The 72,089-nt window shown below is 32.7% G+C and overlaps 2 protein-coding genes and 1 long non-coding RNA gene across 4 annotated transcripts; 2 read left to right on the top strand and 1 right to left on the bottom strand.

Moving 5' to 3' along the window:
- Positions 1 to 25,949: 25,949 nt before the first annotated feature.
- Positions 25,950 to 62,015, top strand: LOC139503200 (uncharacterized). 2 transcript variants are annotated; one of them, XM_071292944.1, is made up of 10 exons: positions 25,950 to 26,054; positions 27,530 to 27,576; positions 27,980 to 28,022; positions 28,566 to 28,777; positions 29,049 to 29,206; positions 30,429 to 30,592; positions 31,407 to 31,488; positions 31,640 to 31,817; positions 33,028 to 33,070; positions 61,639 to 62,015. In XM_071292944.1, the coding sequence occupies exons 2-10, from the start codon at positions 27,538 to 27,540 to the stop codon at positions 61,896 to 61,898; spliced, it is 1,179 nt and encodes a 392-aa protein (XP_071149045.1). In that variant the 5' UTR covers positions 25,950 to 26,054; positions 27,530 to 27,537; the 3' UTR covers positions 61,899 to 62,015. The 2 variants fall into 2 exon arrangements, with proteins under 2 accessions (XP_071149045.1, XP_071149044.1); XM_071292943.1 differs by lacking the exon at positions 61,639 to 62,015 and adding an exon at positions 33,738 to 34,075 and having other exon boundaries at positions 25,951 to 26,054.
- Positions 34,344 to 35,742, bottom strand: LOC139503201 (uncharacterized). The gene is made up of 3 exons (XR_011659059.1): positions 35,585 to 35,742; positions 34,904 to 34,992; positions 34,344 to 34,465 (listed from the first exon to the last, which is right to left on the bottom strand). It is a non-coding gene; the product is annotated as an uncharacterized lncRNA (long non-coding RNA).
- On the top strand, positions 52,852 to 61,177 carry LOC139503290 (vitelline envelope sperm lysin receptor-like). The gene is made up of 9 exons (XM_071293051.1): positions 52,852 to 52,953; positions 54,697 to 54,743; positions 56,346 to 56,388; positions 57,155 to 57,366; positions 58,027 to 58,184; positions 59,134 to 59,285; positions 59,752 to 59,833; positions 60,028 to 60,205; positions 61,091 to 61,177. The coding sequence occupies exons 2-9, from the start codon at positions 54,705 to 54,707 to the stop codon at positions 61,175 to 61,177; spliced, it is 951 nt and encodes a 316-aa protein (XP_071149152.1). The 5' UTR covers positions 52,852 to 52,953; positions 54,697 to 54,704.
- Positions 62,016 to 72,089: the final 10,074 nt, after the last annotated feature.

The raw sequence follows: 72,089 nt of genomic DNA, 5'->3' as shown, positions 1-72,089 counted from the left end.
TGTGTATAGCTTCGAATCTTTTAATATCAATGCTAGGAAATAAAGATACTATCTGGCTTAGGAGGATAATTAAGATTTCACTTTTGATCGCTTTTTTCAATGTATCTTGCTTTTATAAAGTGGGAATGTGGTTTAACGTTATTATAACATGTATAACGCGAACGTCAAATTACGGTTACGGGGACATGTCATTGGACATCTTAGATCGTTTCGGATTTTCTACCTGCAACTCAAACTAAGGTACATATCATGTAATTTTAAAGGAAATTAAATGTATTTTTCATTCATATCAGTTAACAGGTGTTTTAAATTTGAGATATAGTAGAATTTCGTTTGATAAAAAGCCTCTGAATTATTCTTTGTGTTATTTTGTCCATCGGGAAATTTTATTGGACACGGGAAAAATGACGATGTTTTTAAAATAAGACCACAGTTACATAATGATGACCTCAGATAGCTTCTTCGGGACATGTATAATTTTTCTGATATTATTAAAATCCATTTTCATCCGTTATCAGCAGTAGTCAGCACTTCGGTGTTGACATGAAAATCAATTATATGGTCATTTTTATAAATTTTCTGTTTACAAAACTTTGAATTTTTCGAAAAACTAAGGATTTTCTTACCCCAGGAGTAGATTAATTTAGCCGTATTTGGCACAACTTTTTAAAATTTTGGGTCCTCAATGCTCTTCAACTTTGTATTTGTTTGGCTTTTTAACTATTTTGATATGAGCGTCACTGATGAGTTTTATGAAGACGAAACGCGCGTCTGGCGTATAAAATTATAATCCTGGTACTTTTGATAACTATATCTTATGAAAGTGAAGACAGAAAGTTTTTTTACGGGTTGAGCAGCTAATTGGGACATTTTCTCTCTTTTTTATTTAAACTCTTCTGACGATCTTCCTTCTCTTACAGTTAAAAACGACTATTACTTCATTTACGGTTAAATGTATACGATACATTTGTAACATTTTAAACCATTTTACTTACTAATGAATCCGCACTGGGATTTCAAAGACGCACATAAAACAAAATTGTAACAGCGGGAGACCCTTGAAATGACATTATAGGCATCGAAATGAGCAAAGTTTGTCATTCAAAAATAGACATATCACAAAATCATCTATGTTATTGATTTCTATGGCTTATTTCCTTTCTAATGATATGCATAACACGGATATTTATTGTATAGGATACGAGCTTGAGTTTGAATAACCCGCCATCTAACCCATATTTCCGAAGTGACACAAATATGGTGCGCAACGTCTGGTCACTTACGCACTATGTCATGCTACACTTATATGTGAACTCATCAATGTCATAGGAAGAGTTACATGTACTGAAACATTGTCGTGCTAAATGTTTTAAAGATTCATCGAATGTTACATATATTGTGTATGTTTTTATATTCTTGATTTGTTTTTGGACCAAATGACCTGCTTATTTGATTTTCATTCTAGTACTGATTGAACTGTTGCAGAATTATGATATCTCATTTAATTTCTATGCATGTCACGTGATGCATTCAACGTGATGCATGTCAAGTAATTTGCCTGCAGTATGTTCCAATATTATTTGATAAATCACTTATTTTGCGGGTCAGCATGAGCAGAAGAACTATATCCCAAAGATATGGAAAGATAAATCACGACTATAATTGGTTTCATCTCTCGAATAAATTCGCACTTTTAACACATCGAAAGATCTGCATTTGAAATTGATATTAATTAAGTTCAATACGTTGAAGAGAATATAAATTTACTAAATGAATATATTAAATAATTTCATGGGTTCAAATGTCTGGCAGACACAAATTGGACATAATATGGTACTGAAATGATGGCATTTGATTGAAAATATAATATGGCATGATACCATCGATACAGTAGAAATCAAGCTGAAAATAGTATAAGGCATAACATAAGACACAACAGAAATTTTAAAGAATACGTCAGGAGCTGTTAGTCGTTGGTTGTCGTTTGTTGCTTTGTAACATATCATTTTTTTTTCAATTGTTATTTTGTACATAAATTTGGGCGTTAGTTTTCTCGTTTAAAAGAGGGACGAAAGATACTAAAGGGACAGTCAAACTCATAAATCTAAAACAAACTGACAACGCCATGGCTAAAAATGAAAAAGACAAACAGAAAAACAATAGTATACATGACACAACATAGAAAACTAAAGAATAAACAACACGAACCCCACCAAAAACCAGGGGTGATCTCAGGTGCTCCGGAAGGGTAAGCAGATCCTGCTCCACATGTGGCACCCGTCGTGTTGCTTATGTGATTACAGATCCGGTAAATAGTCTTATTCGGTAGGTCACATTCATGAAAGGGAAGGGGATTGTAGTTACGACGTAAGGAACATATCCGATATCATTTGTGAAACGGTTATTCCATAACGGTCAACCAACTCGTGATGGCGTCCGTAAAATTTACGAAGGGATAATTTCAACTTCACCATTTGGAACTCTTGGTTTAATAGCTTCCTTGTGAGCAGTAACCCTCTATCAAGAAATTCATGATAGGAAATGCAAGCACGGGAATATCGTATCAATTGGGAGATATATACCCCGTATGCAGGTGCTGCTGGAATGCTGCTACTTATAAATTGAAAGTTCACAATTGGAAAGCTGAAATCATCTCTTTTGTCGTAAAGTTTAGTTTTCAATCGACCCTCATTGTCAATTTCTAGATGTAAGTCAAGATATGAAGCCGACTTAACTGTATCTGTAGTATCCTTTATCTCCAATTCGATGGGATAGATGCGTTCCACATAGTCACCAAATTTTGAATTGTTTAGTGAAAGATCGTCATCTATATAGCGGAAAGTAGAGTTAAAGGATATTGCTAAATTTAAATTGTTTTTCAATTGTCAATTCAGGAGCTTTTATAGCCGACTATGCTCATTGTTAACGACCTACAGTTGCTTATTTCTGTGTCATGTGGTCTCTTGTGGAGAGTTTTATCATTGACAATCATACTAAATCTTCTTTTATTGTATGTTAAGGACGAGGACATGTTGATGTGCTATCAATACGAATCCTGCTGTGTTATAGACAGACATTTACTTTTCTACATTGGTTAGAGGTATAGGGGAGGGTTGAGATCTCATAAACATGTTTAACCCCGTCGCATTTTTGCGCCTGTCCCAAGTCAGGAGCCTCTGGCCTTTGTTAGTCTTGTTTTTTTTTTTTTTTTAGTTTCGTGTGTACAATTCGGAAATTAGTATGGCGTTCATTATCTTTGAACTAGTATATATTTGTTTAGGGGCCAGCTGAAGGACGCCTCCAGGTGCGGGAATGTCTCGCTACATTGAAGACCTGTAGGGGCCTTATGCTGTTGTTTTTTCTATGGTCGGGTTGTTGTCTCTTTGACACATTCCCCATTTCCATTCTCAATTTTAAAGTTACACTACATGGATACATTATTCTAACTTCGCACATACCATTCTTTGCTCTTCCGCATAAATGCTGCGTGATTTTTTTTGGTCGGACCGGGTTTAAAAGCACCAAAGGGAAAATAAAATAAATTTCCAAACATTACTTCAATAAATTCCTGTTTTTTCGCTGTTAATACTTCTACTTTGAAGAGATAAACCATTTCCGATGAAAACAATTCAATGAAATCCTCCTGAGGCTAATGACTTCATTTCTTTTTTTCTTTTTTGCGGTTGTATTATTGCGTAATTTACGACACGGTATTATGCAATTATTGTTTTATCTTCAAATCGAAATTTCATTTTGTTGAACATTAACCTTAAATCGTTGCATATGTCCGTGAATAGAAATGCACTAAATCTGAGAACAAAATCATAACCTGTCAATTGAATCTTTTTTCTATTTTTTTAATGATCATTGTGTTTATAAAACTGATTTAATATTTATGGAATTATGAAAACATCTGCACGGAGCATTTGTTGTAGCAGTTTAGTCAAAAGAATATCATATTATAAACTAAAGTTTATTTTCACGAATTCCGCTACACGATCCCTTGTTTATACATTATTGCGAAAACAACATGAATATTTTAGCTTTTAACGTTAATCATGTACTTTAAAGAATTAATTATCATAAATGTTATTCGGTGCTTTAGTTATTGTAAAAAGCCTGTTAATTCAATATTTGATCATATTTTTCAATCTCTTCTGATTTCATCTGATAAAAGAACAGGAAATTAAATGTTGAATTCGTTTTGTTGACTTTTCGAATTGATAGAAAGGTGCATTTTTCATATCAATACAAAGTAAAAATTCGTTTTGTCAAATTATTTAGACTTTTCAAATTTCTAGGAAAGTGCATATTTATACACCTTATCGCTTTCTGGAATTCTGCACCTGTTGACCAGACAATCTGCCCGATTGAATTATTGACCTCATGCAAAAATCACTTTTCCATTGTGGCGTCAGATATTTAGTTGTATGAAGTCAAAATGTTACAGGGAACCTTTGTGATGTGCAGTAATTGTGGACGAGAAGTGATAAAGTGTATATTAATACTAAGTGTGTGTTGAAATAAATAAAAGTACGAGTCTTCGTCAGTAGACAAAGTTTTATTCAGATGCAAAAGGGTCTGATAGTGGTTTTTAGAATAGATAAAATTGAGAATGGAAATGTGGAATGTGTCAAAGAGACAACACCTTCACCATAGAACAGACAACAGCAGAAGGTTACCAATAAGTCTGTAATGCAGCTACAAACTCCCGCACTCGGAGTCGTCATTCAGCTGGCCCCCTAACAAATATATATACTAGTTCAGTGATAATGGACGTCATTATAAACTCCATATTATACACAAGAAACTAAAATTAAAAATCATACAAGACTAACAAAGGCCAGAGGCTCCTGACTAAGAGAATGTCTTGTGTAATAGTATTTGTCTATCTTTTTTTTCATATTTAGACATGGCGTTGTCAGTTTATTTTCTATCTATGAGTTTGACTGTCTTTCTTGTTTCTTTGCCCCTCTTTTATAAAATTATTACAGATGATTGGCGAAAAGAAATCATGTACAAACTTTGCTTATTTTGTTTTTACGATAACATAATTGCGAGGCGCCACATATAGACTGTCGAACTATATATTGCCAGTCAAAAAGAAAAGTTTTGAATTAAAACATCGTTATATTTTTGTCGGTGATAAAGTGACAAATAACTTCTGTGAACAAAACCAAAGTTTTCTCAAATTTTAGTCTATCATATGTATCTTGCATCCAACGAAACAAAGTAAAAGGTAAAATCACAATACCTAACTCACAGGAAAATCCCTATTCAAATGGCAAAATCAAAAGCACAAACACATAAAACGAATTGATAACAACTGTCATATTCCTGACTTTGTACACGCATTTTCGAATGTCGAACATGGTGGATTTTAACCTTGTTTTTAGCTAGCTAAATCATTAACTTGTATATCAATGTTCGGTTAAAATGTGAAACAATGACATAGTTAAATTTCATGCTTAGTGAACAACCATTTTGGCAATACTAATATGTTATATACTTATTTTGATGTCGTTTAGTGCATAATCAAGGCAACAGTAGTATACCACTGTTCGAAAGTCATAAATTGATTGAGGGAAAACCAATCCGGGTTACAAACTTAAACCGAGGGAAACACATCAATTTATGACTTTCACTGTCCCTCTGGTATATTGCGCCTCTCTTTTTAGACTATCAGAGGAAAACAACGAAACAGAAACACTGAAGTGCAACTAATAACCAAACGACAATGTAACACACACAGAAACGAACTATAAAATAACATCTGCCTTTTTCCTGACTTAGTACAACATATTTTAACAAAAAATTAAGGTTTGAACCTGGATTTGTATCTAGCCTCGCGTTTTAATTTGAAAATTTAACTGTCTCGAGTGAATAAATATCGTATCACACTCGATGCAGTGGTAGAATCTATATTTAACTCCTCCACAGTTTGTATATGTCTGTCCAAAGTTAGAAAAGAGGGACGAAAGATACCAGAGGGACAGTCAAACTCATAAATCGAAAATAAACTGACAACGCCATGGCTAAAAATGAAAAGACAAACAGACAAACAATAGTACACATGACACAACATAGAAAACTAAAGAATAAACAACACGAACCCCACCAAAAACTAGGGGTGATCTCAGGTGCTCCGGAAGGGTAAGCAGCTCCTGCTCCACATGTGGCACCCGTCGTGTTGCTTATGTGATAACAAATCCGGTAAATAGTTTAATTCTAATTAGAATCCTGTAGTTCAGTTGTTCTCGTTGATTCATGTCTGTCATATTGGTTTCTCGTAAATTGTTTTGTTATAAATTACGTGGATTTTTTCCTCATTGAATCGTTTTATATTTTTCATGTCATGGCCTCTTACAGATGACTATACTGTAGGTGTTTTTTTCTTATTGTTAAAGGCCATAGTATCGCCTATAATTGCATAAACCAACTTCATTTGAAATTTGGTTGATAGTTTATTTCAATTTCAATGATACAAAATCTCGTTTTTTATAACATATTGTCAATAGAATTAATGTTCATTATATGATTACCCGAATAGACAACAGGGATAAAATATCACATGAAGTTTAGTTATGAAACACCATGACATGTCAATAAATAAAATATTCGCAGAATCAAAACTGGTTAAGCCTATAACAAGAATGAAACGTCGTGATTTATTGTAACCTCCACATGTGGAGCAGGATATGCTTACCCTTCCGGAGCACTTTGGAACACCCCTAGTTTTGGTGGGGTTCGTGTTGTTTATTCTTTAGTTTTCTATGTTGTGTCATGTGTACTATTGTTTTTCTGTTTGTCCTTTTCATATTTAGCCATGGCGTAGTCAGTTTGTTTTAGATTTATGAGTTTGACTGTCCCTTTGGTATCTTTCGTCCCTACTTTTCCACGGCTACGTGTTTAGTACAAAGAAGACACTTTCGTGACCAATTGTAACCTAGTTGATGCCGGCTTCTAGTTAAGTACAATAATATTCTTCCATATTATATCTATATATATATAATTGTTTTAAATCAACATCTCGAAAATAGTTTCTTTCAGTTATAGTTTGTAACCTGGGTTTGATGGTTGATGGAAGATTTCATAACGTGCAAAAACCTTGAACTTCTCTCTATACGAGGCATCGTGCTCAACATCTACATAGTTACCGGACCTGGCTGTGTACTTTAATATCCCGCAGATACCCAACTCATCCCCAGTTTTTGGTGGGGTTCGTCTTGCTTATCCTTTAGTTTTAAATTTTGTGTCAAGTGTACTATTGTTTGTCTTTTTCATTTTAAGTCATGGCGTTGTCAGTTTATTTTCGATTTATGAGTTTGAAGGTCCGTCTGGTATCTTTCGTCTCTCTTTTAAACAAGGGTTTATCGCTGCTCGATGGAAGACGAAAGTAACAATATTCTATTCAAACTGTACCCTAAGGCTTGTGGATTACGCGTCTGATGTTCATTAGCTATAGGTACCAATCAGCGAGTGTCAGACATATTGGATCTGAAGTCGTATCTGTCAAGTTTTCTACACTTATCTATGATATTAAAATTAAGAATGGAAATGGGAAATGTGTCAAAGAGACAACAACCCGACCATAAAACAGACAACAGCAGAAGGTTACCAACAGGTCTTCAATGCAGCGAGGAATATCCACTCCGGGGGGCGTCCTTCAGCTGGCCAGTAAACAAATATATATACTAGTTCAGTGATAATGAACGCCTTCGAATACGACTTCATTATAATATAAAGCGTGTTCATACATTTATTCTTCCTGGCAATTCTAGCAATTCTACGGTTCAGGAAAAAAAACAATCAAGCAATCAACAATTGATAACCAAAAATAAGGTACTCAGTTCACATTATCGTAATATTGATTATACGACAAAGAACATGCATAAGAAGATGTTGTTTTTTTTTTTAAATATTTTCATCAAAATACGCAAATAATCTTTTTTATGCCTCTATTATAAAAAGAAATAAAAAAAAAAGGTCATGGTAAATTCTTTGGAATTAGCAAGCTGCAAATAATAAATTTCCATGAATGACTTACGTGGAAATTCCCGAATGTTGCAAATTTGCAAGCATAATGAAATAATATATTATACAAATACTGAACTCCAAAGCAAATTTTAAGTTGGGAAATCCATCCAAACTGACAAAATTATTGCTTTTAATCAACAAAATAAGTGAGTAAAAAACGCTATTTTTTTTACTTGGTACAGTCATTTTTCAAAAAAAATGTAGGTTAACTTGATTTGATAGCTAGATAAACCATGTTAGAGCGATTGTTATAACTATTAAGGGAGTTCGTCTCAGTTTCAAAGTAATTAACTTTAAAAAAAAAAAAAAAAAAAAAACACTAGTTGATATAGATAGGGGATCAATAATGGAATCCATACAAGTTGAAGTTCTCAAAAACTGTTAAAAAGTAATTAAATTTTACAGATGGCTTATCATTATACTTGTAAAAGATTTACAAAAAGAAAATTGGGGGTCACGGCGCAAATTTTTTCAAGGCATTTAAATGTATAAAACCAGAGGATTCCGAAAATCTGACAAAAAATCTAAAACATGACAAGCCAGCTTCCTTAATTGGCTGTATTTTTTGTTGCACAGTGCATTAAGGTTTTCCATGTCTTCTCATTTCAATGATTATAAAATTCCATATCATTTCCTACATTATAGTCATGTTTAGAAACTTCTACAAAATGGCTTTGATACTGGATCTTATAAAGACTCATTAATACTTCACAACAAAGATAAATTGCGGTCATCAAACATAATGTTCAATTATTAAAACCGTACTAAGGTATTAACAATAGCGTAAAGTATTTATTGTTAATAAGTACTGACATTAAAATAAATATATTGATACTACTAAAACAATGAGTGCAAAATGGGGAAGGTAATAATAGACAGACAGAATATCGTACTTTACGCATACAAGATAGCATTCAATCTTTAGTTAATAATATGTTATTATTATACCTCAGTATGTTTTTTATATATACAAAATAAGGAAATAGTTGTGCTATTTCATTCCACAGACTAGACGAAACGCGCGTCTGGCGTATAAAATTATAATCCTGGTACTTTTGATAACTATTTGCCAGTCAATAGTTTCAAAGACTATTACCCCGGTTAATAGTTTTATAATCATATTTCCCGTACTTTTTCATGCTTATTTTTCATTGGACAATAATGATGTCATGAGTTACTCTGTTTTGATTTTGTGTGTGCTTGGCAACGTCAAACTCATATATTGTAAATGGCATAATATGTTTGTTTCCATCGTTATTTCACTTACAAGACACAATTATAAAAGAGAAAAAAACTCTTTTCGACACATTTTTTTAAAATCTAAATTATACATGTAGTACTTAATTTTTAATATAGGTCTGTCATCGTCTTCTAGACCTGTATTTGCGTTTGGTTTACTTTAGCTAGAATTCATTATATGCACGGAAAGCTTAACACAAGTATTCCTAGTCTCTATTGCAATTAATAATATATTTACAAATACAACATGGACTATAAAAAACAAACGTACAGTTCATCTTGTGCATGTCAAGTTATGTGACATTTTTCTTTTCTGTCAGATGGTATATGTACACTTTTAGACAGTTAGTAAGCTGGGTATAATAAACACTTAATGATTGTGTTGTTCAGTATAATAAAACACATAATGACTGGTTGTGTGGGTAATAGCAAGTTCGTTGTCCCTTCGCATACTAACTATTGCTCTCGGCTTCGCCTCGTACAATAGTTAGTATCTTAGGGACAACAAACAACGCATTTTTACAACGCATAGGTCCATCAAACTTTAACCTTGATTTCTCTGGTTGACATAATATTTCATTTGAAGCTAATTTTAGAAGTGTGTTTAATCATATTGTCCTTATTATTGTGTTAAGTAGCGAGTTTATTAGTATACTGTGTACTGTGTGCATGTAGTGTTAAAGAAATAATTCAGGGAAGCCATAGATTTGTTCGAAAATTACACATGGCCTTGGTCGTGATATTCAAATTTTATCCTGAGCGTTTGCCCCTCTTTTTCTTTAATCTATTTTGTTTAACTAATTAACCACCATTAGAAGTAGTTTTAAGATGGACGAAAACATAAAATGATTTTTGTTGGTTTTTATTTGCTTTGGCTTAGAACTAGCTGTCTGTAAATTCGAGTACTCTTTGAACTTATAATGATAAATTATTAAAAAAACTTTTTTTAATTATTTCAGACGATTTCATTCAATACACTATTGTCTATTACACTTTACTTGATATAATACACATGCCCTTGTTATAAACATTGTCGTTGTTTGTGTCTTTGTTATATGTATACAACAGATCAGACAAACTGGGGAGTTTAATGAGTACAACAGATCAGACAAACTGGGGAGTTTAATGAGTACAAGATCGAGATGATGTAATAATTAGTCTGTAAATTTATTAAGGATGTACTTAGGTGAGGTTAGGTGAAAATTAATAAATCAAGAATTTAGAATTGATACTATAAACTGGTAGAGCATCAATTAAGGATAAAGATAAGCTAAAAATATTGATAGGTCATGGACCTTCTTTTCGAGATATTTTGGATTTAAAATATGGCAGGAAAAGGCTGACTTGGACTTTTACCTTATATTTGCATTGATTATTATTTAGGTCTCAAAACAAAAGAAAGAAAATCAAGAATCTACTAAAATTTTGGTAAATGACCTTTCATGGGCTATTAAGTCTTATATGCAAAAATAAATGGGTGTTATGGGGCAAAATATTTTACATAGTACTGTATGGAAAAACACCAAGGAGTCCGAACATTTGACACAAATTCCAAAACCTCAACTAAGTACATCCTTAAGTCACATGAGTTGATATGAAATCCGGAAAAATGAATGTTGGGGTAAATGCTTGATCGGAGTCTTTTCGTTATGTTTTTAAAACTTCATCGCATGTCATAATTGATTTGTATGCATATAAGTTCTTGCTTAATGTTTTTAATGATTTGTCACTTGTGACAGATAGTTTGTATTCTTGTAGTATTATGCTCTATGTCATCAATAAACTGACTATTTTAACCTTATGTCTTAAATATCTCCCTTGAACCATGTAATACACCCAGGAAATCATCAAAGGACAAAAAGTAGACTTTAATATTTTCATTTACCAGACCATTTCAAAGAAAACAAGTGCGGCGTTCTTTTCCCTGAATAAGTATACATTATTATTTGGGCCGCTTTCAACTGCCAGATCTTCTAGCTTCATTAAAGACCAAATTGGTCTTTGTGCTGTTTCCTGCTTTTTGTCAGGTTATTGTGTCTTCTATGCTCTATTCCATTATTAATATAAACAAGTAATAAGAAGATGTGGCAATGATACAGCTATCAACAAGAGACCAAATGACTTGCTTTTTGGTCATCATATATATAGGTTCCAACGATGAGCAAAACCCTTACCGTACGGTCAAATATCAACGGCATTAACATATTAAGAAAATGTGTTTGCTCATGTTCATTCTAGTACTAATTGAACTGTGATTATGCTTGTTGCATGTCAAGTATTTTGCTTGCAGTATGTTCCCGTATCATTTGATTAATCTCTTATTTGGCGGGTCAACACAAGCAGACGAACTATATTCCATAGATATGGAAAGATTAATCACGACGTTACTTGGTTTCGTCCCTCGAGTAGTTTTGCACTATAAAATATCGTAAGATCTGCAATTGATTTTAATAAAGTTCAATACGTTGAGAAAAACATAAATTTACTAAATGAATAATGTATTAAACTAGTTTGGTTGGTTCAAGTGTATGACTGTTACAAATGAGACAATAGTATGGTGCTAACATGATAGTACCTTTATTGAAAATAACTAAGGTATAACATGGATACAGTAGAAATAAAGTTTCAGTTAAGTTAAAGTTTTGACGTTAAAGGTCTCATTCGAGGGATGAAAAAGCTGGAATGCAAATTCATTTATTGTTTATATTGTGTGTTCTTGTTTTGTAATGGTGCACCAATGTCCCAGGTTAGTTGGAGGGTTTGTGTAATTAGTTTTACCCTGCCACATTCGGTATGTAGCTGTGTACAATCAGGTGCCTGTTTCCGGAGCACCTCAGATCACCCCTAGATTTTGGTGGGGTTCGTGTTGTTTATTCTTTAGTTTTCTATGTTGTGTCATGTGTACTGCTGTTTGTCTGTTTGTCTTTTCATTTTTAGCCATGGCGTTGTCAGTTTGTTTTAGATTTATCAGTTTGACTGTCCCTCTGATATTTTTCGTTCCCCTTTTATCAGTGGTTGCCGTTTTCTATCATGATTTCCTTGATAGAGGATTGCTACTCACAAGGAAGATATTAAACCAAGAGTTCCAAATGGTGAAGTTGAAATCATCCCTTCGTAAATTTTACGGACGCCATCACGAGTTGGTTGACCGTTATGGAAAAAACCTTTTTACAGATGATATTGAGTACCTTCCTTACATCGTAACTACAATACCTTTCCCTTTCCAGGAATGTGACGTACCGAATTAGACTATTTACCGGAATTGTAATAATTTAAGCAACACAACGGGTGCCACATGTGGAGCAGGGTCTCTCAACCCTTGCAGCACCTGAGATCACCCCCAGGTTGTAATGGGTTTCGTGTTGCTCAGATTTTAGTTTTCTATTTTGTGTCTTTTGTACTTTTTTGTCTGTTTGTCTTTTTCAGTTTCAGTCATGACGTTGTCGGTTTATTTTCAATCTATGACTTTGACGCTCCCTCTGATATCTTTCATCCCTCTTTTGTTGCTATATTTTCTATTATTAATTTGTACATGAATTAGGGCATTAAATTTCTCGTTAAATTTGTTTTACATTTTATTTATCATTTTCGGATCTTTTATACCTGACTTATAATGCTCATTATTTTAACTGTTGACTAACCAGTCTTTGCTCTTACTCCGAAAGAGGGCCCTCATGGGGTTTTTGATTATGTGATTACTTGGCCGTTTTTTTAATGATTATTTGATTATTAAGCCAAATATTTCATGATTATTTGATTACCTAGGACTGTATTTTTAGTTTATGATTATTTGATTACTAAAGATAGGCAAATATTTAATGATTATGTGATTATATTGGCAAAAAAATGGTGATTATGTGATTACTAGGACCCCCCCCCCCCCCTGAGGGGCCTCCCAAAAGGCTGCGTGGTTAGCAAAGACACATAAAAAACATTATGTTTGTGTTTGGAACGGCCAGGCTAACAAGCACAAAGGGTAAAATATAATAAATTTCAAAATATTTCTTAAATAAATTCCTGTTTTTGCTGTTTTATATTAAGGCATGTACTTTGAAGAGATAAACAATTTTTGAAGAAAAAAAACTCCTCGAAACACAACTGAGGCCAATGACTCCTTGTTATTTTCTCTCTTTCTATTATTACGTAAAATACGATTATGCAATTATTGTTTCATCTTAAAATTAAGAATTCATTATGTTGAAGATTAATTTTAATACGTTGCATATGTCCTTGAATAGAAATGCACTAATTCTGAGAAGAAAATGATAACCAGTCAAATGAATATTTTCCTATATTTTAATGATCGTTTTGTGAATAAAACTGATTTAATATTTGTGGAATTATGAATACATACGCACGGAGCATTTGTTGTTGCATTTTAGTCAAAAGAATAACACATTGCAAAGGTTTATTTTCTTGAATTCCGCTATACGATCCCTTGTTTATACATTATTGCGAACACAACATGAATATTTTAGCTTTTAACGTTAATTATGTACTTTAAGAATTGAATATCATAAATGTTATTCGGTGCTATAGTTATTGTAAAAAGCCTGTTGATTCAATATTTGATCATATTTTTCAATCTCTTCTAATTTCATTTGATAAAAGAACAGGAAATTAAATGCAAAATTCGTTTTGTTAATTTAAAAGTGTGTTGACTTTTCGAATTGCTGGAAAAGTGCATTTTCATATCAATACAAAGTACTACTTGAAATAGATAAAATACGTAAAAGTTTGTACACGTGCAAAGGGAACTGGTTGGAGTTTATAGAATAGAGAATCTTAGGCTAATATTACAGAATATTGGCGAAAAATGTAAAGGAGAATAACTGAGAAAAATAGGCCAAAAAAATAAATCATTGAGAAATAAAAAGCCAAAATTACAGAAAATTGGCGTAAAAATTAAAAACCGTTAGTTTTTTTTCTTTTGAATTTCTCAAATTTCGATGCCTTTTATAGCTGACTATAAGGTTCTTTGTTAAAGGCCGTACGGTGACCTATAGTTGTTAATTTATGTGGCATTTGGTCTCTTGTGGAGAGCTGTCTCATTGGCAATCATAAAACATCTTTCTTTTATATATGATATATTATAAAGAGTAGAACACAATGTACAAACTTTATGAAGAAAAGAGAAAATAGCTTGAAAAATTAAAGAAAACAAAATTGTATGGCGCAACATCCGGAACCTCGTACATAGCAAACTATAGACTACCGCACCTACCCCCCTCCCTGCCACTCAAAAGTTCACACAAAATCTACGTTAATGACGATGATGTTATTATAGCAAAGTGAATTGATTGATGTATATAAACCTAGTACGGTAGTGCGACTAACAAAGACCAATTGCATGTTTGAAACTCAAAGATATCTGATTTCACTCTGTAACCTGTGAATGATTGATTTGTTTTGCTGCACTTGATAACGTTATTTGTGTAATTAATTATCATCTAAGCTTTTGGTACTAATGTTCTTGATAATTCAAATGTCATCAATGGTGTTACATGATGCTTATTTTCTGCCTTGTTGTCGTAAAATAGCGATAGATTCAATATATTAAACCATATCTTTTAATATAACCGATTTCCGGCACTATCAAGACCGGAAATTAATTTGAAATTCGTTTTCACGTATCACAATGGATTATAACTTGTAAGAGTACGCGAAACTGTTAAAATAGGTCATATCAGACCAATTAGTTCATGAAAATCATTTGACTTTATTACTATCCTTTTGGTAAATGTATGTTTATATAAATAAGAAAACATCGCATAGTTATGAAGTATGTTTTTTTTATATTCTGTCAATTCACGGTCTATCTTTGGAATCTTATTGGATTTTTTTAGCTTTCAATTGTGGTTTTACTTTAATTATTGTACTCTTTGTAACTTTTTTTCTATTTTAGTGAAAATTCCAATCAACTTTTAAAGTGCAAACTACCTGCAGAAAAACGCGTATCGACTTAATTTACATTAGAAACATGAAATCATTTTTTTTCTCTGAAAACCGCTATTTCATTTTCGTTTATCTATCATTTATGTTTGTTCAGAGAGTGAGGTTCTACTATTTAAGGAATGACGGTAATATTTTTTCTGTCAATGAAGAAATAACATAAAAAATGTTGTGCACGATAAATAACCGGCGTAACGGGTTATTGAAAAGTGTACACCACATTTTTTACGTTATTTCGAATAGACAGAAATATATGATAAAGTCATTTCTTATAATTTAATTCTAAAATGGAGCATTTGCCTGCTATTTTTCGGAATTTTCAATGGAGATCAATTCTAACCTCTCATTAGAATTTTCAGAATAATCTGTCATAGAACTGTTCTAAACTGTGCTAGAACAGTTCTAGATAGAACAGTTCTTCCGTAGAACTGTTTTAAGTAGAACTGTCAGAATCAGTTCTAGATGGAACTGACAAAAATCAATTCTAGGTAGAACTGTCCAAATCAGTTCAAGTCGTAGAACTGTCTGCAGAACTGACCAAATCAGTTCAAACCGTAGAACTGTCAGCAGAACTATCTAAAACTGTTCTAGCCGTAGAACTGGCCAAACCTGTCAGGATTGTAAAGCAGTTCTAAATGACGTCACTGCAGTTAGGGTATCTTCCGTAACGAGAAATGTTAAAACAGTGCTGTGATTATTTTATATATATATTATATTTTTGACTTATTTATATTTAAGACAAAGAGTTCTTAAAACTGTTCTATGAATAGAACTGACTAAATCAATTCTAGTCGTAGAACTGACCAAATCCTTTCTAGGTTAGAACTGTTCTAGGTAGAACAGTTATCCTGACAGACTTGGTGAGAGGTTAGAAGTGATCTCCACTGTACAAGAGTATCTTTTAAGTGCAAGAGATATTGCTCTCTCTGAACAAGGGTCAGTCATTAATCCCCTTCCGACGTACTATTATCGTTCCTAAAGACCATACTTGAGAATTGACTGCTTCTTTTTGTAACTTCATAGGGTTGTAAAAGCGTTGACAGAAGTACATTTTGTATGAAGCGCGCAAGCGCTTCATTCTAAACATGTGCGCACGGTCAACGCTTTTACAACCCTATGAAGTTACAAAAAGAAGCATTCAATACTTATAATTACATGTAAATTTTTTAAGCTATACAATACAATACAATATTTTTTATTGTCAATCAAGGACGTGCGCCCTAAGAGAGCAGTATGATTACAAACAATTTATTACAATGATTATTATTAATTCTTAATGATATATGACAAAATATAGAATAGAGAAAATAAACCCAAAAGCAAAATTAAAACTGCATATATTAGAATCATGAAAACACGATTTTTATCAAGTTTTTATTTAATTTACCTGTGCACTTTATTGCGGAACCTAGTGTCATTATAAAATTGAATGATAAATGTTATTGTGTAATCAAGTTGATTAAGGAATAACGCCAGATTGCGGTATAGCTAATCAGAATAACGTATTATAATGAAACATACATCTAATGTTATTATTCGTAAATGGTGTCAAGGGAGAGTCGAAAATTTGGTTCCTGAAATTTTCACCCCGGAACGGTGATCGAACTATGAACCTTTGCGTTTGCAGCACGTGGCTCTCTAAAATATCGTTGTATATGTCTCTGTTCAAATATCCGCAAGTATACTGTTACATGTACATGTAAGAATGATGCGATGATAGCAAAACTAAAGAACCACTCATAGTTGAGATAATTTCTTCTAAGCTCGTTTAAATTTTGGAAAGAAATGTCAAGAGAACTATTCTATAATAAGATGACCGTTATGAAATATCTTTTCCACAGCCGACCATCGACTTGACTGTTCTAAGAGTAGTCAAAATCCCATCCTCTTGTTTTCGTTCATGACATCACCGTGTAGAACGAGATAGCCAAGAGCTTGATATGATTATCATTAATCAAATACTGATCTTTCAATGATATTTCTAAACTAAATAAGTAAATTGCATGTTGACTCCTATACATGTACATCAGGTCGGTCGTTTTTCACTTAAATTGTTTTACATAAGTCATTTTGATGCCTTTCATAGCTGGATTTTGCTCATCATTGAAGGCCTAGGGTGACTCAGAGTTGGTAACTTATACGGCATGATGTCTCTGGTGGAGTTGTCTCATTGGAAATCATACAGACCACATCTTATTTACAAATTCCGTCTTCGTTCTTCGTTAATTCTTGCAATTATGCCTCTCTTGCATATAAGAGCTGTATATTATCCAAATTAAAAAAAGTATAAAATAAACAATTTACATGGGATGGGCTCGATAGTATGTACATGTATCATGGTTTCGTGTGTTTTCTAGTAAAGACGCCATTTAATTTACTATCAAGCTAATCTCAGAAGAATGATCGATATTTCTTAGCTTTTTATGACAAAATTCAACTATACTGGCTTCTCAAAACGAATTATTATTTCACTATTTCACTTCCTTTCATGATTGAACAAAAAAAAAATCTTTTTTTTTTCATATATCTCGTAGCTAGAATCCCTTCAATAAAACAATACCAATAGCCATGTAAAATGTACTTGACCTTTTCTCTCATTCAACAACACGAGAACAAGTTTGATTATCAAAATCGTGACATTTGTCTCTTTTCCAAATTAGTCTACCATATAATTGCAAAATACATCTACATGTAGATTCTATATCTGTCCGTTTCATCTTTTGATATAAATAATGTACTTCAATTACGTTCAAAGAAAGAACATTTGTACTGAAACTGTGTCATATCATAAAAAGGTTCCTCTAAATATGCAATGAGACTGTTGTACGATCTCTCGTTCTGAACATCGATGAAGTATTTGCCACTGCACAATGAATTTTATTTACGTCAAAGGATAAATCGACCACTGAACTGTTATTTGATTATGCTGTTTTATCTTGTCTTTTCTTTTTATATCTCTTTCAATATAATCTTGCAATAGTATTACAGATTTGAAGTAGATCTATAAATAGCAGATCCCAGAATTGTCATATGCCTAGAAAAGATATTTGACATTTCACGATCTTCTATTAATATAACTTTGTCATACTTTACTTTGAAATATTTGAAAATATACAATCAGATGACGGATGTCACTAGTTTTTGTCTGTAAAAGTCATTACATTAATTGCTTGATAAACGAATTAGGTATAGACAATTCACTTGGAAACTCAACATATACCCTCACGACACTTACCAAAGAGGAAATCCTGGATAATCATAGGTCTGTTCTTTGTTCCTTTGGTATTTCAACCAAAGATGAAGAACTGGATCTTCCATCACTGTATTGGATACCTAAACTACATAAGTGTCCTTACAAACAGCGGTATATTGCTGGGTCTTCCAAGTGCTCCACAAAACCTCTTTCTAAATTATTAACATCCATTTTATCAGCAATCAAAGACGGGCTTCAAAGTTATTGTGAAACTGCCTATTCTAGAGGTGGCGTGAATCAGATGTGGATACTTAAAAATTCCAAAGATCTTTTAGAGTACATACAATCTAACTCTCTTTCATCTTGTAACAGTATTAAAACATTTGACTTCTCTACTCTTTACACAAGTATTCCACATTCCAAACTTAAAGACAAATTAAAAGAGTTGGTATTACTTTGCTTCATAAAAAAGAATGGCCAACGTAGATACAAGTATCTTGTCTTAGGGAGGGATAAATCCTACTTTGTAAAGAATCACTCTGATTCAAACAAAAAATTCTCTGAAACCGATATTATCAAGATGCTTGATTTCTTGATTGACAACATATTTGTTACGTTCGGAGGACGTGTTTTTCAACAGACTGTCGGCATACCAATGGGAACAAACTGTGCCCCTCTACTTGCTGACTTGTTTCTTTATTATTATGAGGCTGACTTCATGCAGGAACTTCTTAGGAAGAAAGATAAGAAGTTAGCAATATCCTTTAACTCTACTTTCCGCTATATAGATGACGTTCTTTCACTAAACAATTCAAAATTTGGTGACTATGTGGAACGCATCTATCCCATCGAATTGGAGATAAAGGATACTACAGATACAGTTAAGTCAGCTTCATATCTTGACTTACATCTAGAAATTGACAATGAGGGTCGGTTGAAGACAAAACTTTACGACAAAAGAGATGATTTCAGCTTTCCAATTGTGAACTTTCCATTTCTAAGTAGCAACATTCCAGCAGCACCTGCATACGGGGTATATATCTCTCAATTGATACGATATTCCCGTGCTTGCATTTCCTATCATGATTTTCTTGATAGAGGGTTACTGCTCACAAGGAAGCTATTAAATCAAGAGTTCCAAATGGTGAAGTTGAAATCATCCCTTCGTAAATTTTACGGACGCCATCACGAGTTGGTTGACCGTTATGGAATAACCATTTCACAAATGATATCGGATATGTTCCTCACGTCGTAACTACAATCCCCTTCCCTTTCATGAATTTGACCTACCGAATTAGACTATTTACCGGATTTGTAATCACATAAGCAACACGACGGGTGCCGCATGTGGAGCAGGATCTGCTTACCCTTCCGGAGCACCTGAGATCACCCCTAGTTTTTGGTGGGGTTCGTGTTGTTTATTCTTTAGTTTTCTATGTTGTGTCATGTGTACTATTGTTTTTCTGTTTGTCTTTTTCATTTTTAGCCATGGCGTTGTCAGTTTGTTTTAGATTTATGAGTTTGACTGTCCCTTTGGTATCTTTCGTCCCTCTTTTAGAGCATATACTGCTCATCTATAAATGAATTATACACAAGTTTGCACACAGTGAGTGATTCGTGTGGCTTAATCTTTAAATTAGGGAGCTATCATTTGATTTTTATGGGGGGGGGGGCTAGTGTGGAATTTGAAAAAAATAGGCAGGACAGGAGTTTTAAGTTAAAAAAAAAAGGCAGGATGAGACACTTGCAAAAAAAAAGACCGGACGACACTTTAGGTAAAAAAAAGTCAGGATAAACTAAAAAAAAAAGGCAGGACCGGACAGAGTGAAAAATAAAAAGGCAGGACAGAGATTACAGCTAAAAAAAAAATGCAGGACAACATTTTTCATCCTAGCCCCCCCATAAAAATCAAATGGTAGCTCCCTTAGTTCTCCTTTTTTGTAAACGTGACTGCTCAATATGGTAATGATATTTTCCTTGTTTCAAAGTTTTTTTCAATGCACTCACCTTTATTAATATCAAAATGTTTTTATATCCAGTCTTCAAAAAAAAAATTCTTATGTAATATGAATACAAGATTACACAAATATAATATAAATAACAATCTATTTAGGAGAGTTCAAATATTCATGGCGAGACACCAATAGTGTTAACTTTTTTTTTGTCAGAGATGTTTATGTTCAAATCTGACATAGGAATATAAAGCCATCATGAAAGACGAAAAGGCAATCATTTGAATGCCGAAAATTTCTATAGAGACCAGATTTTGGTGGGCATCTTATCTAAGGTCACGAAGCTAGGGTTCAGATTGATCCATGCGGTACTCGACACGTCCTTCAAGGTTTTGTATTTGGTACGATGATGTCTTACATTGAATTCAGGTCCGTCCTCTGTAAAGGAAAAAAAAAGTGAATACAAAAATTAAATTCATGAAATCAAAAGGGACATGTCTTTAATATCAGAATATGGGCTAGAATGATTTTTTTTTGTCCTGCAAAGTTGTAATCTGTGTCCTGCCGTTTTATTTTTTTACTCTATATGATCCAACCTTTATTTTTATTAGTTTATTATGCATAAAATGTCCTCCTGCCTTTTTTTCAGTTTGCCAAGTTGCTCATTCGACCGTCTATTTTTACTCTAAACTCCTGTCCTGCCCTTTTATAACAAATATTATCCTAGCACCCCCCCCCCCCCCCCTTTTCCCCCTCCTATAAAATCAAAAGGTACCTTCATTAAAGAAGGTTAAAAAGGTGAAGTAGGTACATTTGAATTGTTTACATCTGTTTCTATTGGCTTGAAACTAAAAGGTTCAATAAATATGGCTCATTTGGGATTTTATACATCTTATATATATGTTTTTACATAAATTATTGCATTTCGCTTCGGGATCATTGTAAACTTTTAAATTATAGACAAATTTTCACAAAACAATTGGATTCTGGTAGGTGCAAATTCCCGTAGATCTTTTTTGTGCATAATAAAATTGAGAATGGAAATGGGGAATGTGTCAAAGAGACAACAACCCGACCATAGAAAAAACAACAGCAGAAGGTCACCAACAGGTCTTCACTGTAGCGAGAAATTCCCGCACCCGGAGGCGTCCCTCAGCAGGCCCCTAAACAAATATATACTAGTTCAGTGATAATGAACGCCATACTAAACTCCAAATTGTACACAAGAAACTAAAATTAAAATAATACAAGACTAACAAAGTCCAGAGGCTTCTGACTTGGGACAGGCGCAAAAATGCGGTGGGGTTAAACATGTTTATAAGATCTCAACCCTCCCCCTATACATCTAGCCAATGTAGAAAAGTAAACGCATAGCAATACGCTAATTTAAATTCAGTTCAAGAGAAGTCCGAGTCTGATGTCAGAAGATAAGCATGAATTCCGCAGAACAAAATCCAATGAAAGACAATCATCAATTTGCATCTTAGCCCCCGTTGACTGTTTTTAGTGGGATAAATCCCCAAGTGGGCACTAATTCCTACGAAAAGACAGTCGAGTACACGGTCATCTTTATAGGTTCAGGCGTGTTGAGGTTTACTACTAAAAGAAATATATTTGATACTTCGTCTCGCCTCAGATTCTATTATTTTTATATATATAAAGGCTATAGGTTGACAAAAAAACATTAAAAAAATTAGAGTACTAAAAAAATGAAATATATAAGTCAAGTGAAATACCTTTCTAATGAGTCACAACAGAGCAGGCGTGTTCGAATAACATATTTTTTTACTAAAAGTACTTGACGACAGACTTCTTAACTGGATCGTTAAAATGCATGACTTAAAAAAAAACTTCAATTTGTGTGTGTGATATCTAGGGTTATTTCGTACTATGGAAGCGTATTAGCGCCACATATTTTTTTTCCTATCCTTGCGTTATAACGCAAACCTTTGTGATATAACGCAAACCTTTGCTTTATAACGCAAACCTTTTAATATAATTTAATATAACGCAAACCTTTTGCGTTATAACGCATAGGTTTGCGTTATAACGATGTTTGCGTTGTAACGCAAATATTTGCGATATAACGCAAACCTATGCGTTATAACGCAAACATTTGCAATATAACGCAAACCTATGCGTTATAACGCAAACATTTGCGATATAACGCAAACCTATGCGTTATAACGCAAACCTTTGCGAAATAACGCAAACCTTTGCGTAATAACGCAAACATTTGTTTTATCTTATTTCTTATTTAAGATTCAAAGGAAATAGTAGTTATTTATGGAGGATGCTGTATATATTAAAATTTATCACCTTTGTAGACATTGCAAAGTAAAATGCAAAAAAATAATGAGCAGAATAAGTCACAAGTCACTATTCGTAAAAGTAAACCATCATAGGCCAAAGTACGGACTTAAACACGGAGCATTGGGTCACACTGAACAACAAACTATAAAGGCCCCCAAAAACGATATCCATGTTACTACTAGTATATATATTACAAAGAAAATTGAGAAAATTGAGGTTATACCGAAGAAAAAAAATCAACCCTGCTAATATACATGTAGCTATAACCGAATATAAATATACTTCCAAAGTAAGCTCTCGTTTGAGAACTGTGTAAAGTAGGTTAGATTCAAACAAGCTACCCTTTGGCAATAAATGTATAGAATGAAGATGTTTGATTAATAAAATTATGTTCTATCTATTCAAATTGCTACCCAAGCATCTTAAAAAATACTTCATAATATTGAAATGAAAATTCAATGACTTTCTATCAAAGAATCTTGATCATATTCTGAGATTTAAAAAAAAATGTTTCCTTATTAATAATTCATTTTAAAGCAGAAAGATCATTTTGTCTATTTAACTTGGAGGTTTCACAATTGTATGACATTATTTTTTATCTTTCAATTTGAATATGACTATATACTATACTATATCTACTTTCTTGTTAAATTGTATACTTTTCTGATGCACAAATCAGTCTTAATTTATGTATAATTGCACTTCAAGTATTCCATTATTCCTATGCATATTTATTATAATGATTTGGCCTTGTTTGTATGTTTCTTTTTATCTACTAGTAAATCACATCCGAAATGAATGACAGACGGACATATATACAAAACTTAATGACTTGAATTGAAATCAAGATATTTGCGTTAAGGTTTGCGTTATAACGAAAAGGTTTGCGTTATAACGCAAAGGTTTGGTTTGCGTTATATCGCAAAGGTTTGCGTTATAACGCAAACATAGGAAGAAAAATAAAAAATAAAATGTGTGGCGCTAATACACTTCAATTAGTCTTTAACATCTGAAATATATTAGTCTGCCCTTCCAAAAAATATTTAATACGGTTGGTTTTTTTTGTTGTTTTTTTTTAATATTTTGAACTTCCGACAACCGATCAGTCATCAGTTTTAAGTTGACCAAATATATAATTTTACCTAAAATGAAATGCCATTATTTTTTTAATCGCGTCTTAGCTTTTGTCTTAACAAGATGTTGTTATTTATTGTTTTAGAATAAAAAAAATAAATATTTGCATGCGTATAAAAAAAACGTTGTGATAGTTATTTGTTTGTATCAATGAAGTTACAAGTTGCGTATATTTCATTGATAAATTGACGCAGGCGTTGCTCCACTGTTGGGGCAACCATTCAATTCAAGTAAGGGGGATATAGTTGCAATGTGTTTTTATAAGGGAGAAAAAAAAATTCCACATAAAAAAGCGCGAGCAATTGTTTTTAGATTGTGGATCCTATCAACCATTTTTTTTTAATTTAACACTTTTAAAAAGGAAATCTGGATTCAGAATAAATTTTATGGCATCATACTGCTCGACCACAATTTTTTTCCCCTCAAATTTGGGATCAGAACTTTTTCTTCAAGAAAAAAAAACAAAACCGCTTCTCCTTTAAAGTGAAATGGTTGTTCTCTTAACCTTACGAAACGTCTTTGTCTATTTATTTAATTTAAGTATCAGATTATGTACATGAAAAAAATAAATATTACAAAGTAAGGGAAAAATAAAAAGGGTACAAAAGGGGAAGTATATAAATTTCGATAAGACTAAAGATGGTTGATATTCAGCGGGTTTTGTTTCTATTACTTATCAACATGGCTTTTCATAGATGAACGGACAAGAAAAGCCAATGTGCCAATGTGTCTTTAGTTTTTTAATTTGTAGTTAAGATTGGGGACGAATTAACAACCACAGTGTTGACAGGTTATAGTAACTTCTAGTCTTTGTTGAAATTGTGTGTTTATTATTTATTTTTTCAAAATTTTTATGCATTTGTATGTATCGATTTTTGTGTGGCGTCCATTTTGATTAAACTAGACTAGTACACCGACTTGTTTCGGGACCAGCTGGTGTACGTCCTTGCCTTCGAATGTGTAATTTTCTCTGTGTCCATGGGCTGTTTTGTGTTCTTTTGTCGGGTTGTTGTCTCTTTGATACAATTCTCTATTCAAGTGATACAGTAGATGAACTAATTATACCACTCGGCCATGCATATTGGTCTTTTGATGTTGTCCCTAGAAACTTAAGTCTTACACTGGCTATAAATTTTGCTTGAGACCAAGATATTGTCAAAAACTTATTAAAACAGAACTTGCATTTTCAGATTAAGAAAGGGCAAGTTTGTGGAACACCCAGAAAGCATGATTTTGCATCATTTGTTCTATATCTTCTGGGGCCTTCAATGGCTCCAAAACCCTTCAAAAAAAAAAATTTCTCGCTACGCTCGACAAAACATGTTTGCCAATAATTTACAAAATGGATACAATTTAACTTTAATACTGTGTACGTATGCGTAGTACGTGTATATGCAGTTGTGAATATAGAAGATTCATTTCTGCAGAGGATGGTGATTAATTCTGATTAAATGGTACATAATGACTTGACTATACATGTATTATTTATAATAAACAAATAATTTAAAATTGTATGTTTTCGAATATTATAAATATAGCTGTGAAAATAAATAATCAGTCCCTTGCTTTAATGAAAATGAAAAATCTTGCTTCAAAAGTGCAGAAAATAGATAACCTGTCCTCTTAGTTTACAAAAATAAATAACCGATCCAAAACAAATCCTCCTGCCCCCCCCCCCCCCCCCCCCCCCTTCCCAAGAATATCAAATGGTTGTCCCCTAACTGAATATGTAAATACATTTTTTTTATTCTTAATTGCAATTATAGTAATTTTCATTTTATAACTATTTAATTTTACAATTTTGTTACAAATTCAACAGATATAAAAGAAAACATTAATAGCAGCCGTATGTACACTATAGAATCCTCTGAAACAAGCAGAAATGAGCAATTATAAGTTGGTTTTTTTTTAACATCGTTTAATGTTACTGAGCTGGGGTTCTTTTTGTTCAGCTATGACAATTTTTTATTTTCTAATAAATAATTAATAAAAAGTAAAAACATTACAAAATAACTTTCATTTTTCTATTTCGTTTTTGTTTAACTGTCTCGGTTATCTCAAGGGAAGTTAAAAATCAAAAAACGGGTTTTGATAATAAAAATATATAGAACGATACTCCTATTTTCGCGCCGCACGTGGACCTCAAGGTTAAAGTAACTGGTTAAAGTACTATAAAACACAAGGGATGGCGGTTGTAAGTCACACTATACGGAAGGATTTGTAACAGACATCAAGTAAGTAGATTTCATCAGTCCATTTTTGTTTGTAAATATAAATGATACGAAATAAGAATTACATACTGGTACATGTAATGCCAGCAAATCCAGCAAATTTCATTTGAAGTAGAGCTTTTGTAACATTTGTAGATATTTTACTTAAACGTTTGCATTTGCTGTTAACATGCACTGGTAAAGCCAAAAACTTTCATTTGAATCTTGAGAACATTTTACAAAAAGTGATTTGAAATTAACACTGTTAAAGCTAGCAAATTTCATTTCAAGTAGAGATTTTGTAATATTTGTAAAATAAAAACCAAAAGTGTGCATTTGCCTATTAACACTGGTTATGGCGGCATTTAAGAAGAAAAGCTTTTGTTATATTATATTTTACCAAAAAAATGTTCATTTGCTATAACATACAACACTGGTAATGCCAGCAAATTTATTTTGAAGTAGAGCTTTTGTATCATTTGTAAATATTTTGCTAAAAAAAGTGTATTTGCTATTTTACACGGTAAAGCAGACAAATTGCATTGTCCCGTGCATTTGTTATTAAGACGGGTAATTGCTGTCTTTTTAATAACATTAGTAACGCCGATAGTTTTCATTTGAGGTACAAACTGGCTTTTGTAATATTTGTAAATATTTTACATAAAGTGTGCATTTGCTGTTAACACTGGAAGTGTCAGTTGTTTTAATGTAAGGTAGAACTTTTGTAATATTATGATTATTTTACAAAAAGTGGTCTATTGCTGAATTTGAAAATTGGGCAGGACGGGATTTCTGATTTTAATTTTTCATCCTAGCCCCCCTCCCTAAAAATCAAATGATTGCTCCCTAAACCTTTTTGGAAGGGCAACAAAAACGCCCCTGGTTATATTTTTGTATTATGTGCTTTTTACCAGGACTAAACCGTATATATCTATATTTTACCAGGACACAACCGTATATCTATATTTTACCAGGACACAACCGTATATATATATTTTATCAGGACACAACCGTATGTATCTTTATCCTGCAAATCAGCATTATATTGTACAAATAACAGGTATCCAATAATATTTTGCTTTATTTGTACATGTACAAATAAAGTCTCCTGTTACTCGCTTTGACGTTGATCAAGCAGTAAGGCGGGTATTTCTTTCTGGGTAACAGTTCATTTTGGGATCCTCATCGCGGTCCGCGTTTAAACTATGTCGATTTCTTTGAAAAATCAAAAGCAATAATTTCGATATGAACAGTTTACCTCAAGTACCGGGTGTAAATTGCAGGATAAAAACAGAATATGTACATTGTCGGAAAATATAAAATTTATTTGTACTCCTACGAAACAGGAGAAAAGCTCGGTAGAGTCTCGCTTTTCATCATGTTTCTCAAGCTCGTACAAATAAATTTTATATTTTCCAACAATACACATACATTGTATATATATTTTACCAGGACTAGTTAAACCGTATATATCTATATGACTTTTTTTTCTATTACAGACTCAACAATGTTCGTCTTACAGTTCTTGACTTGTCTTCTGCTAACAGTAAGTTTATTATAATAAGGCCAAAAAAAATAAAAAAATATGAGTTTCATAGTTCCCTATATATATATACCTACCCTAAATTTTAAGCTTAGAAATGGCATTTCTTAAATACAATTTTGTTCATTTTTCAATAAACGCAAGTCAGAATTTCTCTCCCATAGACTCGATGTAAAATAAAATAAAAATAAAAAATAACCTACCTACAAATGTACCTTCCTTATTTTTTCAAAGATGTAATGGGAAACGCGCATATCATTCGTTTCAATCTAAATGAAACGTACTACAGAGAAATCTAAAATTATGGTCTTTTAACACTGACTTTTGCTTGATACAGGCAGGTTTGACTGTGTAAAATCATAGTTTAAAAACATGGTCAATTTTCATACTATGACTGTATTTTTAGGTTGCTGTCAGATCTACTGTACCAAAAGGCTACATTTTGGATGGTGAGTAACTTATATTCACGTCAGATTTTAAAAATATAATTTAAGGGAATTCGCTCCTCAGTTTGAAAATAATAAGCTTGTCAAAACACTAGTTTATATTGATGGGTAATAATAAAATCAAGAGCAAAAAATATATATAGGTCAATGTGCCTGTTTTCGAGATATTAGCCATTGAAATTTTGGCGGGAAAATGTTCTCTTGACTTTTCATAGCTTTATCATTGACAGGTTTAAGTTCTCAAACACCTATTAAAATTTTATAAGACTAACGAAAGCTCATCATTATATGTCGCGAATAAACTTGCAACACCAAAGAAAAATAAAAGACTGACACTTTTAATTTAATTTTTCCTGTATGTCATTGTTTTTCATTCATGATTTTTTATAAAAATAAATCTTGAGCCGTTTTCTCATTTGATTTTCTCGATATATTTCTACCATAATAATGGCTTCGTTTTAATTTGGTTGTATTGTTTTTCATTTGTTATATTCTATGTACATTGTATATTCATTCGATTAATACCGTATCGTTTTATTTTGATAGTTTCACAATCCTGTGGCGAGGTGGAATCTTCACCTGACTATTCTGGACGCAATGCTAATGTGACCATCAAATCGGATCTATATGTCCAAGCACAGATCAAGTGTCGACAAGGTCTCGTCACGCTCAACCCAATTAATGAAACCAATACTGAAACCACCCTCAGTCTGTGTTACACAAACGATACGAGCCCTGGATGTTCCTGTGAATTTAATGTAAGTAGATGGTCTTGATATAAAGTTGGATGTTCAAACATCGAAAACATGTATTTATGTTTAACCATACTCTTTATTTACACACCAAAGTTGTGGTATTTTTAATAACGTCATGGTCTCTGGTTATGTGTTTCATTGGAAATTATTCAACTTCGGTAATACCAAAGCCGTTATTAGAGGATATGTATTGCATGGATCTATAGAAAGACAAAAGTATAAAAAAAAAAAAATTGGTATAATATAAAAGAATCCAATTGACTTTTTTTTTCAGACCCCATCGAACAAATCTAATTTCTACTCTGCTGAATTGCAAGTATTCTGGGGATTTAACAACGGCACATTAATGAATGAATATGAAACTTACACAATTTCCTGTATTGCCGAAGGAAATGGAACTGGAATAGTTGCGATGAAGGATATAGATGAAGAGTAAGTATAATTATTTATTTACGAACAAATATGCGGCCCCTCATGGGTGTGTCCAAGTAATGATTTATTTACGTACAGATATGAGGCCGCACAAATATGAGGCCCCTCATGGATGCGTCCAAGTAATGATTTTTTTTACGTACAAATATGAGGCCGTACAAATATCAGGCCCCTCGTGGGTGTGTTCAATTAATCCCGTAATCAGAAATGTTTTGACAATATGATCACATAATCATACAAAGGACAAGTCTTGTAATTTATTTAGGCAGCTACCATTTGGTTAAAAATGAAAAAAAATATCATCCTAACCCCGTCCCCCCTCAAACGATGGCTTCCTTACGTACACATGTTTTTTTAATAGTGCACCGACTTGTGTTTATTTAAAATACAGTAAAAGCTGTATTATACCGTTTCTTTGACTGTCCATGGCGATAAAACAAATTTCTGGAATGTGTCTCGAATGATTTTATTCTCTGATGCATGATTTTTTTTTTTTTTTTTTTTTTTTTTTTTTTTTTTTTTTTTTTTTTTTTTTATCGTTTTGTTTTTTTGTTTTTTTTTTTTATCGTTTTGGCTTTTAAAAAGCTTTCCCTATTTTCCCTATTTGAGTATTCTCAAATTATATTCCTGTTAATTTGACCCTATGGTACAATTGAATGACTAGTCCAATGAATCAATATTGCCTTATTGCCCCAATATAGAATTCATCTTCACATAATATTCAATACTGAATCTGTCTATGTCGTGATGTTACATTATTCGTTCAGATGAGGGGGACGGTTTGGTACCATTCAAAAGTTTAAACCCGCTGCAATTGTTTACAGCTGATGTTCAGTAGTTGTTGTTTATTTGTTGGTGTGGTTTATCAGTGTTACTCGTTTTTTTTTTTTTTATAGATTTGACCATTTTTATAGATTTGACCATTGGTTTTTTCTGTTGAATGGTTTTACACTTAGTAATTTTGTGAGGTCCTTCATAGCTTGCTGTTCGGTATGAGCAAAGACTCCGTGTTGAAGACTGTACTTAGACCAATAATGGTTTGCTTTTTCTAAATTGTGACTCTTACTCTTGTATATCTATAAGAATATATTTTTCCGTAATGATGTAAGGTATATATATAGTTGCTACAGATATACCCTATGTTTATATTTTTTGAGGAATGAACAAGAAACTAAACAACTCTCTAGCATGAGCATTGATTGTCGATTTGTTTTTATTTCAGCTACCTTCCTGTAAACCACGAGTTGGTTAAATCTCTCGGCCGTGATTATACTGCTGCCGAAGGAAATGCAACTCTTGAATTGATTGACATTCTTGGTAACGTGATATCAGATGCTAAAGTTGCTATGTCGAAGAAAGTTCAGTTGTTATTAACTGTCGAAACCGGTAAGACCTTTAACATACGAGAAGACATCAGCAGATGACATTCGGCAATCCTCGGTAGAATCCGCTACTCTCCTATCCGGAATCGGCCGTGTTGAGACGAATTCAGCAGATGAATGAAGGATACAAAACTAATGTGAATTAAGTTTTTTTTTATCCTACATTGAACTTTTGACGTCGTTCATATGAAAAGTGAAAGTAAACAAAATATTCTCAAGATAATGGACGCCATTGGGGAATCCGATTAATTTCTAAAATTTGGGACCAAATTTCTTTATACAAATACCAAATGGTCTATTGTACTGAATTAGTCCTAAATCTTTATGTTTTCAATTTGTTATTTTGGTTCCTTGTGGAGAGTTGTCTTAATTGCAATCGTATCACATCTTTTTTTACCACCCCTTAAAGTGGGTATACTGTTTTACCTGTGTCCATCCGTCTGTCCCATGAATATTTTCGTTATCTTTTACGGGAACTTTATGCATTACAATTATTTCTGAAATTTGGTATCTGGGTTTATATGGGTTTAATGAAGCTATACCGTGCTATGCATTTTCAGATTCGTCACTCGACAACTTCCTTTTTACCGAAATATTTGAGCAGAGTAGCTCGAAGATTTACTGGTTTTATATCTACATGTATTTAACTCTACTATTATTATTTTTTATTTTTTAAAGAACTAGCATTGATCATTTGTCCTGCTTGAATATGTTAAACATTTACCTCGTAACATTTACTAAACTAAAACGAGAATTAACATTACAAGACTTTGTCGGGAGAACATTGAGTACTAAACTGTCTATTTGTCATTTTACAGATTACTACCAAGGCGTGATTCCATACGATTGCAGGGCTGTCAGTAAAGATGGGGCAACAAGCTACCGATTTCTGCTAGCTGGGTAGGTATTTAAAATTTATTTTAGAAATTTATGAAAAGCTGAGATTTTAGAACCATAAATATTATTAAAATATTTGAAATTTCTACATGGATACAAATTTTTTTATTAAAAGCTGTTTCAGATTACTTGACAAATCTCTTTATTCTTTCAGATGTGGAGATGGAACCATCATTCCAAAAAACAAAGGTTTCACAACCAAAACCGGTGCAGGTAACACAAAAACCGCCACCAGTCCATTCTTTAAAGTATTCAAGTTATTGGAAACTACAAAAAAGGGTGGAATCTCCTACGAATGTTCATTTACAGTTTGCAACGCCACCTGTGACGGGGTAAGATATGAAGAATTGTTCGCTTAAGGATGTTCACTTGTCATGTTTTTTTTTTTGCAAGATTATCAGAATCCTCTAGTCAAATCCATTTGAATACCTTAAATTGTTGCCCATTGACCCCCATTTTTCTTTTTTATGTCCAATTATAAGCCATTTGTAAAAGTCTTGATATAAAATCTTTGTAATTTTTAATAGTTTTTGAGAACTTGATCTTGTGTCAATGATAAAATCTATGAGAAATCAAGAGAACATTTACCGCAAAATTTGTTATTGCTAACATCTGGAAAACAAGAACGCAGACATATTTTTTTGGCTTTTTTTGCTTCCTTTATTAATCCCTATGATCAATATATACTGTCTAGTGTTAACAAGCTTTTAAATATTTTGAAACTGAGTAGCGAACTTCCTTAATTATTTTACACGTGACCGTTTCAGTTCCTACATTGTACGTGTGTGCTACACATTATCACATTTCATGCAGGCATTTTCAATTTTATTGATTTTTTATTTACATTCTTTCTTAGATCAAAATTTGTTTTCAGTGTATGGGCGCTTGTGTTAATGTCTTTTGGTTGAATTAAGGGCCCTGCGTAGCTTGCTGTTCGGTATAACGTAAGGCTGTGTTGACTGTACTTTGACCTATAATAATGAATACTGGAGTTGTCTCATTGGCGCTCTTGCAACATCTTCTTATATCTGTTTATAAGAACTCAATGTTCAGTGGTACATTTGTAAATGATTCACACGTTTACAAAAAAATTAGTCTTAAATGTTTTACGGATTTTTTAATGATTTTACTTTAAAAAAAATCATTTAGAGAATACTTTACTTCAAACAACTTCAGTAAAGTTTTCCTTCTACAGTCTCTTAATACATGATTCTTGAAGTATACTGTTGATTGATTTTTCTTTTCCTATTTATTTGAACTCTTTTCTCAATTTTCTGTTCAGAATTTTGTATCCCTTGATTATCATGTCTTTTGATTCCAAACTAAAATGTTGGGATTTGTCCTTGATTTTTCCAATTTGTTTTAAGGCGGGTGAATACTTTTATTCTAAACTGTACTACGGAAGTTGATTTTTTTCGTTTAAGAAATTAAATGTGCATGAAATATTGCCAACCATATGGATATTAATTTTTCCAATACACTATATTTACTTCATGAATACGAAAAAATGCATTTTCACCTATATTTAAATTTCTTTTACAGTCATCATGTGCCATGAGAAACAAGCGATCAGCAGATTCTTTGGGTAAGTGTTATCTTGTCACATTTTGTTTGGAACCTTCTGAAGTTACAATAAAAGCAGGTGTATAAAATAGTTAGATCACTTGCCATAATCACATATGTTCTCGGTTTTGATATACATGTTGTGATTCTAATCGTGAGGAGCAATACACGAGACTGCAAAACAACGAGCAAGTAAAATCTGGATCCGGTTCCAATGAAGCATAATCCTGATGATGAACTGGGTCCAGATGTTGCATATTGTACTAAACTTGTAATTGCTCCTAGATTCGGAACCCTCCGAAGATATCCGATTGGCAAACCTGCTTTTACAGTATCCAATTTCTAATTTATATACTAGATTAATGATCAAGTGATGATAATCGAACGCTATACTTAACAGAGCTGACTTTAAGTTAATTTTCAATGAGGTGAAAGTTGTTATTCAGTTTCAAAACATCGCCGGAATTGTTTACCTGTTTTTTGTTTGTTATGCTTTATTTGCAATGTGATACATGTATTACAATCATAATACGTCTACAAGAAAGGATATTTATATTTTTGCTAAATTTAAGTTGCAAACGATCTTACCGGATAACATTTAAAACTGTTTCTTTACCTTGAAAATGTAATTAAGTGAATTATGGTTCTTTATATAATTATTATACTATACTCTTCTTTTTTTCCCCAAGCTGAGATAGAAGAGCAAGAGAAAGTGAAGACACCATTGTACCATATTCAACGATTAGAAGATCGTGTGGAAGATCGTCTAGACCAATCACGACAGGAACTTAGCGACCTGAAAATGGATACTCGTCTGAAGCTTGCTTTCCTTGAAATCGTCGGTATCGGAGCTGTTGCGTTGTTATCACTTGTAATCGCTACATATTCATGCATCCGAGTGGAACAGAAACGCCAACGTGAAAAAGTGAGCGCAATGGCGTCCTCGGCATAATGTGCTTGAACTTTTGCAATTTGTTGAACATTAACTGTTACAATGATCCTTCTGAATAAAATATGGTGCATTTTACATCTCTATTTCTTTTATAACCATTTAAGACACAAATTTCTGAGGAAAAGATTTGTATTTTTTTTTGGTATAAGTAAAATTGGTACAAGACTTCTAAGATTTCTAAAGGTCGTTGAAGTCCCAACAATATATTTTAATATTAATGGGGGGGCAAGGGGGGTCCCAATAACAGCAAAACAGCAAATTGATTTTGCTCATAACAGATAACAAGGAATTAAAATGGACAAAAACAAAATATCAACATATAAATGTAAATAAACAGATAAGAAATAGTAAAAGTTCAACAGATTTTTCTAAAATTGAAAATAAATCTGTTTTTTAAAACATGTCTCTCTCTGTAGATGTACGTGCTATGAATTGTTCTTTTTCTTGCTTCTGGATAGGCCTGATCTGAAAGAAGTAACGACAAATTCAAAACAATTTAAAACATTTTTAGTTATCATACCAAAATTTATTATATTTGATGAAGAAACTGTCTGTCTTTCTTTTAATTATGATGTCTATTTTGTTTATATAATATTATTCACTCTCTTAATTGTCATTAATAACAGTCTTGCTCCGTGTTGAAGTCCGTACTTTGACCTATGATGATTTACTTTTATAAATTGTGACTTGGATGGAGAGTTGTCTCATTGGCACCCATACCACATCTTCTTATATATATATATATTGCCTCTGGATACAGCAAGATAAAGATGGCTATGCTATGCACTTGAACAGCAATTGTTGAATTTTTATACAATAAAGGGATTAACGTACAGTAACTCATTAAACTTTTACAATTTAAAAGTCAACACTCTATCAAATTAAAAACTCATTATTGCATACCTAATCTCCATCTTCAGAAACACTGTATAAGTCAGGACTGAATAACAATCTAATCTTTTTTGCTGGTGTTTCATAACATTTTTCTCACTCTACAAGAAATATTTGAAGTTAAAATAACTATGTCTCGCATACAGGCGTCGGAGAAAGAAAAAAAACATCACTGCACAACAGACATCAAAGTTTCATATAAACCTCTGAAGAAAGAGATACCTTTCTAAGAAAAATTATTTTTTTCCAAATAGGACCCATTAATTTGTATTCATGCTTGACTATATTTCTTCCATAGTTTAATAGTTAATACACATGATATACACATGATATATATCATGTGTATGCTACACTTTTACCATTATATATTATTTATGAAAAATTCACTGTTGTCTAAGTGTGTATACATTTTCCTCGAGATAAAATGTATATTATTTACCATTTAAAATTCCTTGCAGTCAGAATTAATACATTTTTTGCCCATAACAAGTATAAATTTGATGACCATTCAGGCATTCATTTGAGAAGAAAGATTCGACTGGGGTGTGTCTTTTCAAAGAGTTTCGTTTAGTTCGAAAAGGACATCGGTGGTCTACTAAAAAAGTGCATAGTTAAGAAAATTTGTCAACAGAAGGCATGACAGGCTTATAGGATCTATGTTAATATTTATAAATACATAAAATAGATACTTACAGACTTTTGTTGTCTATCCTGATATGTTCCTGGTGCCGTTTCAACCACGACAAATACAATACACAAACGGACATTGAATCGTCGCTCCTAATCTTTGAATATCTTTCCTCCATGTACTAAATCGAATAATTCAGCGCCCCTATCCACTACTTTCTCGAGGAAATGGTTAATGGAGTGATTGAAGTGATCGTAATATAACGACTGGATTATTCGGGTTATCCATGTACTGACAAATATATTAAAATACACGCTGTGGATTTATTATGTAATTTCCGTCGTTTGTTTGTCATTATCTATCGTGCGAAATTTTACATTCGAATGTTTATAATTTATTAGGGTTTATATGATCACGATGGGCACAGTATGTGGTCATTAAAATATGATATGGGTAATTAGCATATCATATGATAACAAATCTTGTTCGAAGAAACTTTAGAATCGTAAGATTTTATATTACAATTCTCTTTTTCGTTTAGTTAGGTTAGAATATCTCACAATAACCTCCTTGCTAAAATTAAAAATCATTTACGTTATTAAAAAAAATCGAAGTATGGAATATACCAATATGTTTTGTAAAGGAACATTTTTTTCATAGAAAAACAAGAATATTGGGTATCAATCCGTGACAGAAAATGAATATAACCACATTAAAAAAACACATTAAAAAATTAAGCAAAGGAACAGCGCTGTAAGTCACATTAAACCTTCAACGTGGAACGAAAAGTATCTCACAGCACTGCACGTGTAAGACGACCACTAGCAACAGCCAGAGCGAAATAGTTTGCCAAAAAAAATGAATAGACTTCGTAAGATGTTACACCAACCATTTCGGGTGCGATCAAAAAGGAAAGAAGTACGTATTTAAAAATTTTAGGAGTTCTTACGTGATTAAATCAAACTATATTATATGCAGAATAATTTTTGGTAAGTAATATAGATACATATATCAAATGAAAGGGTAAGGACTGCTGAACCTTGCAGAACACACACATTTGACAGATGAATACAAATGAAACAAAAAGTTATGAATTAGTTCTATAAAATTGAGGACGTACATTGCCTGTTACTCAGATATGAAGTACTTAGTTTGGTGTATTCAAAGTTATGATATCACTAGTACAGTCTGATGTGTATATAATGGTATACTTATCCCCCATATATATATTTGCATGCTGTTTTTTGGTGTTGACGTCCGGAATACTACACTGTTGACTTAGCTTCTCAGTGTTCCAGCTTTCCGTAAAAACAATGGTTTTTCCATGATATTACTGTAACATTGCTCTTATCAAACAAATAATGAAGGTTAAGAAAACATTCGTTTATAAGTAATGAAAGCATTTGAATACTGGTACGATTGAAGTTAGAATAATGCGTCTTGGCACGTCTTCTTACAAAGTTATTTGTATCTGCTGAAAAATGCGTCAAAACATCTGACTCAGTTTGTCTAGTACAAAACGTGTTAATAACATAAAGCATGTTGTCATTCTGGGTGTATGTATGTAATAGTTACCACTGGACATCATACATCGTTATTATCGTCATCCTCATCATTCTTTATATAAATAATGACGCGAGTATCTTATGGTAAAAAGGGACATAAAAAAGTGGTTGAAACTTTGCTCCATCATGGATAGCAATCTAAATAAATATAATTCTCTAATTTCGTTATCCTCTTATAAAATGTAAGCACTATCATGTTTTTGGAATGATTTATCCGGGTTATTGTTTCACATGTAAATAATAAAATAATAAATGGCGAATTAACTTAAAAACTATATAAACTATGAAAGTACCAAAGCACTTACTTCAAAGTTGCTTAAACCCGCGGGGATTTCAAAAGAGCTTTTTACACAAGACAAAGTCAATGAAGACATTCCATTACGAATCTATATCTACTGGATTTATTGTTATTTTGTTCAAGTCCTGAATATGCACGTAATTTTAGCCTAAACATGTGTTCAGCAAACTTAAAAATCGTCTTTTTTTTTTTTATCTAAAAACTGTCATAGGGTGAAACTTGCACATTTATTTCTTATCTAAGATCGGTATTTAATTTGCCTTGGCCTAGAGTGTTAAGTATTTGTAGATTTATTGTTTTCGTGAACTTTAGCAGACTGTCTGACTGACCGTTAACTTTAATGTATGATGCAGCTGTGTTTGAACTGTAATCATTTATAATTAGAAGCCGTACAATTTATGTTCCTGTTTGTTTATATTCTGTTCCAATACTTCCGATACTATTATTTCTATTTTTTGTTCATTATTCTCTATTCTGTAAACCCCCATCCACATCCTCAGGTATAGACGAAGTGTCATATATGTGGTCTAGTAATGTCAGCAGTGTGATCTGCACATATATCATTTTGTAGAAAAAGATGAACGCGTGGCGTTATACATTGTTTTGATGTAAGATATGATACATCTTTTCTATAAAATCGATTGATTGACAGATTGGTGGTTGCAGACTGAGAACGTGCAGTGTCAAATAGTTCATGCATGCATGCACGGAACGAAAAGCTATTTTAAAACAATACATACGTATTACCATGCATGGGGAATACCTGTAATAAATTAAGGGTAGACCAGGATGAAGTTCGGTAAACTTTTTATACGGGTTTTACATTTTTTTCTATTTTGGCGGATGAAGACAATTCTATTCCCAAGTCACCCTTAAGTGTCCATAAATTCAGCAACACCCATACATATATATATATACCTACTTTCCAATCTTTTAAAACAAATAAAAGAAAGAATAAGACAAAATGATACACATTCTCAAACGCCTATTTTATCGGTAATAATACTTGAGGGTCTTGTTGGAGTTGACAGAATATCAAATCACGCGACTGGGAAACGCAGAATAAAGGACAAAACATATAGCATATACAAAAAAAAATATAAAGAATAGAAAATAAAAGTATGATCAAATAGAGAATAATGAGCAAAATTATAAAGAATAGAAAAAATGTTTTAAAAATTAAAAGAATACAAAATCGATGGACCATCCATCCAGACCATTATAATTTTGTAGTTGTCCATTTTTGTTTAGCATATTATTTTATTTGAAAGATATAAAATGACCATACATTAAAAACCTCTATGAAATGACACAGATTCAAATAATTTACAACCTTCGATTTGTTTAATGTATGTTAGCAAACAAGTGCCGCATATCTATCAGAAGTTGTAAAATAATTATTACTAATTACAACAAACGCGGCTTAAAAGCCTTATCAATTTTATGTAATGCACGCGTACGTTGATTGTAGGCCCATAGTGTTACCACATGCCGAGAAGTCTTCAAATGGAAACACAAGATAATTAATGACAAGACGCAGGACACTTAAACTGGACCCCTGTTGTGTTCACTTATCGCTACACTGACGGTGCGAAGCTACATTGTATAGATGGAACGGCGGACCAGTTTATATGACACTGATCTGTAATTTTGTATAATATGATCACTTGGTATTTCTCTCTATGTACGTGCAACGAAGATGACAGACAGTGGACATCAAAAGGAGGAAAGACAAGTTAAACATAGACGGGATAGTTTTCCAGTTTCGATTATGAAACATTCATCACAGTTCAAGAAATTGGAGGTTAGTTTTGCTCAGGTTACTAGAGGTGGGGTGAGGGGTGGGGGTCACGGATACTGGGGTCCCCTCGTGGATACCCGACATACATGCTTAATGCATACTAGACGTTTAATAAGTCTCTGCGTATGTCCCTTTTCAAATCCTCGATCGATCCGCATCTGCGAATCAATTTGCATATTTTTTTTACGATAGCACTGCATAAGAATAATATCGATCACTCGATAATAAACAAGTACAATTTGGAATAAAACATTTATGGAACTCCAAAACTGATTATGATAACGATAATCATATCAGTAAAGAAAGAGGTGTATCATGAAGCAAAGCTTAATGCTATAACTAAATTTGACTTTACTACTCTGACAATTTGTTATATCACAAAGATAAATTTATATACTACAAGTGTGGACACAGATCAGTGTGGATAGTATATTTGGGTTTTTGACAGTGTTTTGTATGACTAAAGAAGTTCTTTGTTATCCCCATTGGTTTCTATATTATTAACTATGTTTCATAATATGACAACCAACCTGAGCATTAGCAGAGTTGTTTATTTTATATTTAGTTTTTTATGTTCAAGACGGGCATAAAAGAGCTCGAGACACTAATTGCATCAGTTACTAAATGATTATGTCAGATAGAGTATGTTCCACATTCTTGATTTTGGATACATTTTGAAGCTAGTAGAAGAGGAACACATAACAAGTTAATTTTTTCATGATGTGATTTTTTTTATATTGGAGATGGTATCTGAAAACATGCGAACATAAGGGACGACATCAAAAGATCAATGAAGGATAAAAAACTTAATTCAAATAGTTTGGGGGTGGGGGTTGAACTGCTGCAAGATTTGGTTATCCGACATTGATTTTTTACATGTATCCATATGGGTCAATCAATTTTTCCCAAATTAAGTTAAGAGGGGGGTAGGGGGGTCAGTGAAAAAACTATGTGAATTAAGTTTTTTATCCTTCATTGAACTTTTGATGTCTTCCCTAAGTTTGAACGTAAAATTATTAGATAAATATTTTTTATTATCTTAAGTTTAATTATTAAGATATTAATAATGTTTCTAATTGGTAATCTCATTATTATTTCCTACTGGTGAAAGTTGAAGTAATTTTTAAACATTTAAAAAATTAAAAAGTTAACTTTCTTTACGCTTAGTCTTAGAACAGCTGTTAGGACACACTAGCTATGAAATTGTTTCATAGAAGGATGGAAAATGTACCTATTATTTTAGCAAAAAGTGAAAGATACCCAGGGGCGGGACCAGTCATTTTTAAAAGAGGGTTCTAAACATTTGTTCCAATTTAAAACCAATGATCGTAAAAAAAAAGGGTGTTCAAAGCACAGAACCCTAACTGGATCCGCCACTGAATCCAAAGGATCATATTTATACTCATAAGTCTATGAAAAAATAACACACCATTGCGAAAAACGAATAAACGAGCAAGAGATTATTGTATGTAAAAAAATATAGTTTTGAACATTTTCATAAGTACCTAAAGAACTGTACTCACACTCTTATGCAATCTGTTTGGCACACAGAATAATTGACAAAAAGTCTGCATCTTCATGGATAACATGACCATTTCAGTCAAAATATAATACGCTGTTCTTTATAGGTCACCAGACACTTCTATCAAAAGGATTTTTTTTTTAAAGAAACACAAAAGTTTAGAAGGCAGACAAAATGGCAGAAATTACTACAACCACAGAGAACATTAGTGAAGGATACATTTTGAGGAAAATCTTTAGAGGTAAAAAAAAAAAAAAAAAAGAAGTATCTTAGAATGCTGAAATTAAGATTCATAATTGTTGTTTTATAAAAAGTGTTCTTTCTTATCTCATTGCTAAAGATTTTGAAAGTGTTAATTTAAATATAATTCATACATGTATTTTGACTATTTTGACTATGTACTATGTAGTTCGGTCGGAATTGTTATTAGTGATTTAAAATTCATTATTTTAAGAATGCGTGCAATGTATCGGTTACTCTATGAAAAGGAATATATTATGAATTTTAGAGCATTATTTTAATTAAACAAATATAAGATCAGGCAAATGTATCATGTATCATTTGCACATCTTATCTATACGGCGATCAGATCCGGCTGCTCCTTCAGTCCTTGTACATCTCTCTGAAACATTTGCTTACTTTACAAGTTACAATTCGTTTTTGACAAGGTTAATGTAAGATGTTGCAAGACTTTTACCATCTTGGGTTATGCCCATTTATAACCATAAACAATGCTGGATGTTTCTGTTCTCTAACTTAAGTTTGCCTCAACCGAATGTTAAAATCACAAAACTGTCTTCACTACTTGAATCCTGTACATGTATCTGAATGTGGAAGTTGACACGTGCACATTTACGAGTAGGATCATTTGTAGCCCATAGACACATTTTTCTTTTTTTTTGTATGAACTGCATTTTTTTATTTGATCTTTCAGATAGCTTTGGTTGAACGGAATAATGGAAACATGTATTTAGGAATATTACATTTACAAAGATGATTGTTTGAAAAGGTCAGAAGAGTTTGAAGATGAATAATTCCAGCTACAGATCTGCATGTCACTAAAAGATCAGATTACTAAACGATTAGTACCAGATGCATTATAACGAAGCTTCAAGTTGTCTCTCAGTTTGTCTGTAATAAATAAGACCGTTGGAATTTCTTTTAAATTATTTTAATTTTGTATCATGTAATACTTTTAAGATTATTTTTATATAGAACAAAATTCATATTGAATGTAGAATAAATTTATTCTGTGTCTCAGCCTCACCATACAGATAACTTAACTCAAAATAAATTTATTTTATATTTTATTATAATCCGAAATCGCATTGAAACTAGAATTAATTTATTCTGTGTCACAGCCTCACCATACAGATTACTTTACTTCAAAATAAATTTATTTGATATTTTATTATAATCTGAAATCGCATTCAAATAGAATAAATTTATTCTGTGTCATAGCCTCACCATACAGATAACTTTACGTCAAAATAAATTTATTTTATATTTTATTATAATCCGAAATCGCATTCAAATAGAATTAATTTATTCTGTGTCACAGCCTCACCATACAGATAACTTTACTTCAAAATAAATTTATTTTATATTTTATTATAATCCGAAATCGCATTGAATGTAGAATAAATGTATTGTGTGTCTCAGCCTCACCATACAGATTATTGGACTTTCAAAATAAATTTATTTTAAATATTGTTATAATCATAAATGACATTGAATGTATAATAAATGTATTCTATGATTTTCTCGAACTAATAATAGATATTATGGCTCTATAAAATAAATTTATTTTATTTTATAGATGATCATATACTGAAAGCACCATGCATTTAGAATAAATTTATTCTATGTTGAATCCTTTACAGAGAGTTGACTGAAAATGGACAGCTAAGTGTAGATTTCAGTATAAATTTATTTTGAAATGTAACAAATAAATACTAATATAACAGAATTGTCTTTGTTTTTCATGATTTTTTCTCTAATACATGGGTTATAGAATAAATTTATTACGTTCTGGTCCGAATTTGGTCTCTAATTGCACTTGTCAGAATTAAGAGTGAAAAAAGAGGAAAATTGGTTTTTTCCTTTTTTATTCTGCTCTCTGTTAAATGAAATATTAAAATAATTCGGTCTTTGACAAATCAGTATTTCTTATTACGGATATAATCCTTTGTAATGCATTTCATTTTCTATGACTATGTTTTTAGTATCAATTTATGAATCTAGAATGTGTTTAAATTACTACTCAATATATTATAATATTTTTTATACGCTCGTTTACGGAACGTATTATGGTATATACTGTTGTCCGTCTGTTGTCAACATGTCGGACATTAACTCAAAAACTCTTTAACCAATTTGCATTAAACTTTGGGAAATTGTTTATATCTATTGACGTGAGCTCCCTTTTTTTTCTTTTTTTTTTCTATAAATTTTAGATTTTAAGTTTCTGGGTAATGGGTTTTTATTCAATAAAATTGGTGGTTTTTTCAGTTTTCTGATAATATCTCAAAAATGCTTTCACAAAGCAAGGAATTTTGGTGAATTGTTTATATCTATTAACATGACATGCATGAGGTCACTTTCAATTTTTATAAATTTTAAATTTTACGTTTCCGACTCGTTAACGGGTTTTATTAATTAAAAAGGGGGGATTTTCCAGTTTACAGTCATTAACACAAAAATGTTTTCAGGAGTTCTCATGAAACTTTGTTGAAATGTTTATATCTATTGTTGTAAACTCCCTTTCGATTTTTATTAATTTTAGATTTTATGTTATTGAGTTAATGGATTTTATTCATTAGAAAAAGGTGGTATTTTCTAGTTTTCAAAAATAACTCAAAAATGCTTTCAGCAGTTCTCATGAAACGTTGGTTTTTTGTTTATATATATTGACTGAAGCTCCCTTTGTTGCTAATAAAAAAAATGACCTAAAAGAGTTTGAATATTCTGACTTTTTCTAAATGACCATTTAATGAGGTGTGTGAATTTTTCTTAATAAGACTATGAGGCAAAGTGGTATATAGGGTAGCAAAATCAAAAGCACCAATTACAAGCATGCAATTTATCAAGTTCTTTGAACGAATTTTGACACTCCAAAAGCAATTTATTCCACTATTTTCAAAGGCCTTATTTGAACAATTTTTTATCAGCTGAGGTTTTTGATTTTACCAAGTGTACTAGTAAGTAGAATACATAACATAGTTTAGTAGGGAAACAATGGCTTGAAACGAAAGAAATCTTTGTTTGTAATGAGTTATGTGCAGCTTCGGACCCAAGTACATGGTTGGAACTTTCATTGTACAATGCATTTGGTTCTGCTTTGAAAAGAATCACAGAGCTGAGTCTATGTACCATATAATATAAAAGGTTAACTGGTTGTAAGGACCTAGTCCTTAATTGAGATCCTTGTCAGATATTCCTGGCCATATGTTTTCCTTTTTGTCATATTAAGAATTTTTTTAATTTAATATGTTCGTACGGGAAACAAGGAACATTATTCTCATACAAAAAATTAAGATAATTCTAAGTACACATTCATAAAAAAAATGGTATTATTACAAAGGATAATCATAAGATATACTTGAATTGTCCTGGACCTCACTTCTGTGTTGGGTAAATGTTAATGGAATCCTTCTCTGAATACGGGACAAACATATTAGTAGTGGTAGACCCCAATGTCCAATGATATTCAATTTATACCGAATATTGACTGTCAAAAAAAAATGCTAACATTCCAATTTTCAATAACAGTTAACAGCAAATACATTATCACAATAACAGATAACAAAAAAACTAATAGCCCAATAACAGCTAACAAAGAATAAGACAATAACAGCTAACAGCAAATATATTTTCAAAATAACAGATAACAAAGAGTTAAATTGCCCCATAACAGCATAACAGTTAAACCCCTTGCCCCCCCTCATTAATCATCCATAACTTTGAAATTAGAGTTACAGATAATTTGCTTAAGCATGTAGACTTTGGTTGACTTGCATGCAAGGATTTTATAAACGTTCGCTCAAGCATTGAAATTAAGGTTGTAAACGTTTAGTAACTAGTTTAGGCAAAGTTAAACCTGTATACATCTTATTTATATTTGATTGGACATTATCAAAATCAAATTCAAAGTTAATACAAACAATGCAGTCAAGCCAACCAATCTTTAATCTACACGGATTAGGAAATTGGCTCTAATTTAAAAGTGATATTTATAATTACCAATAACACTTCCATCCACCGTAATTCAAATGCCTTGTATCCAATGTATTCAGTTATTTATGTTTGTTTCTCTACTCGTAATTTGACATTCAAATTGGCAATGGTTTGTTATTGAGGATAATTCTTGCTTAAATTTTCAGTTTAAATCGGAGTAATCGGCACGTCAGTTGAAATGTTGAACATATGCGCAAGCTTGATCGTAAACAAACTGCTCCTGATCATGAACTGTTGGATCTATTTCTGTTTTTCAACTTTTTTTTTAATTGACAAATTTGTTATTTTACATGTATTACCCCTGCTGAAGTTTCAGTTTCGTACTTTCTTAACCCTGATTAGATAGTGTTTAGTTTCGTATTTATATGTACTATTAGGGGTCTGCATTTTTTCACTCCATACAAGGCCAAAAAGTTGCATATACATGTATTGTATGGAGTAAGGGGGAATATGTAAAGAGACCACAACCCGACCAAAGACCAGATATCGGCCAAAGGCCACCACTTCCTTTGGTCTCGCAACACCAACTTTTTTGAGTGCATTAATATTGTCTTGTTTTTCAAACGATAAGTTTATTTTTCTCATTTAAATGCCAATGAAAAACGTGCTGTTTAGAGCGCTAGCTGTATGCATATCCATGAATTGTGAAGTAATGCGCAATTGGTATTTCTTTTGCGTATCAGAAATGGGTCTAACAATCCACATTTTCTTCAGATTTTAGTGAAAATACGCACTTAGAATTTATGATTGAAAATCTACGGCGTAGTTCTCGAAATTGGACGCGAGCTTTCAATTGTAAAACAAGTTTGTCCATGGAAGTCACCAATGTTTAAAAGGGCAATTTAATCTAGGTAGAAAAACCTGGATGTTTTTTTTTTCCGAAAAACCAAAAAACTAAGACGGATTCTGAAGGGCAAAAAAGAAACTGCAAGTACTCTTCCGAAGTTCTTTTGCCCTTCTCTAAAAAAATAAAGATCACTTGGCCTATTGCAGTTGTGGGCATGCTGGGGAAAATGATTAATGCTACAGACACGTTTAGATGCAATACCACCTACTTTCTTACATATTTCATAGAAGCGCCAAATAAACAAAAATACTGATACACATACTAATAACTGAAAGACAAAAGTATGGATATAAACGCCTGTATTTTGTGTAAGAAATGATTGTAGGGCATACATAAACTGAATGACCCTCACTTTGTTGATTTTTATTTACCAAATCATGTTTAATCCTCATTTTCACCATACTTCTCTTTCTTTGAAAATACCGAAATATTGAAGTTGCACGAATTTCTTTAAGCGAATTTGGGATGCCATAAAAGATTTCTTTCATATTTTTGTTCTTCGTCAAACAGTTTTTTTCAATCCTTAACCACACCAGAGACATATAATACAATATGTCTCTGGCCACACTTTAATCATTTAAAATATGTTGCATATCAATATTGCCAAGACAAAAGAATACTACAAACCAGAAAAACGTGAACGTGCTGCAACCAGGCAATTTAAACTCAGAAACTGGTCTTGTTATCAGACAACAATACAGGTAGACGGGATTTGTTGCTGACCATCAATAACCAGATTAACATTTAGTGACAATGGAACGTCAATAGAATTTGATTTCGCAACATCATTTGCTTAGTCTGTTTCCCGGCCGTTATTGAAATTCTTGTTAATATTTGTATATTCCTAAGGCATACTGAATGTTTTACGGAGGGACCAACCTATCATTTGCTAGACCAACTGCTAATAAAATTACAGAATGCCATTGTGCACAGATTCGTGCCATAAATTTTTCCCATAAACCGAACTGCCAAAGCATCGACTGCAGAAAAACATTTAAAGCACTAAAGTTTTAACCGTATAATTATTGCCAATCCCATTATAATGAGTGGAAAAAAAATACAAAATCATAAGGCAAAGCAGAACCAAAAACGAATTTGTTGACCTTTCTTAAAATTATTTTGGGATTTTTTTGTTGCAGGCAGTCATTGCTATTGAAGGTGAAACATTCATTGGTAAGGGAAAAACCAGGGTCTCGGTGTATGCCTCATGATTTGAACATTAAAAATGACTCAATCAATTCAACTTTCGAACTGTCAATGTTTTTTCAACAATGGAGTCATGAAAGAAATTTCTGCTTGTTTAACAAAAAATGCATGTTTAAAAATGGGAATTAAATAGAATAATCTAGTGTACAGTCGCGTTTTTAAAGTCGGTCTGTATATTTGTATATGTTTCATCAAACTATGATCTTTTTAAGGTGGTACCCAACACTTTAACTAAAATTAATTTGGCTCGTTTAATTTTCTTAAAATTTTGACAAAGTATTTACTTTGACCCTTTTACAAAAACATAAAAATTTTAAAAAATTTGAACCAACCGTTTTATCAGAAAAATTACACTGGTTATATAGCAGTTTGACAAACACTTATTTTGATCATTGAGAAGCTTAATATTCCCTTAACAACACGTTTAGCTGATTTTACAGAGTTATCTCCCTGTGTTAGGTACCTACTTAATTGTGCTTCGGAATATGCACTTTATTTCTTAGTTTGGTCTATCAGATACAAAAGGCAATATGGGCCACTCACTACCTTCGGTATATCGATAAATAAACTCATATATTTCAGGATTACAATTTTGTACGCTACTAGACGCGCGTTTCTTTCGTCTACTCAAGTCTCATCAGTGACGCACAAATAAAAAAAGTTATGAAGGGCAAATTAAGTTGGACATTAAAGTGCATTGAGGACTCAGAATTTCGAAAGGTTATGTGAAATACAGCGAAAGAATAAGCAAAATATAGAGGCATTTCATGAATTGAATAATTGTAAGGTGCACATGTCTGTTAGGCGGATTTCATTTGACCATGACTTCATTTTCCCTCTTCTATTTGTCAATATTAAGTTTTTATGGTTTCTACTGTTCATTAGATACTAAATTGTGTATGACTTTGACCTCAGCAGAGCTATAGAAAACAGTACATTAAGGTATAATACTGTCCGATTCCCTCTGAGTGTGTTTCACAACAGAAACCCCTTCTGTCATGTATTACAACCCGTATCTAAATGTTAAGGCCACGTGCGGCAGGATAGTAAGAGCACCTGCATACCTGTTAATATGCGTCAGGATAGGGTTTATAGAATAAATAATCAAGAGTCAAAATTACAGAAAAATGGGCCAAAATTTAAATAAAGAAAACAGTTGACAAACAACAATTCAAATAAGAATAATGGGTTGCTTATTTGAAAAATATAAAGAATACTCCAAACTTACTCGAAAAATTCCGTAATACTTAATGAATGGCTATTATTTATTTTGAAGTTATTGACCCATAAAATTAATTTTGACTCTTCACATTGAATAATCATTATAAATAAATTTCTATCAAAAATAAGGCTCAAAGAACTTTTTATATTCTTTATATTAACAATAACAACGTACACACATGTTGGCGTATGAATACACAACGTTAGAGTGGGCGTGTTGCCATTAAAATTGACAACATTGATAATAAAACTAATACTTTTAACCAATCAGAAGACAGTGAATACACCAAATTTATTTATATGTACATAAGAGGTATGTTTGTTTTCATATTGCGAAAACAAAATAATTTGGATTATCAAAATATGCATCAAATATTTGCCGATGGATTTTAAAAGTGAAACAAATATACCTGTGCATTTGTATCATGAATGAAACTCATTAAGGCAGCAACCATTTGATTTTCTGGGGGAAAGGGGGGGGGGGGGGGCTATGGATTTTTTCCTCGGACAAACTTTTTTTTTTCGCATTCGGCGAAAAACAATCAATTTTTTTGGCGACAAGTCGAAAACAATTTTTTTCTTTCAATTTTAGCATTACAAATAGTGGCAGCTGAGGGTCAAACAAACAATTTTTTTCCTCAGGGTCAAATACAAATTATTTTTTTCTCCAAAAAACTGGAAACAAACTTTTTTTTCCAAAAAAAATCCATAGCCCCCCCCCCCCCCCCCCCCCCGCCCAGAAAATCAAATGGTTGCTGCCTAAATACTCCACTGGACATTAAAAATGAAACAAAAACATATAAATGTTTTACCACAAATAAACCTCATGAAATATTTGCCGCTTGACGTTAACCAAACAATTGATAAATAAAGCTGCAGCTATATGAAATTAGTGTCCAGCATACAGTATGCAGTTATTGAAACTATAACTATAGGACGTACTATGCAATGGTAGTAGCACTCTTCCTCTTTTATTTTTGGAAAGAAACAAATTGCCTTACAGTGCTTGAATCCATTCGTCTCAACTCGGCCGATTCCGTACCCTCATCAGAGAGTAGCGGATTCTACCGAGGATTGCCGAATGTGTTTGAATCATCAACAAGGCTGTATAAATTGTATTTGGAATTCTACACCATCTTGTAACACTGCTTTCAATTTATAAGCAAAAACAAGTATAATAGCTTATGCGTATATACTGACAAAAAATTTCAGATATATTATATTGAGGTAAAACTATACACCCGATGGTATGTTTGTTTTTTATTCATAGCACCATCCCGTCATGGGCTTAGTTCAGTTTCAGGAGCTTAATGCACCAGGGCGGACTAGGTGGTGTTCAGACGCTCCCCTTAAATGTAATCTACATAGAGGGAGCATTCAACAGTTGATTTCAACAATGTTTAAGGCCAAACAAAAAAGTATGTATGTTTACTGTTACGTGCTGAAAAATAGGTTAGGTGGGTAGGCAAGGATTTTTATTTTATTCTTTTTTTTTTTTTCAATTAAGTCTATGGGAGCAACCTTGTGACTTTAACAGTGCTTAATCAAAAACGGTCATTTTTTTCAGTGTAGAGGATAAAAATTCGGGTAGGTATGGGTACAGTAAACACACATACTTTTTTGCTTGGCCTAAACTGAATATTACAACCGGTACAAGACGATCTCATCCCGCAAAACTTAAGATAATAGTCCATTTGCGAACTACCGATTTGATTCTGTTATTACACAATTTTTAAACAAATTACTTCCATTTGTCAATCGTATACTGGATTTATACCTGACAAAATTGTCTAGTGTATGATGTATCGTCGGTTTTAAAAAGGATTTGCGCTATCGTCAATTTGAGAATATACTCTTTTCGCTATAAAAACATTCTGAACTGTTGTGCCGTAAGGACGTGATATTTTTCTTTGGTGTGTACAATTGAAAATGACTTCTTTCAAGGCCTACACTCGGTCCGAAAATAGCGTTATTTCCGCTTTACTCACATGTCTTTCCAAAGTCAACGTTCCTCTTCCAAATGGTACAGCATTATCATATTTTTTATACCTAAAAGTAAACGAAAATGGAAGGAATACTCGAAGAACAACATATTAGGTATGTTACCCGTCTACACGAAAAATACAAGATTTTTTTTTCGGAAGTTTGCGGAAAACTGATGGACTTAACTAAATAAAAACCGATAAGCTAGTATCTATAACTAAATTTCTGAGATGCTTTAAATATTTTTTTACACGAAAATACGCAAACATATATACATAAAAAAAGAAAGATATAATTTAAAAAGAAAATAATTGTATAGGAAATTTCTGATTGAAAGATAAAGAATAATGTCCTACAATTGTGAAACTTTCAAGTCAAATAGACAAAATGATCGTTCTGTTTTAAAACGAATTTATTAATAAAGAAACCTTCTTTTTTTCTTAATTTTGTTGCAAGAAATCGGATTTTTTTTTTAATCTCAGAATATGAATATTTAAATATAGTGAAATATTTTTCAGATGCTTGGATAACATTTTGAATGGACAGAACATAATTTTATTAATAATGAATAAATTTATTTTATTAAAGTGTCACGTTTTGATCTTACACAATAGTAAAATATTTACATAAGTACAATCACATAAAAAAAAGATCAACACCCAGCCTAAAAAGACTTGTGAGACACTGTTATATGCATATAAAACAGCTCAATCACACAATGTAAAAATAGAAATAATATATAAAAAAACTTGCAAACCTGATAAATTAAACGGACTAATAAAAATTAGATTTTAAAGAAATGTAAGAATGTTAAATACACCTAGTTTAAAAATTGCGTCTAACGACTAAAACTGTGACAAAATTATGGGTAAAACTGCGATAAGAATAAAATATTTCTATATATTATAATTTAGAATTAATAAAAGTCATAGAAAAAAGAAAAGTAAATTGAATCATCAGTATATTTAAACCACTTTCAACAAATTAATAAAACATCTTCATTCAATACATTTATTTTCATTGCCAAAGGGTAGCTTGTTTGAATCTAACCAACTCAACACAAACAAAGTTGTGTGGCGCTAATACGCTTAGGAAGCTACCATTTGATTTTCCTGGGGGGAGGGGGGGGGGGGGGGGGGGCAAGGATGAAATTTGAAAAAAATAGACAGGACAGGAGTTTTGAGTTAAAAAAAAAAAAAAAGGCAGGATGAGCAACTTGGTAAAAAAAAAAGGCAGGATGACAATTTGTGTAAAAAAAAGTCAGGATAAACTAGTAAAAAAAAAGGCAGGACCGAATAGAGTAAAAAATTAAAAAGGCAGGACAGGGATTACAACTAAAAAAAAAGCAGGACAAAATTTTTAATCCTAGCCTCCCCCATAAAAATCAAATGGTAGCTCCCTTACGTAGATGTAATTTATTTACTTAATAACTAACGAATTAATTTACTATGACGAGATAACTTTTTAGAAATGATGTCCAAAATGAAATTGGCCTGTTTAATTCACTGAACGGATCATCATTTTAAAATTGTGAAAGGTAAAATTAATGGAACAAATTTTTCTTTAGATACTTTTTTCATTTATCAAACGGATTCCAAGAATAAAAGCCCATGCTTTTTTTATATTGTACTAAACAAAAAAAATTTTAAATAAAAAAAAAAGGTGTGACTTTAACGGTGTTTTTAGTGGACTTTAGTGGAACTTGGTATTGTGAACTTAAACGGCGTTTTACTGTGGACTTCAGCGGAGGTCGTTTTGTGGACTTTAGCGGAGGTCATTTTGTGGACTTTAGCGGAAAATTTTTAACGGTGCCACAAGCGTGCATTTCATTGATAAACTGACGAAGACGATGCTCCAATGTTAGGGGCAACCATTAAATTCAAGGTAGTGAGGCAAAGTTTTTTGTCTGGGTCAGAAAAAAACATCGTACTGAAAAAGCGTTAAAAAGTTCGATCATTTTTTATTGCGTAATACAATTTTGTAACGGTAATTGTGTCCGTTTTTTCGCAAAGGTTTGCGTTTTGTTACAAACTTTTAAGGTTTACGTAATTCTGCAAACTTAAGGCTTGCGTTTTTTGCGCAAAGGTTTGCGTTATAACACAAAACATAAGAAATTGCATAACGAAAAATTGCATGGCGCTAATACATTTTGTAATACGCTTTCGTAGATTTTTTTTTAATTAATCCACTTTTTGAAATACAAGGCAGCACAAAGTTTCAATTTAGAAATAAATAGGATATTCCTGTACCATATGTACCAAGTGAGGAATATTTCAGTTGTTTTCCATTCGTTTTCCGTGATTGGGCTTTTTATTTTTTCGATTTGTTAAAGGATTTTCTGTTTAGAATTTAATTTCATTGAAGTTCGATATATTTTCTTTTTTCATGGCAAAAATAAGCATTGTTTAGGAGGGGTTCACCCCGACAAGCCCCGCCTGCATCCGCGCCCCTGTTAACATGTTACTTGATATTGCCGAGTTTTTCTTTTTTGTTTGTTTGCAATAAATAATAATAATTATTGTTAAAAAGGAAAAAAACATGACAAAGTGATTTTTTAAATTTTATATTTCGTTTTTGGTTTAACTGTCTCGGTTGCCTCAAGGGAAGTTATTTTGATAATAGAAATATATCGAACGATACAATTACTTTCCCGCCGCTCGTGGACCTCAAGGTTAAGGTAGCCGGTAGCACTATAAAAGACGAGGGTTGCCTGTTGTATCTCGCACTATTCAGAAGGAGCAGTATCAGAATTAACGTAAGTACAAATAAAGATAAAAAAAAAAAAGAATTAACGTAAGTACATTTCAACTGTCCATTTTTTTTGTTTTGGAAAAGATTTAACTAATACGAATTACGTATGACGTCAATTTTGTTATTCGAACAATATTTTAATATAGTACTGTAATTTTTTGTAATGCAAAATAAACAAACACACGAGTTTCTTTTATACGGTCCACTCATTTAGTCAGTTACCATGTCTATTGTCCATTTAAATAATATACTACTCACAACATGTATTGTATCATGGGAGCTTCTCAAACATATTTGGCTACTTAAGTGTATTTTGGCACCTTCTGCAGGTATGAAAAAAATAGCAAAATTCAGAAGTTTATTGGGTTTCGGAAACATTACAGCGAGTTAAAACTTTGGTTGGATTACTTTCTTTGTTTGAACAAAATGTAACCTAAGCCTTGTAATAAAGATTGACATTGACATCTTTAAACAATATAATTTTATTTAAGAATTGAATGCTTCTTTTTGTAAATTTATTGGGGTGTAAAAGCGTTGACCGAAGTACATTTTGTATGAAGCGCGGAAGCGCTTCATTCTAAAAATGTACGCACGGTCAACGCTTTTACAACCCTATAAAGTTACAAAAAGAAGCATTCAATACTTATAATTACATTTTTTAGCTATGATCACGAAAACACGAATTTTATATATTTTATTATTTAATTCACCTGTGCACTTTATTGTTGGAGCACGTGTTACCATGAATGAAAAGTTGTATTGAGCATTACAACTGCTTACGGAATAACACGTGATGTGCAGTTAGCCAATCAGAATAAAATATTATAATGAAACATACATCTAATGTAATTATATATGCATATTTAAACCTGTATACTATGTCATGATTTGATTGAACGTTATCCCAATTACAATTGTACAATATACAAACAAAGCAAGCAGGCTAACCAAAGCCTTGCTCTACAAGTTTTAAGAAATTAGCTGTAAATGCTTTTTAATTTAATTATCTTGTTCCTGCCATGCCTTAACTTTATCAGGTGCACAAGTTTGTCTGTACTCTAAGTAAAATGTGTGGTGTAACTGCGGCCATATTTATGTTCATAATATTAGCCAAAATGTTATGGGAAACCTGTTATGATATGACCATATGGTGACTTATAGTTGTTAATTTCTGTGTTATTTTGGTCTCTTGTGGAGAGTTGTCTCATTGGCAATCATACCACTGACATCTACTTTTTATACTTACCAATAAACACCACATAATCTAGACCCTCTGGTATTGTCGTCTGCGATAGAACTCCGATTCGTTTTTTTCAATTTTCATGTCGTAAGGGTTGGCGATTTAAAACATAACTATCTAATTTCTAATCTGTCCTGACCCCATAGAACTCGTGCACGTTTGCTTGCAAAAACACTCATATTTTCCATTGAAATTTTTAAAGGCAAAGGCTATATATAAAGAATATAAACGTGTTTAAGGAGGGAAAAAAACGTCACTTTTCATACTTTGTCCTTTGTGCATTAAGTTACACTGAATATTATTACGAGTAGGAGAGTCAATTAGAACTCTCCATCCAAGTCACAATTTGTAGAAGAAAACAAACAAACTATAGTTCAAAGTACGGTCTTCAACACGGAGCATTTACTCACACGGATTCGGAATCAACAAGCTATGAAGAGCCCCAGAATGACTAGTGTAAAACCATTCAAACGGGAAAACCAATTTGTTCGCCTATTTCTATTACAGACTCAACAATGTTCGTTTTACAGTTATTGGCTTGTCTACTGCTAACAGTAAGTTGATAATATCATATTGTAGATTCATTATTTTTCGTTGGATACCAATTTTCGTGGATTTCGTGGATTTCGTGGGAACAGTTGAAATTTTCTATAGGCTTGTATGCATACTTCAGCAATACCACGAAATTAAATATCCGCGAACATGTAAGTTTTCCTCAATCCCCGAAAGTTGGTATTCACGAAAATAAATAAATCCACAGTAGTTAGATTGTGTGTCTGTCTGTCTGTTTGTCTGTCACTTTTTTTTTTTTTTTTTTTACAGCAAAACGACTTGATTGTGTTGGTAAAGGTAATATCTTTGGTTAGCTTGCTTTTTAGCTGAACCGTGAAGTCACTATTAAGTTTGGTATACTACCCTCCTTTAGTCGAGTAGACTAGTCCGACAGATACATACATGTAACCAATCGATCCGTCTGTAAGAAGTAACAAGCGAGCAAGTTATTAGCTAACCAAATATAGTGCCTTTCAAATTCCCTACACACTCCAAAGTCATGATTTGCTGTAAGGCCAACTAAAAAAAATGTATTTCCTTAATTCCCTATACCCTCCCTATTTTTTTTAGCTAAAAAGTGTGTTTAGTCACTGTGAAAGTCAGAATGTCATTCTTATAGACTCTATGTAAAACAAAAAGAAAATTAAAAAAACAAACTACCTATCCTTTTTTTCAAAAGGTAATAGGAAACTTTTTTATTTTTTTTTACCTAATCATTGATCTATACATATGTGCCTTAACTGTATTTATTTGACAATGATTTCAAAATTATATTCATAGAGACGCTTTACCATGCTGAACTAAAAATTCTAGCTTCTGAAGAACATCTATATATATAAAAAAAATTCAAGGCAACTATCTCTAGAGTCATTTTGTTTTAAAATTTCATAAACATGCATGCAAGTTTTAACTTTTACCCAAAGGAAGTATTTTTTCCCATGCTTTGTCGGAACTCGCAATGACATTTTATTTAAGCTCTATCGGGACGATAAAATCAATTATAATTGCAAAACTAGGATGCATTTTATCAAAATAAAAACAATTAAATTTTATTTCAAAAACTTAGAATAATCGGGATACGAGATAACTTAAAAGGAAACCTGAAATACCAGAATAACAAACTGGTCAGCAACGAGCCAATCATGTATTTAACTTAATTAATACATTGCTTTCTACTTTTATACAGTTTAAAAGATTGCATAAAAGGAAGAGCAAAAATGTGGCCTCTTAAGGGGATAGACCTTGGTTCAGGGAGAACTCTTTAAATCATCAGTACGTTTGTAAAAGTCAAGTTCATCAATGTATTTTAAGCATTTACCTGAAACAGATTGAAAATAATCTATGTAACCTAGAAGCTTAGAATATATTTTTGAAAATGGTTGACACAAACGTACTGATGATTTTAAGAGTTATTTCCCTTAAGAAGGATAGTCTTTTACTACAGTTTCAATCTCATGATATGAAATGTACTATAGAGGAATCTAAAATTAATGGTCTTCTAACACTGACTTTTACTTAATACAGGTGTTCATTTAAACAGGTTTGACTGTATATATTGTCGTGTTTACAAACTCGGTAAATTCATAATGTGTCTATATTTTTAGGTTGCTGTCAGATCTTCTGTACCGACAGGCTACATTTTGGATGGTAAGTAATATATATTCACGTCAGAATTTTAAAAATATGATTTAAATTTGATTATTATTTACCATACTATCAAGTTTAAAAAATACAAGTTGGAAACGGCACAATTTTGAACTAGAATACGCTTTCATATGCGGATTAATGCACGATTTTTGGAAGAACAATCGAGAGCTAAAAGATGCCAATAGACTTTTCAAAGTCGTTAATAAACTTGCAACGTCATGGCAAAGTTGAAGAGTTGTTTTGTTTTGTTTTATCATATTATTTTTTCGTTCACATGCATCAGTCCGTTTTTCTCGTTTGAATCGCACAATATAAGGGAGCTACCATTTGATATTTATGGGGGGGCTAGGATGAAATTTGAAAAAAATAGGCAGGACAGGAGTTTTGAGTTAAAAAAAAAAGGCAGGATGAGCAACTTGGTAAAAAAAAAGGCAGGATGATAATTTGTGTAAAAAAAGTCAGGATAACTAGTAAAAAAAAAGGCAGGACCGAATAGAGTAAAAAATAAAAAGGCAGGACAGATTACAACTAAAAAAAAAGCAGGACAAAATTTTTCATATAACCGTTTGCTCGTGCATTTTAATTTATTTCTAAATTCTATAATCAACGGATACTTTTGGGTTTAGCTTGTATGATGTTATTGAATGATTGAACAAACATTCATACAAAAAAAAGCAAGCAAGCCAACCAAAACTTTAAACTAGTACATACATTAAGAAAACAGCTGTAATACTGTATCGCTTTTTTTTTTTTTTTTTTTTTATAGTTTCACAATTTTGTGGCCAGATCTCTACCAGTGCTGACTATTCTGGAAAAGGAGCTAACGTGACCATTAAATCTGATCTATACGTCCAAGCACAGATCAAGTGTCGGCAAGGTCTCGTCACACTCAACCCAATTAATGAAACCAATACTGAAACCACCCTCAATCTGTGTTACACCAACGATACGGAAAACGACTGTCCATGTGAATTCAATGTAAGTAGACTTCTTGGACAGTTGCTTTTTCATACATTTTTCTTTAACTATCATACTTTGACACTTTCCCCATTTCCTTTCTCAATTATATTGTTTAAACAAAATTTTGTAAAGGGGTCGAATAAAATATGGTTTTTACTTACTAGAGATTTTTTTTTATTTTACCTTTTATTTTTCATCGGCTGTAGGAAGAAATTCACACTAAAACGGTGCTAATTGAAAAAATTATCAAAACGTCTTAAAATTTATACCAGGCTATTCCTAAGCTTAAATTATAGGATCGATAGGGAATAAGACAAGCATGTTTTTATATTTGGACTATCTTGCAATATATTTTATTGGATATATTTCTTATGGTTTTGTTTGTGAAATGTATTTTGTGTATAAATACATCTTTTATTCATATAATTTGCCACTAACTTAATTGTTATTAGAATTTATATGACAATTTGTAAAATATACGACTGAATGAATGCATATTTGAGGAAAGCAATGTTGGTAGTAAAGTCTCGTGCTAAACCTCGCAACTTTGGTGCAAGAAGGATTATCCTATTTACCTAATATAAGCTTCACACTAGACTACAGATTCACCACTGCATTATCTCACTACATAGATATAGGAAGATGTAGTATGATACCATTTACTTTATTTTTTACCAGACACCAGCAAACGGGTCCAATTTCTACTCGGCCGAATTGCAAGTCTTCTGGGGATTTAACAACGGCACATTAATGAATGAATATGAAACCTACACAATTTCCTGCATTTCCGAAGGAAATAAAACTGAAACTATGGCGTCGAAGACTATAGTCGAAGAGTAAGTCTAGATTTATTTACGTACACATATGAGGCCCTTCATGGGTGTGTTCAAGTAATCTCGTAATCAGAAATGTTTTGCCAATATGATTACGTGCAAATATGAGGCCCCTCATGGGCGTGTTCAAGTAATCTCGTAATCAGAAATGTTTTGCCAATATGATTACCTACAAATATGAGGCCCCCTCATGGGCGTGTTCAAGTAATCTCGTAATCAGAATTGTTTTGCCAATATGATTACGTACAGATCTGAGGCCCCTCATGGGTGTGTCCAAGTAATTTCGTAATAAGAAATGTTTTGCCAATATGATCACATAATCATTTATTATTTTTTTCAACAAGAAATTCAAATTCAAATCTCGAGATCATCTGTTCAAATTATCATGAAATATTTGGTTTGGTAATCAAATAATCATTAAAAATCGCCAAGTAATCGTATCATCCAAACCCCAATAAAGAGACTCTACTGTTTATCGTTGAAATAGCGCATTATTGAAAAGTGAAGTGCATGGACACGTTATAAATGAAGCTCAAATGAACGACACGCTTGGAATTTTTGTAAAATTAAATTGTGGTTACTTAAGTAAAACCTTTTAGTATAACTCTCATTTGTTATTCTCATTTGTTTTATACCAGCTTTATTCTTATTTGTTATTCCAGTTTCATTCTCATTTGTCATTATTATCATTTGTCATTATTATCATTTGTCATTATTATCATTTGTTATTCTTCTCATTTGTTATTCTTCTCATTTGTCATTCTCATGTCATTATTCTCATCTGTCATAATTCTCATTTATTATTCTCATTTGTCAGTGGTTCCATTTGTTATTATTCTCATTTGTCATTATTCTCATTTGTCATTATTCTCATTTGTCATTATTCTCATTTGTCATTATTCTCATTTGTTATTATTCTCATTTGTTATTATTCTCATTTGTTATTTTCCAGCTATATTCCCGTAGACAAACAGTTGGTTAAATCTCTCGGCCATGATTATGCAGGAAGTGCAACATTTGAATTGATTGACATTCTTGGTGTAGCCATTGGTGATACAGTTGCCATGTCGAAAAAAGTTAGGTTGTTGTTAACTGTCACGACCGGTAAGACCTGTAACATAAGTAAACCTAAATATCATAAAGACCACGGACGTCATTCAGCGAGTTGGACAAGCTTCTTGAGACCAAATGCCCTATATAACAATACCAAGAATAAATGTTAACATTGTTCCAAAATGGTTTCTATTTTCTATAATGTATTTTAGGATAAGCAAAAATTCTGAATTGATTGTCAAATAAAAATATCAAGAGTTTTTGATAGTTTTTTTTTAATTTATTTTGTTTTGTTATAGATTATAATTCCGTAAGTAATAACATTTTGGACATATAAATGTTTGTTGTTTCTCATAACTTTTTTTGAGTTCTTTTGTATTGGGCATCCATCATCGCGTTTTTCAAAAGCCCAAGGGATGCATAAATATGTAATAAAATTACCTGGGAACATTTCATAAAAAATAAATAATGATTAGAATTGTAATTTGTAAGACTGTTCTAACTTTCTATTTTACAGCTGACTACGAAGGCGTGATTCCATACGATTGCAGGGCTGTCAGTTATGATCGTGGCACTAGCTACCGATTTCTTCAAGCTGGGTAGGTGTTTAAAATTCATTTTAGAAATTTAAGAAATGTTGGGATTCCAGATCCAACCATAAATAATTTTAAGTGTTGCTTTTGGAAATTTCTACATGTATACAAATCAATAAAAATCTTATTTCAAACTACTTGTAACTTCTAAGGGAAGCAATTCCGTCACATACTTAACAAATCTTTTTAATTTTTTTTAGATGTGGAGATGGAACAATCATTCCAAAAAATGTAGGTTTCACAACCAAAACTCTTGGAGGTAACAAAAAAACCGCCACCAGTCCATTCTTTAAAGTATTCAAGTTATTGGAAACTACACAAAGTGGTGGAATCTCTTACGAATGTTCATTTACAGTTTGCAACGCCACCTGTGACGGGGTAAGATATGAAGAATTGTTCACTTAACTGCTTTTGCACGTGACCATTTCAGTTCTTAGTTGGTTATTGCATGTATATGCAACGCAATAATTTGCATTGAATGCAGGCATTTATTTACAGCCCATGGCAGTGAGTGAGTGTGTAGGTAAAGGTTATATCTCTGGTTGGTTGCTTGCTAGCTGAACCTTGGTTAGATTAGGTCAACTACCTTCCTTTAAGAGTAGACTAGTCGGACAGAGAACCAATATATCTGTCTATTGGACTAGGCAACTTCGAAAAATAGGGAAAAGTATACCTGACCTAATAATGTCTTCACTGTTCAGCAAAGCAAGCAACCAAAGATATTACGTTTACCTTCACTCAAATGCAATCTGCTGTAAGAATTTAAAAGTTTCTTTTTATGCCCCACCTACGATAGTAGAGAGGCATTATGTTTTCTGGTCTGTGCCTCTGTTCGTTCGTCCGTCCGTCTGTGCGTCCGAAGAATGCATTTCTTACATTATTTCAAATCGATACTTTTTTAAATATTTAAAGACTGCTCTTAAAATTATTTACGCAGATAAATTTTCCTCCTGCAGTCTAGAATACAATATACTCGAAGAATACTTTTCGATTTTCTTAAAATGTACTTTTCAGCATTTTTGCTAAAGTTTCCTTTTGTATTCCTTGATTACCGGGTCTTTTAAAGATTACAAACCAGGAAATGCATTGATTTTGGTGTACCGAAGTTTTAAGTAGGAAGGGGGGGGGGGAAGAGGAGGAGAACACTTCCTAAATTTTCAAAACGAACTAGTTCCAAGAAATATAATGGAGATGATAAATTTAATTTAATTGATTTTTATACGAACAAGATTTTTTTCTGATAGATTTGAATTTCTTTTACAGTCATCATGTGCCTTGAGGAATAAGAGATCAGTTGATTCCTTCGGTAAGTGTTATCTTATCTTGGGGTTCGTGTTGTTTATTCTTTAGTGTTCTATGTTGTGTCGTGTGTGCTTTTGTTTGTTTGTCTTTTTCATTTTTAGCCATGACGTTGTCAGTTTGATTTCTATTTATGAGTTTGACTGTCCCTTTGGCATCTTTCGTCCCTCTTTTATCACATTGCATTTGTGATTCAGTAAATAAATGACAATCGCACATTTTACTTAAAGAAGCAGATCATGGAGAAATTAATATTCAATGGGGTTAAATATGAAGCAAAGTTATAGTAAACTCGCCTTTTTATTTTCGGGGATGCCCTACTAACAATGTTAATCACAACACGTGTACAGTAATATCGTGTATATAGATATTTAAGAGAATTGCTAAATCTAATGCTTTCTGGTCTTATTAGCTTTTATAAATTGTTTTTTTTTTGCTGATAGATATGTTATTGAATTTTTTTTAGAATTGTCCCCTTTATATAATAATTATTCGAAACTATGTTTTTACAGCTGAGATAGAGCAAGAGAAAGTGATGACACCATTATACCATATTCAACGCCTAGAAGATCGTGTGGAAGATCGTCTAGACCAATCACGACAGGAACTAAGCGACCTGAAAATGGATACTCGTCTGAAGATTGCTTCCCTTGAAATCGTCGGTATCGGAGCTGTTGCGTTGTTATCACTTGTAATCGCCACATATTCCTGTATCAGAGTGGAACAGAAACGCCAACGTGAAAGAGTGAGCATAAAGGCGTCATCTGCATAATGTGATTGCACTTTTTGTTATTCTTTGTTAACATTTAATTGTTACATTGTTTTTTTCTTTGTTCAACATTAATTGTTACAATGATCGATTCTTCTGAATAAAATATGGTGCATTTTAGATTATTTTTTCATGACTTAAGACCAATCTTGGTCGTCAGTTTTTAGCTCACCTGGTCTAAAAGGCCAAGTGAGCTTTTCTCATCACTTGGCGTCCGGCGTCCGTCGTCGTCCGTCGTCGTCGTTAACTTTTACAAAAATCTTCTCCTCTGAAACTGCATCATCATTGGGGTATCTAGTTTAAAAAATGTGTCCGGTGACCCGGCCAACCATCCAAGATGGCTGCCATGGCTAAAAATAGAACATAGGGGTAAAATGCAGTTTTTGGCTTATAACTCAAAAACCAAAGCATTTAGAGCAAATCTGACACAGTAGAATTGTTAAACAGGTGAATATCTATCTGCCCTGAAATTTTCAAATAAATCGGATAACCCGTTGTTGGGTTGCTGCCCCTGAATTCGTAATTTTAAGGAAATTTTGCTGTTTTTGGTCATTATCTTGAATATTATTATAGATAGAGATAAAGAGTAAACAGCAATAATGTTCAGCAAAGTAAGATTTACAAATAAGTCAACATGACTGAAATGGTCAGTTGACCCCTTTAGGAGTTATTGCCCTTTATAGTCAATTTTTAACCATTTTTCATAAATCTTAGTAATATTTTACAAAAATCTTCTCCTGAAACTACTGGGCCAAATTAATCCAAACTTGGCCACAATCATCTTTTGGGTTTGAAGTTTGAAAAATGTGTCCGGTGACCCGGCCATCAAACCAAGATGGCCGCCATGGCTAAAAATAGAACATGGGGTAAAATGCAGTTTTTGGCTTATAACTCAAAACCCAAAGCATTTAGAGCAAATCTGACATGGGTAAAATTGTTTATCAGTTCAAGATCTATCTGCCCTGAAATTTTCAGATGAATCGGACAACCCTTTGTTGGGTTGCTGGCCCTGAATTAGTAATTTTAAGGAAATTTTGCTGTTTTTGGTTATTATCTTGAATACTATTATAGATAGATAAACAGTAAACAGCAATTATTATAATGTTCAGCAAAGTAAGATTTACAAATAAGTCAAAATGACTGAAATGGTCAGTTGACCCCTTTATGAGTTATTGCCCTTTATAGTCAATTTTTAACCATTTTTCGTAAATCTTGGTAATCTTTTACAAAAATCTTCTCCTCTGAAACTACTGGGCCAAATTAATCCAAACTTGGCCACAATCATTTTTTTGGTTAGTAGTTTGAAAAATGTGTCCGATGACCCCGCCATCCAACCAAGATGGCCGCCACGGCTAAAAATAGAACATGGGGTAAAATGCAGTTTTTGGCTTATAACTCAAAACCCAAAGCATTTAGAGCAAATCTGTCATGGGGTAAAATTGTTTATCAGGTCAACATTTATCTGCTCTGAAATTTTTAGATGAATCGGACAACCCGTTGTTGGGTTGCTGACCCTGAATTGTTAGTTTTAAGGAAATTTTGCTGTTTTTGGTCATTATCTTGAATATTATTATTGATAGAGATAAACTGTAAACAACAATAATGTTCAGCAAAGTAAGATTTACAAATAAGTCAACATTACCGAAATGGTCAATTGACCCCCTTAGGAGTTATTGTTCTTTATAGTAAATTTTTAACAATTTTCATAAAATTTGTAAATTTTTACTAACATTTTCCACTGAAACTACTGGGCCAAGTTCATTATAGATAGAGATAATTTTTAGCAGCAAGAATGTTCAGTAAAGTAAGATGTACAAACACATCACCATCACCAAAACACAATTTTGTCATGAATCCATCTGCTTCCTTTAATATTCACATAGACCAAGGTTAGCGACACAGGCTCTTTAGAGCCTCTAGTTTTGGTTTTCGGTTAAGCCAGGTTTCACTATTATTAATATGAAGTGGTCTGATTAGTTTTCTTCACTCCATTATATAAGGTCAAAAGCTTGTTTCCAGTCTTTTAACACTAACGTTTTAAAGTGCATTTGTAGAAAATTATCCGTAAAATGTTCATCTCGCAATTGCCAATGAAAATAGTTATAAGAAGAGGTGGTGAGAGACAACTTTCCAAGTCACAATTTGTGAAAGTACTAGTACACCACTATATGTCAAAGTACGGTCTTCAACACCATAGCTTTCAAAGTTGGCTCTGCCTTGCACGGAACAACACGTTATAAAGGGCCCCTGCCCAAAATGAAAACCACCTATCTTTTCTATATAAAAACGAACGCTTGTAAACCACATCAAACGACAATTGCTGAACATCCGATTCCTGACTTGGGACGGGTACAAACAAAAACAGCAGGTTTAATCGTTTTAAGACGTGCTTCTAGCATTATCTTCTTTAATTGTTAGAAATGCTATATTGATATTTCCTTGGGAGTATTCTCCAGAAATGCAATTTATAAGTTTCTCGAAAAGCAACCATTCTTATCTTTTATACGCAATGGACCATAAATCAACATGTTGAATATGTTACGGACAAAAAACTAATCCTGATTCTACAAGACAAAAAAGAAAATATGTCGTCAAACTGCAAGTACTCCTACAAAGATCTTATTAACCGAGCACGTGGGCTTGCAATTTTGGTCATGCTGAGAAATTTACAAAAACGACTGATGCAGGCACGTTAAGGTGTAACATTCCCTATATAAGTCATTGTTAAAATAGAATATAACTTGAACATGATGGATACATGTAACACGATGTACATGTTGTACCTCTTAGGGAGCTACCATTTGATTTTTTATTGGGTAAGGTGGGGGGGGGGGGGCTAGGATGAAAAATTTTGTCATGCATTTTTTTTTAGCTTTAATCTCTGTCCTGCCTTTTTATTTTCCACTCTGTTCGGTCCTGCATTTTTTTTTTAGTTTATCCTGACTTTTTTTTACCTAAATTGTCGTCCTGACTTTTTTTTTTTTGCAAGTGTCTCATCCTGCCTTTTTTTTTTACTCAAAACTCCTGTCCTGCCTATTTTTTCAAATTTCATCCCAGCCCCCCCCCCCCCCCCCCCCCCCCCCCCCCCCCCCCCCATAAAAATCAAATGGTAGCTCCCTTATATATGATTAAAACTTTGTATGCTAGACGCGCGTTCCGTCTACTGCAGTCTCATCAGTGACGCTCGAATAAAAAAAAAGTTTGAAAAAGGTCAAATGAAGAAGAACGTACATGCCTGGAAGGTGTACACGTCTGTAACAAAAAAGTTGGAAAAAGGTCAAATGAAGTAGGACGTACATGCATGTAAGGTGTACACGTCTTTAAGGCGGGTTTCCTTTCACCATGACCTCAATTTAACTTTTTTTGGTTTATTTGTCAATATTAAGTTTTCATAGTTTCGACTGTTCATTACATACTACATTGAATACAGTCACAACATATCGGCTGTGTTTAAGTGTATAGAATGAATAGTTTTAAATGTACATATCTCTCTGGCAGGGTTCAGATGACCCTCGCCTCTTTTCATTGTTCATGGATCAATTTTTCAACTTTTGCCAAAACAATAAAAGTGTTTCTTAGATACTATACTATTAAGCGAACTAAAGTTGCATATGATTGTATTATGTACAAGGTCAGTCTCGCACAGTTCATCGGACGTTGATCAAATTTACATAGATCAGCATTGATAAATTAAATTATTATGGTATGTGAAACTTGATGTAAAACCTTTATAAATTATACATTTGCATACCCGTAGCCAGGGGGGTTCGGGGGGTTCGGACGAACCCCCTCTTGAAATCAAATAAGCACTGTTAAAGTCAACGTTTTGTTCAAATTGTGACTTAGTTCATGAGTCCAACGAATCCCCCCTTGGAAATTCCTGGCTACGGGCCTGCATTTGTATCGTATGTGATGTATGTACTTGTAGTACCTCCACATTACAGACTTTCGATTTAAATTCAATCATAATAGAAGAAGCCTGACTTTACAGCGTGTGCACTTGTGTACGAAATGTACGTTTTTTCGATTACTATCACCGTGTAAACCACCTTAAAGTGTTCTTCATCAAGCCTCCGGTTTGGTAAAAATATAGGGTTAATATTTAGGTTAAATTTCCTAGTCTTGTACGTGGGACATTGAAACATGATTATATAAAAATGACGAGATGCTACGTAGTCGGTCATAAAAGGCTCCGAGAAGGCAAATATAGAACATCTTCCATTACATGATTGATAACAAAATCAGCGATCTATAGATATTCTACACTCTGTAAATCTAAGTGTAAATAAATAGAAAACTGCTTGAACGCTTTTTTGCAACACTTTTTGAACGTGTAATGGTGTTCCAAATCTTTACACTAGTGTTCATAAATTGAATGTGTGGTGTTCAGTTTTTAATGCCTTTGTGTATCATTTTTGAACACTTGATGTTAGAGACCTTAACATTAGTGTTCAACGATTTAACGTGTCCGAATGTTCAAAATCTTAATACGTCGACGCGTTCAACAGCCATGTAACACTTTTTGAACACACACAACATGTTTAAAAATCAAAATGTTAAGAATCAGAACACCAGACAGTCGGAAACCCGGATGAAATAGAACAAAAGAATCGAAGCTCTTTGTTAGAGAAGGCGATAAATGTGTACTGTAATATTTACTATAGTGACAAAAATTTAAAAGTTAATAGAAGCAAACAAAATTACAATTTTCTTCTCAATAACGAAGTGTTGTATTTTAAAACAACATTTACATAAGTTTTCAATTTATCTAGTACATAGTTAAGTAGAACAATTAGATATCAGGTCGACGGCATGGGTATCTTTCAAGTTGGATGTAGAAAATGCATATGCTCCGATTTCTTTAAAAAAAATTACCACGGACGGAAAACATATAAATCTATTAGTTCAGTAATTTTCGTGTCTGCCCTTCTATTATGTGACTCAAGAAAAAATTCCAAAAAATGGGTAACAATAGTATCGAAAAGAGAAAATCGAGTGCACCTTTTTATGTTAGGGCGTGTTTGAGTTGAATATTTTTTCTTGATATCGTACAAAGCAAGAAATTTCATACACCGTCTCGCTTCAGATTCTATCATTTTTATATATCAAAGCTACAGGTTGACTTTATAACTTATAAAAATCACAGTACTAAAAGATGAAATATATGGGTCAAGTGAAATACCTATCTAATGAATCACAAAAAAAAGTAGGTGTGTTCGAATGGCTATTATTTTATTAAAAGTACTTGACGACAGTCTTTCAAGTTGGATGATGAAAATGCATATCTTCGAAAAATTAATTTTTTGTGTGTGATAACTAGGGTTTATAGTCTTCAACCACTAAAAAAATCTAGTCTGCCCTTCCACGAAATATTTAATTAGAATTTTTTTAAATGTTTATGAATTTTCGAAAATTCCACCTGACAACCGATCAGACAATAGTTTTAAGTTGAATCAATGCAGACAAGATCTTAAACTGATGCTCATTAGCGAGTTGATACATTTCTCTTATAAAATGCAACTGACACATAAGGATCGTACTGGTGCAATGTGGATAAATTTATCGGTTTCCAAGAGCAACATTGGTAGCGCGTCATCCCTACAATGGCTTCCATTTCTACGATTTGTGAAAATGAACTAGCGTAATGGGGAGATAATTTTGACGAAGTAGGATCCTGACTGCAGACGTTTAAATTCAGAACAGTTGACATACGTGTTCAAAGTGATGGTGTTCAAATGTGGAACATGTTCTATTTTCAAGCGTACATAATTTTCCATAAGTACTAAACTTAATTAAACTGTTATAAAAACAATATTGAATCGGGCAAAATATAACAATAAATATAAAAAAGAAGATGTGGTATGATTGCCAATGAGACAACTAAAAGACCAAAATGACACAGACATTAACAACTATGGGTCACCGTACGGCTTTCAACAATGAGCAAAGCCCATACCGCATAGTCAGCTAAACATATTTTAACAAGTAATTCTTTATATAATCAAATGAGCATATATGTAAGAAAAGTACACAAGAATACCTGATTATATCACAAGTAACATTCAGTGAAATCACATACATAGTGTTTTTAAACTGACTTAAATATATCACAAATAATGATTTACCCCTAATTACAAGATAGTTGCTACATCATGTGTATCCTAACCAAAAAATCATGTCAATGTGATAAGTAGATAGTTTATGATAAAGATAAAAAGTTTAAAAGTTTGCAAATTCCAACAGTTCTTATACAATCACATACATGTACAATGTACGCTTCACTTTTCAGTGCATCTTACTTAAAGCTATCAACTGGGTGGCATTTTATGTGTTGTTATCAACTTCCAATGTCAAATCCTCCACAACAAGTAATGTCTATGAGCATATATATCCTGCAAAATAAAATTTAAAATTAATAAAAGAGAATTTTTCATTAAGGATCAAACTGAGTTGTATATACATAATGTACACGGCCATGTATCAACATCACTGCTGATGATTCGATGGATAAATCTGTTGTAGAGTTGTCACTGACTCAGACGTACTTATAGATATAATTATTTTCTGTGACTATCTTACATTAATTTGTAGGATCCTTTACTATAGATAATTAAGCTGATCTGTAAAAATAACATCTTCATGCCTTATATATCATGTACTGTAGTACGACGCTAGATTAAAACTGACGTGGAAAGGTAACACCCGGCCACCGAAAGCTTCATTTTTATGAGGCCCAGGTGGTCGTGTGGTCTAGCGGGACGACTACAGTGCAGGCGATTTGGTGTCACGGTATCTCAGTAGCATGGGTTCGAATCCCGGCGAGGAAAGAAAAAATAAATTGCAAAAGCAAATTTACAGATCTAAGATTGTTGGGTTGATGTTTAGACGAGTTGTATATACATAATGTACACAGCCATGCATCACAATCACTGCTGGTGATCCGATGGATAAATCTGTTGTAGAGTTGTCACTGGCTTAGACGTTCTTCATTTTTTTACATAAATAAGGCCGTTAGTTCTCTCGTTTGAATTGTTTTACATTGTCTTATCGGGGCCTTTTATAGCTGACTATGCGGTATGGGCTTTGCTCGTTGTTGAAGGCCGTACGGTGACCTATAGTTGTTAAAATGTCTGTGTCATTTTGGTCTTTTGTGGATAGTTGTCTCATTGGCAATCATACCAAATCTTCTTTTTTATATTATATATATATGTATTATATATAGATTATTAAAATGTCATTTGAAAAGGAATCGGCACATAAGAGGGTATGGATGGTGTTTAAAGATAGTATAAACTTTAAGTCCATCGAACAAAGGTAGAGTTTACACATTCAATGTACAGTAATAGGTAATATCCATTTAATGGGAGCTTTACAATTCTTAGAAACACGATTGATTGATTTGGTTGTACATAAAAGAACCTCACTAATTACAAAACCACTGTCCAAGGTTAGGGTAGGGTTACGTTGGGACCCCGCTTACATGTTAAACCCCTTCACATTCTGTATGTATGTGCCTGTTTTAAGTCATACATGAGCCTGTAATTCAGTGGTTGTAGTTTGTTGATGTGTTATATTGTTTTTTCTATGGTCGGGTTGTTGTCTCTTTGACACATTCCCCGTTTCCATTCTCAATTTTACATATTTGTATTTTGTTCATTTTTGTACATAAATTAGACCATTAGTCTTCTCGTTTGAATTGTTTTACGTTTGTTATTTCGGGGCCTTTTACAGCTGACTATGCGGTATGGGCTTTGTTAAGTGTTGAAGGCCGTACGGTGACCTATAGTGGTTAATTTCTGTGTCATTTTTGGTCTCTTGTGCAGAGTTGTCTCGTTGGCAATCATACCACATCTTCTTTTTTATATAGAAATCATTCAGATGGGAGCCTTATCTGTGGACCCAGCTTAAATAGCTTGTGGTAAAAAGAGTGCATGGATAGTTAGGCAGATATGAAGCACCTTTTTCAAGTTATTACATAATCTCGTTATGTACTGAGAGTTATTTTATTCCCGATTTTTAGCGAAAGTGTTATATTTGGCAATTTAATAAAAATGTTGCACATCTTGAACAACTTACTGTCATAGTATAGGTCTCAAGAGATAGAGCGGTCACAATTTGTTAGGGATGGGCGGATCAACAGACAGATCTTTGACCTCGGAAGTTGTACATACATTATGACACATCATCTGGTGTTGATTAATCTCATTGTCAAGTATAAACTTCAACATTGTAATTAGATCATTGAATATTGTTTTTATTGGTATCAATATTGATTTCTTTATCAGTAAATTAAAAGCAAACTAAATATTATTGTTATATACATTGTTAAATACATTGCATGTTGAATGTGTACGGATTGATTGATAATTTAGTCTTAGATGCATTAATTTTTTTATTAGTTGTTATTGACTTTGAACTAGCTGTCATTCCGGGGACTTTCATATAGCAGACTATTACGGTGAACTATAGTTGTTAATTTCTGTGTCAGTTGGTCCTTTGTGGAGAGTTGTCTCATTAGCAATCATACCACATCTTTTTTTTATATTTGAAATGTTATGGTTCTCCAAGATACCGTATAGAACGGACCCGATGTCATAGCACATGGGTTTGTAAACTGAAACCAGTTTTTTTTTACCTGGACCTTTAAATGACATGAAGTCCATATGGCAACATCAAGGGTACTTTATTCAAATGATTTGCACCACGTGACTTTGTCCCTTTTGATCAAATTACCTCCCTTAGTTTAAGATTGAAAATATAATTTATTTATGTTTTGTGCATAATCACGTCCTTTTCCGTCATATTGAGTCACTGATAAGGTCTTTGCATCGGAACTAAATACATTTATTCTAAAAACAGTTGTTGGCATGACACGGGTTATGTTCTTCTCATATATGTTATGATGGTATGATACTAAACCCCTAACGGGAAGGATTGTGCCTGATGTTCATATGATGAAATCATAATCTTTCAGTCAGTTTGATTGAAGTCTGGAGCTGGCATGTCAGTTAACTGCTAGTAGTCTGTTGTTATTTATGTATTATTGTCATTTTGTTTAGTTTCTTTGGTTACATCTTCTGACATCAGACTCGGACTTCTCTTGAACTGAATTTTAATGTGCGTATTGTTATGCGATTACTTTTCTACATTGGTTAGAGGTATAGGGGGAGGGTTGAGATCTCACAAACATGTTTAACCCCGCCGCATTTTTGCGCCTGTCCCAAGTCAGGAGCCTCTGGCCTTTGTTAGTCTTGTATTATTTTAATTTTAGTTTCTTGTGTAAAATTTGGAAATTAGTATGGCGTTCATTATCACTGGACTAGTATATATTTGTTTAGGGGCCAGCTGAAGGACGCCTTCGGGTGTGGGAATTTCTCGCTACATTGAAGACCTGTTGGTGACCCTCTGCTGCTGTTTTATTTGGTCAGGTTGTTGTCTCTTTGACACATTCCTCATTTCCATTCTCAATTTTATGTATCTAAAACTAATGTATCTTTAAAAACTTACTTTGGCGGATAATTACAAAAATGCTGATTAATTCTAAGAGAAAATTCTAAGCGAAAATTGCCTAAAATTTGACATTTACGAAATGGGAAGGCTGAAATCATCATGTTTTTAAAAGAATTTGGCCGAAAACTTACGAAAGCAGGTAAGTCAAAAGTTAAAATTCAACCTTCAACTGAAGGTGTTTCCCTATATGCGAACAAATAATGAACAATATCTTCTTGCATGTGTATTTCTGTTTTGAATCTTGCTATTTTACGATTTTCCGACATTTTATATGATCTTATATAGCAATTATACTATGACAACGCTTCCGATTTTTAAACTAAAAAGGCCGAAAGATTTCAGAGTAGACAATGTCCATTTTTGCACGGACAAAAGCCTAAAAACACGTACTAAACAATTCACCTATATGCTGTAATATATATAGGGGGTTGAATCCGCGTTTCCGGAAATACTGTTCAGTCCGTATACGATTTTGTTATATACATGTATGTAATTGTAATTACAGGTACTGTCTCTTTTTCGTTTTGCAAGCGCCATTAAAGGATGTAATTTTATGAGTTCCTAATATTTTGCCTCTCGTATCCCCACACAGGATTATTACAATGCAAACAAATTGTTCGTTCGAAATAGTTATTGGCATATCGGAATTTTTATTTATGGGGCTTATATAATCCTATTGTAATG

This window comes from Mytilus edulis, chromosome 14 (assembly GCF_963676685.1).
Source record: "Mytilus edulis chromosome 14, xbMytEdul2.2, whole genome shotgun sequence".
In the NCBI taxonomy this organism is placed as follows: Eukaryota; Metazoa; Mollusca; class Bivalvia; order Mytilida; family Mytilidae; genus Mytilus; species Mytilus edulis.
The sequence above is the reverse complement of the archived record's forward strand: the minus strand, read 5'-3'. Positions and strand labels throughout refer to the sequence as shown.

Excerpts from the sequence above, each read along its gene's own strand:
- LOC139503290 (XM_071293051.1), top strand. The coding sequence starts at position 54,705 with ATGTTCGTTTTACAGTTATTGGCTTGTCTACTGCTAACA. Across the intron at positions 54,744-56,345 it reads TGGCTTGTCTACTGCTAACA|GTTGCTGTCAGATCTTCTGT; the intron begins GTAAGTTGATAA and ends CTATATTTTTAG. Across the intron at positions 56,389-57,154 it reads GACAGGCTACATTTTGGATG|TTTCACAATTTTGTGGCCAG; the intron begins GTAAGTAATATA and ends TTTTTTTTATAG.
- LOC139503200 (XM_071292943.1), top strand. The coding sequence starts at position 27,538 with ATGTTCGTCTTACAGTTCTTGACTTGTCTTCTGCTAACA. Across the intron at positions 27,577-27,979 it reads TGACTTGTCTTCTGCTAACA|GTTGCTGTCAGATCTACTGT; the intron begins GTAAGTTTATTA and ends CTGTATTTTTAG. Across the intron at positions 29,207-30,428 it reads ATGAAGGATATAGATGAAGA|CTACCTTCCTGTAAACCACG; the intron begins GTAAGTATAATT and ends TTTTTATTTCAG.